General features: G+C 38.4%; 2 protein-coding genes across 5 annotated transcripts; one reads left to right on the top strand and one right to left on the bottom strand.

Moving 5' to 3' along the window:
* Window positions 1-565: 565 nt before the first annotated feature.
* On the top strand, window positions 566-48466 carry LOC125739356 (cilia- and flagella-associated protein 46). Of its 4 annotated transcripts, none has more exons than XM_049009386.1 (60): window positions 566-605; window positions 832-893; window positions 1015-1136; window positions 2356-2487; window positions 3593-3657; window positions 4479-4643; window positions 5061-5184; window positions 5503-5597; window positions 6679-6837; window positions 8322-8421; window positions 8614-8712; window positions 8948-9138; window positions 12139-12367; window positions 14055-14175; window positions 14865-14982; window positions 15593-15717; window positions 16212-16324; window positions 17595-17728; window positions 17950-18162; window positions 18840-19062; window positions 20336-20485; window positions 21002-21112; window positions 21334-21515; window positions 22615-22746; window positions 23090-23255; window positions 23369-23444; window positions 23601-23748; window positions 24123-24306; window positions 26983-27136; window positions 27582-27802; window positions 27979-28095; window positions 28412-28582; window positions 28690-28838; window positions 29114-29212; window positions 29537-29606; window positions 29930-30064; window positions 30276-30476; window positions 30584-30693; window positions 31970-32140; window positions 33926-34061; window positions 35036-35233; window positions 35447-35635; window positions 37385-37513; window positions 37731-37910; window positions 38348-38521; window positions 38607-38704; window positions 39148-39221; window positions 39753-39898; window positions 40454-40551; window positions 41064-41155; window positions 41567-41731; window positions 43916-43995; window positions 44261-44321; window positions 44789-44824; window positions 45199-45301; window positions 45519-45631; window positions 46446-46527; window positions 46809-46945; window positions 47282-47389; window positions 47680-48466. In XM_049009386.1, exons 2-60 carry the CDS (start codon window positions 845-847, stop codon window positions 47811-47813), a joined length of 7857 nt encoding a protein of 2618 aa, XP_048865343.1. In that variant the 5' UTR covers window positions 566-605; window positions 832-844; the 3' UTR covers window positions 47814-48466. The 4 variants fall into 4 exon arrangements, with proteins under 4 accessions (XP_048865343.1, XP_048865344.1, XP_048865342.1 ...); XM_049009387.1 differs by having other exon boundaries at window positions 593-625; XM_049009385.1 differs by lacking the exon at window positions 566-605 and having other exon boundaries at window positions 662-893.
* Window positions 48467-53282: 4816 nt separating this feature from the next.
* Window positions 53283-58997, bottom strand: valopa (vertebrate ancient long opsin a). The gene is made up of 5 exons (XM_049008245.1): window positions 58640-58997; window positions 57517-57727; window positions 56552-56669; window positions 55985-56224; window positions 53283-53634 (listed from the first exon to the last, which is right to left on the bottom strand). Exons 1-5 carry the CDS (start codon window positions 58995-58997, stop codon window positions 53401-53403), a joined length of 1161 nt encoding a protein of 386 aa, XP_048864202.1. The 3' UTR covers window positions 53283-53400.
* Between the last annotated feature and the right edge of the window lie 347 nt (window positions 58998-59344).

Genomic DNA, 59344 nt, shown 5'->3' with positions numbered 1-59344 from the left:
ATCATGCCACCTAGGCTTTTTTGCACAGTAGTTGGTAAATTAATGAAGATGAGAAACATTAAGGAAACCGATGTGGTCTAGTTTCAGTCATCAATGGCACCCTGTTATTTCGTCAGATTAAGGAAGTATGCTTCGTAAAAATCAAGACAGAATGCGATGGAGAGATGGAAAAAGTGCTGTGTGTGATGTAAGACAGTTACTGGACACAGTGTCCGACTGTGAGCGAGTACAGCCATGTTCAATAACTACAATAACTAAGGAAACAAGCAGAGCAGACTCACCTTTTTGTTTAGCAGCAGATGGGAAGGTATATAGCAGCCAGCTAGTCACCACGATGCAATATATTTTACTACAATAATTCATTGATAATTATATACTGGCCAGTACACTTTTGTTCAGCAATATCTAGTAAAACATATGGTGTAATTATCCTGTTAATATTATAGATGGTTGCACAAACAACAGCATTAACTTAACGGTTTATAGATAAAATGTATACTGTGGTTGTTATTTACTGGATTAGGTGTCAGTCTCGTGGCCCTTGCACTTCCGGTGGCGTTGCTAACGCGTTGCTAAGGCACAAACCCAGCCTCGGCGCGTAAAGTGTAAGTAAATGTACGGCACGGTAAGGCAGCCGTTTTAAAATTAAAGATAATTACATTTCTGGGTTTGCCAGAACCGAGGTCCCTTACACATTTTCGACTATCGATTAGCTGGCATGACACAGTTAACGCAGTTAATTCACCAATCGCCTTTTATAACTTTTCTTTACTTGAATTTTTTATACTTGCTTGCTTAGCTTAGTTTATAATATATATTGCCATTTTACAGGAAAGTAAACAGCATGGACATAGAAATTCGACAATATTTGACTAAGGCGGAGACACTTAAAGGTAAATCGTTTGCAACAATATGCGTTTTGTATGAGTTACCTACTTAAACGATATATATATACTAATTTTGCAGCTTAAATGGCTTTCTTTCCCGTTTTTTGTGGTGGCTGAATTCTCGCAGACACCGATTCTCTGAAGACAGCGTACACTTTAATCAAAGATGTCACTAAAGGGAAAAGTGCAGCCGATGGAAGGTGCCTTTGCCCCGGACTGTATGTTGTTTGCGCCGAACAAGCGCTGCAGGTGAGATGGGAGCACAGCGCTTGGTTCGCTGTTTGTGGTGATGCAGTGCTGCACTCAGCTGGCTCTTCACTTGAATATTTTCTGGATTTATTATTTTACCTTAAATAGAACGCCATATTCTGCGACAAAGCAGCGTACATTAAATATCATAGTACAATATTTCTCCGTAAAGACATCTACGATATAAACTTTTCTGCTGATAGGTCAAAGGCAGTCAATATTTCAGAGAATTACACCTGTTGTATCACTAATTCAGCCATTAGACAGAAAGAATGGGTAATGTAGCTTATAACTTGGGTAGGAATGGTGGTTTTCTCTGGTATTCCAGTTCAAGCCTAGTGCAAAAGATTTCTGTTCAGTGGGTGATGCTTATACCTTGAGAAAACATTATGCATGATAAAGGCTGTGGATTTAATGTGTCATTCCCACATTGGTGACATTGTCAGCTCTACTTCCTTCCGCCTACCTAAAGTATTGATCTCACTTTCACATAACCATCATAGACTACATATGCTTGCGTGTCCCAGAATTTGTTTGTGAAGTCTTGTGTGCTTTGTATGATTCTGAGTTACTGTTGGTGAGGTCTTGTTGTGTTGTTTTCTGACTATTGATCTGTTTTTGTGTTGTGTTTTTCTCCGTCGGGTTTCCCCAGTAGAAAATCCAGTAGACATCAAACCTTCATGTCCAATCTCTGTCTCTGCAAGTTTATCAGTTTTTATGAGAGGATGTGCTGTTGAATTATTTGGATATCTTGTTTTTAAATTATGAAAATTGGATATCTCAATGGTGTGTGTGTGTGTGTGTGTGTGTGCATGTGTGTGTGTGTGTGTGTGTGTGGATACTTGAGTGGTGCTTGACGTGTAAGTCCTACATTTCTCCCGAAATTACTGTACATTTTATTTCAAATATGGCACCTTTGTGATTTGGGCCATGCCTTCATTATTCTTATCTTTTTATTATTTTCTGAAGGGACAGTAACTTTATCTGCACACCTATATATGTTGTCACATACAAAAGTTTATTAATAATGGTGATTCAAGTGATTTACACACAAATGCTTTAGTTGTACAGTTGAACTGAAGTGTTAAACATACACTAAATGTAGTGCAGTCTTGGTCTATACATTCAGAATTTATATTTATATATATATATATATGTGTGCGTGTGTGTGTGTGTGTGTGTGTGTGTGTGTGTGTGTGCGTCCTTATTTGTGTTTCAGCTTGGATGCCCAGAGGTTGGAAAAGACTGCCTAATGATGTACTTCGAATCAGGTCCAGCTGCTAATCAGTTTCTGAGCAGGGCATACCTCTGCCAAGGTCAGCTGACCTCTCCACAGACTTTTGGAAGTGTGGTAAGCACACTGTACATTTTAAAACTTTGCAATGATGGTAAATGATGCTCAGTTTCTTTCATGCTTGTTTATATCCAGTATGACATAATGCCATAAGTTGCTTTAGCATTAGATGTGGCAAATTTTCAAATCCATAAACCACCCCCTGTGGAGTCTATGAAGAGAAACTTTTTTAAAACATTGTTTTTTCTCCAAAGCAAACATTTCAAAATTTCACATGCAAGTTTGAATCTCTAGGCAGATGTAACCGGGTAGCATCCTGGTACTTAAGGGAGATCATCATATCATTGATCTCTACAAAACAACAAAGCATCCATCATCCACAACCATATTGTATTAGACCCTTGAATAACAGAATGACCCCACACAGGACTGCTGCACAATCTCTTCAAACGCATGTATTGACCTTGTTATACTTCATGGATGTCACATGCTTTTCCTTGTAGTGTAGCAATTAACATTTATAACTGTAGAATTTGAAACTCGATTACACCAAGATTTTACTAAACTGTTCAGTTTTGAAATTATAACCTTCATGGACTATTTTGTTGTTCACCATTTTGTTCAGTGTACATTCTCCTCTCTTGAAACTGAATTTGAAACTTGCTCCAGAATTCTGAAAACGTATTACAGCCGAGTTCATGCCTAGTAGTATTTTCAACAGTTTACATACTGTAATTTTTTATACTTGGTCTGTGTGGATCAACAGCTGTCAGTCTCTTTTCTGTTGAGGTCTTTGGTTCCCCCAAATGGTGATGAATGACAAAGGAGTTTTACATACATGCAGCCTCTTATTTATACCCCAGGGACACAGAAACCGGGGAGAGGCAGCGATATGGTTCCTGTAGACTGAGAGGAGCTAAAAACTATAGATAATCACTGAGGCCACTTTGTTTGATGTTATTTCAAATCATTTTAGGAACTCTAATGATTTTGAATCCTATATTTTTTAACTATAAAAAGTTTTTTAGAGTTCATTATGTTTATGAAGATCTTTCCTTAAATATTGCTTTGCTGTATTTCGTTTTTTAAATACATAATATAATGATGGTAATGAAGGATAAGGTTTTTAATTTGTTCTTTTTTATTTTTCATTTCTTTTCAGGTAGATGTTGAAAAAGCCATGTTTTACTTTTTGAAGGCTATAGAGATTTCAAAGGCACAACCCAGGTATGTTATTTCATATATGAATATTTCTTTGCACTGCATTCATTGTTGCAAGAGAAAAGATGAATAATCTGGAAAAAAAATCACTTCTGCTGATTATTGTAACATGAAGCGAAAGCTTTGGGTGTTGTGAAATAAATTTTAGCTGAAAAGAGAATGCATTTATTTTCTGTTCAAGGGGGAAAAAAGGTGCACTTATGCATACATCAAAAATGTTTTGATAATAATGAGTTTTATGACACAGAGCATTGCATACATGCAGCATTGCCACTAAAATGAGATGAACCTTGTATGTGCTGCCTTGTTTTAAAATTCTCTTTATGCTTAGTTTAGTACAAGAAAGCCACCACGGGTATTTGCAAGCAAGCCATAAACCTGTCACAAAACGCGTTACGATCCTGTAGGTCGCATTACGATCAATAGGTGGAGTAGAATCTGTAAACAGTCTACTCTGAAACCATTAGATGTCAACACCATTTCAAGAATGTCATCAACGTATCAACAAATCTCAATTAATGCATATAATCTTAGCATTAAAAAAAATGTCAATTAACACCAAAGAGAACTTATATTCAGCGTTAATTGTGTTTGGTATTCCACCCTAGTATACTGTAGGTAGAACGTTTGTTATTTTTTTTCCTTTGGTTGTGCACTTAAAGACTAATAGTTGCTGTTTTTGACTGCAGAAGTAAAGTACTGGCCTGCTCTCTAATTGCGAGATGCATTATCTTTAATTTGAGATTTGCAAAACGAATTTCCAAGAAGTAACACTGCACACATAATAAATGTGACTCTGTGTTTTTCCGATCTCTTTCTTTGGGTAGATACCACTTTTTGGTATTCAATGCCTCCGTGCTCTACTTCCAAATGATCCAGCCGTTGCTGAGACCTGGCTTTCGCCAGCACCTTGTCTCAAGTCTGGCACAGGTTGTGAAGGCCCTGGAGGAGATTGGAGAGGCCGACCACAGATGGAGGGCCCAGCTCATGTTGTTAGTACCCCATAGCTGCAGCTAGCAGAGCTGTTTTGATCCTGTTATGTTTCTCCATGCATGCAATAAATAAAAGGCAGGGAGTGATGCAGAATGTTTTCCATAAGTCTGAATTATATTGTGCATTTGATCAAACTCAAAATGTACTTGCTCTTCTATATTCTATTTCACTGACCATTTTGCTACAATAGTTTTTTGTTCCTTGCTCAGAGAGAACTGTCCTTTAATAAGTGGATCTCGTGCTTATATCTTATTCCTTTACATATACTGTAAAAAGCATATTTTTAAGCAATTTTTTCCAATACACATTCTTGAAAATGAGTCGCGTATTGTCAGAATGGCCTGTGAGACATTCTGCAAGTATTGCATTTGAAGTATTTCACTGTAAATATTAATATATTTACCTGTTTTCTGCAGACACTTGGTAGAGTGCCTGGTGGAAGCTGGAAAATCAAAAGAAGCTGCCAACTTTGCTAAACATACTTCAGACTTTATTGAAACAAATGCACCTGATCTCTATCCAAAGATTTTCTCATTACAGGTGAAATGTCATTTGTTTGGTGAACAGTCCATTTTTCTTAATTTGGAATTTGAAATGATTACATGTTTAATCCAGTTTAAACATAGAAATGCGTACTCATTTACTTCCCACAAAAGTACAAGTTTATATCAACGGCTGTTAAACAGGCTTTCTGCTTATGCACAAACTTCACCCCACAAAAATAAACCTTTGTTCAGTAGTATGTAGGTCTGTGTATGCAGTAGGTCTGTGTACGGTGTAAAATATAAATAGATTTGAAGATTGATGGGTGGATACAATTTTCAAAGTATTCGATTCTCCATTTCGTACCCCTTATAGGTACGACACAAACTTTTAGAAATGTCCAAAGCCTTCAAGAAAACTGAGACAAGCTTGACATTAGCAATTATTTATAAAATTCAGAAACTCAAATGGTAAGTGATTTATTTTTACATATTACCCAGGATCCTGTGAAATCCCGTCTCTGTCTCTGAATAGTGAATTGAATTCTTGGGGTTCTCAACTTGAAAAAATGGACGATGGGTGCTTCTCGTATTTCATGATAAAAATGTATGCCGTTGCAGTGGTGGTGTGGTGACTTATATTTGTGGCCGTTTGGCATGTAAGAAAAAGCACATGGCTGACAGTCTTTGCTGCGTGCTGCAGATGTGTATTAGTTGCTGAATATTGTTTAAGTTTAAGACACTAAATTAGTGGCTAGATTATTAAATACGGATGCTTGTTTTTGCACGCAGATTTTTTTGTTCAAACAGTAGACCATGTGCCTGCACCAAATACATCAAACGCACAGGCATGGTATAGAGGTGGTAAAGAGGTTAATTTACTGTTCAACTACACATGATTATGTAAGATTGCTGATCTAAGTGATTTTGAACATGGTGTGATTGTTCTTGACATACAGTATATGCTGGTTCCAGCATCTCAGAAACTAATTTTCACGCATTACAGTAGCCATGGTTTACTGACAATGGTGTGATGAACAGAAACATAAAGCATCCAGTTCATGACATATCTGCAGTTTAAAACACTGTGCAAAACAGTGTTTTTTTTGTGGTTTTTCTCTGTCAATGACTTGTTTACATGACTTGAAGCATGCAGTTCTGCGTTCTACCCTATAACAACGCATTATGTAAGAATACCACAGTATGTAATAACTTGACAAGATGTAACAAGTATTCACTTCGTTATGTAATAGCACCCACATTTTGTATTAATCTGTTACATATTGTAATTGATAGCTTGAAAGCAATATGTAATAAATGTCCCTGCATTTTGTAATAAATTTGTACATAATGTGGTGTCTATTACATAATGTATACTCTGCATTTTGTAATAAGCAACCTAAGTAGATGTCTTCATTGATATTTTATCAAGTTATTACACAATGCGGTGTTATTAAACAATGTGTTGTTACATAACCGGTACAAGCTGTGCCCACCTGATAAAATGGCAATTTAGTGTATGTTTGTTAATGTTTTTTATGCGTAACTACAGTGAAGCAGATGGCACAGGAATCCGTAAAGATTATCCTGCAAAGCTGAAAGAAATCTTCTTGCTTCTAATGCCCTCAACAACGGTTCATTCAAAGGGAATGACCAAAGATTCAGATTTGAGCCTTACGGGGAGCATCTCAGCTATCACTCCAGAAGAGAGGTATGTATGAGGCTGAAAATCACAAAGATATGAGATACAATGGAAGGAAGGAACCATGTAAGGAACCGCCATATTTATGCTTGTTCCTTGGTGTTTCCCTACTGTGCTGATAATGCAAAGTATCAAGTAAGTAAAACATTCTTTTTAAAGTATTCTATTGGTTTTGATATTTCCTATAGTGATTGAGTGTGTGTGTTTTAATAAGTTGGCGGTAAGGGAAAGCTTTTTTGGAGATTTTACTATTATTATTTTGGTGGAAATCCGAAGATGTCATGATTGTACTTTCCATTAACCGTGTTTGCAAAATCAGCCTTTGATTCTTTTATTGCTCACACATTTCTTGTTTGTGAACATGAGATTATAAAAACGAGTTAATGTTCCTTTGGGTGGAAAATATTACAGCACCATTTCTCCACACTCTACCATCATCGGTCTCTGGTAGGTAGACAGTATACAAATGGAGCAAATTTAAACCATTTTTTCTTTTAGGATAAGAGCAAGATATATGCTTCTAAGGAGATAATAAAATAATGTGTACCAGTGTCAGTATTGATAATAATGCCGATAATATTGAATATTTAGAGTTTGCAGGTCTTTTCTGCATTGGCTAACAGTGGTCCAAAAACAACGATAGCAGGATGAGTAGTATGCGCTGGAGGATACTATGGAGTGAGCTGCCAAACTCAAAAAAGAACATCGCTGCCTCTCTCAAATTTACCAGTGACCATCTGGATGACTCTGATAGCTATTGCAGCATGAAGCATAGCTTCAGGGCTGCATGCAGTGATTTGGGAGCAATTAATATAAGATTTCTTGCAAATCCTTTAGGAGAATGTCAGAGTTTCTCTCGATGGCATTAAGCTCGTAGCGCAGCACTGATAAATAAATGAAAATAAACGAAATAGCTGAAAAGAAATTTCACAAGTGGGAACGGGCAATTCGAAGTCGACCATAACCGAGAGAAAATGTTGCTGCATTATGTGAACAAGACGATCCAGAACATGCCCATGTGTTGAAGCCAAAGAGGCCAAAATACCTCAAAGGTTAATAATGACAACAATATTAACAACAACTGCAACAATAATAATGAACTTTATTTATATGGCACTTGTAATTCATGAAATGCAGGTCAAAGTGCCAAAGTGTATAGGATAAAAATCAAGAAAGAAAGAAAAAACAAAGCAGCTATACAAAATAAGCAGTTAGCGGTACGGTAAAAAGATATTGCAAAAAAGTAATATAAAATGACAATATAATAATGGGCAAGACCGGTTAAAGCCTGAGGTTCCTTTTTTTAAATAAAGACTAAATGCTAGGTCAGTGTTTTCAATCTTTTTTGTCAAATTTTCTTCACAATCTGATAACCAGCATCATTTTTACGGTAATTGTAGGAATATAACGTAAATAATTTGGATTTGTTTTGTATTTCAGGTTAAAATAGACTAGTATTTTTGTATTTCAACTTGAAATTTCATTTGTTTCAGAAGTGTATTTTTACTGGAGTTGGCGTATCTGTCCCTGCAATTGAAATATCCTGATTTTGCTTCTGACTGTCTGAGACAGCTTGAAATGGGTGATGTTTCTGTAAGTACATGTATATGGACATGCTGTACTCTTCCAGGATCTGGTTTATCTGTCAGTTAGCAGGCAATTCTTATATTTAAATTAAAAAAAAATCTGACATAATTATTATGTGATCTGAAAGTAAAATGAATGGAAGTCATTATTTTCAACCAAAATAGTTAAACCCGTTATTTCTGTGTCTTTTGATGCAAGGACACTAAGTGGCTCATTAAGCTGGAATGCTTGAGAAGCGAACTGGATGTTCACAGAAGGAGAGCAAAAATAGAAGAGTACTCCAAAAATGATGTGGAGGTGAGCAGGACCATATTTCTGGAATTGATAGGCTTTAAATGGCAAATGGAAAAACACAAATTAATTGTAATGTTTGTAATAGAATTTTCATAATTATTGATGGTGATCAGAGTTTTGTGATGATGCAATGATATGTCTTATTCCACACTGTGCACATCATCCGGTTATGATGCTCAGGGGAAAGATGAGGGGAGGGAGAAGAGCACCTCTGATGATGCTAATATCCATACTTTAGGACCATTTGAGGATAATAAGGAGACTGGATCAGTGCCTGCAGAATGCGGTGGGAGAGGGTGACGGTCCTGTCATACAGGCAGTGTGTGTTACACTATGGAACGTTTGCCTGCCTCTCCTTCAGCCCAATCTCAGGAAGAGGATAAGAGGCCAACTCGCTCGATTGGCCCAAACGCTGGAGGACATCCACAGGTGATTAATATCCTTGGGAAAATGTTTTCATAATGTCAAATCATTTTTTAAATATGCGTGTTTAGCCTCTAATGCTTAAAAATCTTCAAGAAATTCTTTTACTAATCTAATAAATATGTATGCAGTTATATTTAAACTGAACGACTGACCTCATATGAGTAGTGCTTCAATATTTCAGGTTGATTTGAGCAGATTTAAGCACATGTGGCTATGGTCACACAGTGGAAAACTGGAAAAAAGACTCCTTAGTTAAGCTGAAAAATAACCACTATACACAACTTTTACAATACAGCGACAATAACTCAGCTGGCTTCTGGGTCAATATAAAATATACAATATGTATATGTATATGCTTTTTAATATACAATATAATAAAAACTGCAATGTACAGACACTTCTCTGCTTACGAACTTTCATCTTACGAACTTTCAGACATAAGAACGAATTGGACTGTAAGTTCAAATTGTGTTCATTGGGCTCCCGTTTCCTGTCCACAACATCACATTTTTTTTTCTGTGTGCCAATTCCGCCTAGCATGACTTCTGACCGCTACTCCCACCGTGCAGCAGCGTAGCGTGCATCCATACTCCCAGCATCCTAGTTCTTTGTAATTGCGTATACCCTTAAAATCATGTTGAATAACGACTTACGAACATTTCAAGTTACAAACGACCGTTCGGAATGTATCTTGTTCACAAGTAGAGGAGTGTCTGTCTCTAGATTTCTAGATTTCTAGAAATGTCTAGCTGCTAGAAATTTTAAAAGAAAATGTGATGGCAAAGCAACACCATCAATACTGTATATGAGCCCTAGGGAGGGGCTGTCAAAAAAGTTTTAGTACCATATAGACAGAGAGCAGGAGGGGCACAATGTAAATGTAACTCATTATTATTCAACTGGGGCTTTTATCCGAGCTCTTGGTTCCTCACACAATGCTGAAAAACTCTCGAAAAAGTACTAAATCATCCTTTAGCATGTACTTTTATATATTGGGTGATTGCACAATATAAAAATGTGAAAAACTGAACAAAAATATTAATGTTCTTATTTAAATATTAATGTTCTTATACAAGGGACTACAGCTGTAATCAACAAGGGCAGCAATTGCAATTCAAAGTATTTTTAACTGTTGGACTTCCACATAGAAAGAACTCACTTTTAGAATGGTTAAACATGTATCATAGCTCTTGTTTTTAACACCGGCTACTGCACTGCTACAGACAGAATAATAAGATTTGTAAGTAGAAATATTCATCAAATAATTTTTGATTTATCACGTCCACAAAGTCAAATGTCATCTGCTTAAAACCTTCCTTTTGCTACCACTAAGTAGTGTTGCTTCAGTTTTGGGGCAGTCTGTCTCAAAATATAATCAGTTCTACTTTGGCACCCATGCAATGCCTCTGCAAAATTGTGAACTTTTTTGAGTTATCATCTTAATGGGATCAAGTCTCAAAACTGCCATATTTTTTGCTATCTACTATGTGACACTGCTTCAATTTTGGGGCGATCTGTCTCAAAATGTAATCAGTTCCATTCTGCCCCCCCCCCCCCCAAACAATGCCTCTGCAAAGTTTGAAAAAAAATCCATCAAACAGTTATTGAGTTATTGTCTTAATGTGCTCAAGTGTCAAAACTGCCCTTTTGGCTATCACTATGGATCACTGCTTCGGTTTTGTTGCGATCTGTCTCAAAATAGTAATAATAATGATGATCATAATTGATACTTTATTGATCCCCATGGGGAAATTCTCTTTAGGTCTCCTCCAACTTGCTCTCTGTAGGTGAGACCAAGCTGGCTGCAAAAGGGCAGCCATCCATAGCAGCACCCAGGGAGCTGGCAGTTAAGGGCCTCGCTCAAGGACCCACAGATGTGCTGGGGCCGGGCTTGAACCAGCGACCTTCCAATCACATGCAAAATTTAATACAGTTTAGTAGCTTACAATTAAAATGCCTATGCATACTGTAGTTTGAAAAATATCTGCAAGTTATTGTCTTGCATAACAAAATGTCTTATGGATTCCCCATAGTCGGGGAATTCAATTATAATTATTTTGGGATAAAAGTCTGTAAACAGAGCATGGTTAGAACAAAGCAAAATCTTATATTATAACAAGAACTAGAAATTAATCTTTTAAATTATTTTTTTAAATGAAAATCAGCACAGAATGAAAAGTTGCAAAGTAAAATATCTTAAACAACCAAAGAAAATAATTCGGGAAATAGGAAAGCAGCAGGTAACACTGTTATGAAAGGTTGCCCCTGGCTTCCCTCAATTCATTTTTGTTCATTTTTGGTCCCAGCTGGTCCTGCTTGAAGAATGTGTTCCAGTGAGAACCAGCTGGACTTCATTACCTTGGAATGTCTTCTGGCATTAGTGCAGTGATCAATCACCAGGGCAAAGAAAAACCATTGAAACCGAGCCCAACACTGTAACTCTCCTGGTTTTGAATAACAATTGCTAGATTGCTCCCATATTCAGTAAAATGTATTGAATCACCAGGAAATATATATTTTTTTTATTTTATTGGAAAAGCACTGGTGTGTAGCCTGTGTGCTTTAACATGCCAAACACATACAAATTTAGGAACACCAATAATTCCTGTGAGAGGAAACCAGGGAACATGCAAACATGTTTAGGTGTGAGCCCACACTGCTTGCCGTTGGATCACTGTTCCCTGTTAGTGGGAGCTGAGCGGCATTTAATAATATAATGTTATTTTACTGACAATCATTGTTAGATTACATTATATTTCCTGACAGGAAAATCCCTATTTAAAATCAGTTTACTGAAGTTTAGAATTGTAATGGAGAGACTGCCTTCTGCCTTTTTTATTTTTAAATTGTGCAAGCAATATGAATTATTTGACTTGTTTTTGTGACCTATGCAATTTTGTTAACTAATTATTTATATACTGTAGCACGGTATATATAGATAATGTTGCAGCGCGACAGTAACATTTTACAGTATGTGTATTTGTCTTTGTGTGCATCCTACAGTCCACTGTTGGAGTTGCGCTGTCAGATTCACAGTGAAGTTGGTGAAGCAGAAGCAGAAGAAGATCGTTTGGAATCTGCGCTAGAACACCTGCAGAAGGCCTTGCATTTGGATGAGAGAGGCCTGTACCAAGAGCGCCTATCCACAGTCCTGCATCAGCTGCAGATACAAAGCATGATATACAAGACCCCGGAAAAGGAGGAAGATCAGGCCGCTTTGCTTATTGACCAGGTGTGTAGACATGTGCATTAATATAACCTTACTAGTGTGACTGATTAACATGAACTTTGTTTGATTTAAATGTAAAATGTCCATTGTTATTTTGTTCTCTGCGACACATTGAAGACCTCACAAAGTAGAAGCTATTTTTCGACTTTTTATTTTTTGGTATTATCTTTTCAACAGTTTTGTGCAAAATACAACTATATGAATTATTTTAAAGAGACATGCCATCTTCGAAAAATAACATTTGATAGATTGTCCATCTGCTGCAATCTTTACTTGAATGAATGGGATTTTCACAAAGATTTTCAGTGATGCCCCTCAGCTCTTAACAGGTAGTTCAAGTTGGCTGGAGGGCACTTGTGTACAATTTTCATATAGGGCCACAAATTTTCAGTGTGACTCAAATGACGATTTCAGCTGAGCCACTAGAGAATATATACAGCTGGAATGAGACTCAGTAGCTAGTAATGTTACTTCAGACCTTCAAAGTTGAGGGATCAAATCCCACCTCTGCCCACTGGTCTTAGTTTACATGTTCTCTCTGTATTTCCCCAAAATCGGTGAAGCTGAATTGTCTGTAGTGTATGAGTGTGCCCTGTAATGGGCCTGCATCTCATCCAGGATCTACCCCAGCCTTATGTCATTTTCCACTCAGGATAGACTGTAGGTAGGCCCAGATAGTGCCCCCTGCAGGACTAGATTGGGATTGAAATTAGGCCATGGACTTTGTGGTCCCCCACGGTAATTTTTGCACAATAAATTTTGCTGGTCCACATACCTATCATCCAATAACCGGTATGCCAGATGGTCAGTCTGACCCTGCCGCCCCCAGTGTCTCAGACCAAAATAAGCGGTTTGAAGATGGATGGATGAGTTCACTGGAGGATATTGACTTTTTTATTCTTGGGTTAGTCTTTTGTTTCTTTAAACACATGCTTGAGATCATTGACTAAATCTAAACTTATTTACAAGCTTGTTTTTCAGAAGACCTAAAAAAAAACAGCTGCATTTTTCTGTATTCCTAATACATATTTTTCAGGTCTCACAATATTTTCTTTCCTTGTTGACAAAACACATACTGACATTAACAAGGTTCTCATCACACATCCCCCTCTCACTCTCTCATAAAGGCCCATCTTATCCAGAGCTGTTGACATTGTTGACTGATGCACGTTATCCCTGCTCTCAGCCACTGAATTCTGTAGCTCTCCTAATATCACGGGCATCTCCTTGGCTTCCACCTTGTGATGTAACTTACACTATTGATCTAGTTGGAATGTACACAGAGTTTGTTGCCATTTTACTATCGTATGTCTTTGCGTTACATTACCTCTGAATTCCGTGAAATGCTCTTAATTCTTCTTTTAAAAACATTTTCTTACCAATTCAACGTGTGATCACTCTAATCCGGTCAACTCAAAAATTGTGTGAAAATTCACTTTCGAGCTTCCCTGACAGAGGTATTTAGACAAATAACATGACATCATTATTTTCAAACTTTAATAATCTATTTGCTTGTTCCCTCATACTTGTTTGGATATGAATAAGGTAGATAGATGCACAAACATTATAAAAAGTGTCATAGAAGTATCACAAAATAAAAAAGCGAAAGTAGTGCATGTCTGAATATTTTTGGCATGATCTAATTTAACATTTTTTACTTTTAAAAACACTGTGTGCTCCTTTATTAAAGGCAAAAGGAGCAGGGTCAAAGAATGCCATGAAAAAGAATCGGGCTTTGCTGGTGAAGGCTGCTATAACTTTGGCCCCCGGCACCTTTCCGGTGGTCCTTGATGCAGACACCGGAGTGGAAGGTAAACTCAGATTCTTCTGAAGTATCACCAGTGTCACTGCTAGATCAGAGCCACTTAACACAATAACTCATCTCCATACTGTTACCAGGGTAACAGATACACCCTGGCGGGGGCTGGGGGATGGGTGGGACCCTTTTGGGACTGCTGCAACATGCCTTGTGAAATCTCCATGACAACTCTGGTTGCAGGGATAACTAAGCAGAGAAATTCAGCTGACATATTGTGACTGTGTTGCTGTGAATCCTACAGAATGGGATAGTGGATGTTGGCTAACTCCCATTTTCTTTCAGCCGCAGGGTCATATATGTTCTATAGATGTAGTAGATTATAAATTCTATAGTATTATATGCCTAGAAAAACGGGCACATTTTGAATACTGCTACACACTGTGAAGTTGATTGCCTGCGTGGTAGATGTGTTATGGCAGCAGGTGCCTCCAAACTTTTCAGCAGGGTCAGAAAAGGTCAGCTGAGAAAGAATAGTGTGCATTTTTGTTTGATCTAATGATATTGTGGTGCTTTAGTGGGTGGTGTGACGGCCCCCGCGCTGTAGCCTCACGCCTTCAGGACTGCTGGTTTAAATCGTACCCTTTCCTCTGTATTTGTACAGTTTGCCTGTCTCTAAGTTGGCCATAATCCATCTATGTTTTATTAGTTTCATTGTTTTATTTACACATCCACTGTCTTCAGACAAAGAAGGACAAAACCAGACTGATCAGCTCTCTGCCAAAGCAAAACATCACACCGCATGTGTTCATGAGGCAAGTGGGCACCTAAAGAAGCAAGGAAACAAAAACGACAGACAGAGGTGTGTGTTTGTGTGCAGACATTCTTGCTAACTCTGTGTGCTTTCCCAGTCCTACAATACTGGCAGATAGTTTGTACAATACAAACCTGTTGTATTGTAAATTTGTGTCCAGTATTTTAGTATATTATATGCTTACCTGAATTATAGAAGACGGTTTTAGCAGGGGAAGAAACACTGGTAACACTTTACCTAAAGCTGTCGCGTATAATGCATCATAGATTCCTTTGTAATGCAGTATAGTGCATTCATAAAATATTATTCATAAGGCCAAAACTATTTATAAAAAGGCGTTAAACATTACAGCCATGTTTATTATGCATTATGAATGCTGTATGAAGCTCTCATCTATAATGCTCTATAAATACCTTCATAACACAGTACAAAGCATCCTTCATTCTTATACTGACCATTATAATGCATTATGATAAAGTGTTACTGAACCGTTTTACAGTACATATATCTGTTAGACCGTTTAATCGTCAATCACAGTAGCACAATTGTAATGCACTTATGAATTGTCGATCACAAAGGAATTCTTTTATTTTTGGGATATTGCTTGAGTGTGGGTATTGCACAAGGGAAAAGGATCATTGAGGGACTGTTTTCCCAGAGTGAGACTCTGGGCAGCACTGGCTAAAACGGCTAGGAAGCAGGAGGTCTGGGATGTTTGCCGGGCAGCCTGCAGGTTCTGTCTGCTCTACGATGATGGACGCTGGAAGTCGGCCCGATATGACAGTAAGTAAACTAAACCACAGGAGCTGTATGTTTACACAAAACATGACAGTTGTGGTACTTGGCTTGTGTTGTATGACATAAGTATTTAATGCAAGCATATTTGTATATATGCACATTGCTCATAGACAGTATATGGATTATTGGCTTGTTGACATTGCATAAATGATTATAAAATGGTTACTTTTCATCAGGTCTATGACAGTTTTGAATGAAATTTTTTAAGTATTTGATACAGATCATAAAGTATTTGGCTCCCTGGAAATGTAAAAATATCAGGAAGTCAGTATATTTCCAGTGCTTCTGTCTCCATAAATCTTCAGCTGTTATCAAACGCTTCCTCTGGGGGGAACAGGTTGTTCCACTAAATTAGCTGTGACAAACATATTTTTGAAGAAATCCAATTACTTGTCTCAGAGTTATTTGCTTGCATTTATGGCCGCTTTCTCCTACGATGTAGGCATTCTTTTACTGGTACGTGTGCCTCTGATTCTCAGGTGAATGTATAAAAGATGAAAGCCCAGGATTCCGTGAAGAAGGGCAATTTTCTCTCTCTGCAGAGAGAGACTTGCTTCGACTGCTTGCCGAGGTTCACTTCATTAATGGAGAGGTCAGTCTCTTCCATATTTTACCTTCTAATTTCCTGTAAATCACACGATTGGGCAGTTGGTGTCATAGAGGACATGGATCCAGGCTTCTGAGCCACACAGTTCCTTGAACTGGCCTTATTGATGCACTGTAAGAAGTGCAAGCTGTTCAGGTACAGTATCAGTAAAAGTAATTAATTAAATTTAAAATCTCTTTGCTGCTTTTAATTTGTAGCCTCATGCTGACCTGTCCATCCGCTGCGTGTTGACTGCACATCTTCCTTCCTTTTTCCTTCTTTTTAGGTCCCGTACAGATAATTCTTTGCTTTCAGTCGCCACCGCTGCCCTCTGTCAGTCTTTACCATTTACTTCCCTTTATTTCACTTGTTCTTTTATAGCTGCCCACTTTTTTTAGCCAGTCACATTTATTAAAGCTATCTCTGCTTGCCCTTTCTCATTCTTCTATCCCTTTTCTGATTCCAGTCGCGGACAATAGCTCTAAATTCTAGATCCTCCCACTAAATCCATCTCCTTTCAGCGCTCATTATGTAAGCCGCAGGCATAGGACTGCTGATTGCTGCTCTGCGGACACATGGCTGGCTGTGCTATGGTTGAGAAACTGGAAATTCATTCGAATCTCTTAAAGAAAGTACCGGAATCTCTTTTAAAATGGATTTTGGGAAAACAGTATTTGTGGCACGCAGTCTCATTCTATCCGAAATGGTCCTTTCACCTTTTTTGCAGAGAGAGTGGTTTTAGCTGGCAGTTTTGTGGCTAGAGTTACAGCCTCCTTTCATCTTCCCTGCCGCATATCCCCTTCTGCAGCATCAATGTTGCTCTAGCAGAATGTTTAAATTAATCAATATGGAAAGGCTCTACTGTTCCAGAACAGAGCCTTGCAGGGTTCAAGCTGTCATCAGCAAAACTCTGAAGCTGCATTTCAAATGAAACACACAACGGGATAGAGTTGTACAATTGTGACTATGTGATTCGTTGTGATTTTATTGTTACTGCTGTGTCAGGCATTTGCTTTTGCTGAAAGGAAAACCGCAAATTGCTAAAGCTCAGAAAAAAAGAAATATGATTGGTAGAAATAAATTTTACACATGCAAATGAAGAGGAAGTTTTTAAATACAAAATAAATTTATGCTCTGCAGTGGAACGGTGCTCCCCCACCTTTCAGGGATAAGTTCCAGACTAACACTGTAACTCTCTACTGGATAAGCAGTTTATTTTATTAAAGCGTTTATCCCATTCATTCATTCATATTCGTCTCTTTGGATTATTCATTAGGCCATTATACAAAAACTGCATTCAGAGGGTGTGGATTTCAACCAGGAGCCATTACCACGAAAGGGCACATGGAGAGAGTCAACAGGAGACATTTGTAAAGGATTAGAGGAAAATCCACAATGGACAGCATATTGGTAAAGAAACACACTCCAATTGTAGACATATACTTTTGCAGGTGGTGAGATATGAAGCAGCAATTTTAAACAGAATTGAGACAGCAGATATTTCTATTACTCATGATCTTACTTCCCTAACTTTCTATGTGCTGAGCATGTAATTCCAAAATCTCCCAATTGGTATTTACAAGTATGTGCATGGAGACTGGTGTTGACACGCGAAAACCCTGTGAACTTAGGGAATGGCTTGGCGAGCTGTCTGCATGTGCCACGGCCAGCTTCCTGCGGGCTGCAGAGCTGGGGGATGCCCTCGGGGAGGCGTGGATTGTCTCAAATGCAGCTGTTTATCTGTGGAACCACAATACCCATGTCCTGGCTTCAGGAGGCCACTGCCAGCTACAAGCCACTTTTCGCAAACTAATAAACGTGATGAAACTGATGGGAGAAACCAAGTAGGCCATAGTTTTTTCCTGTACTTCATACATTATACAGTATATTAGAATTAGAAGTATTAGAAATATACACTGCCCAGGAAAAAAAGTGTCGTTTGAATTTAAATCTTAAAAGCCAATGACTTGATTATTACGACAGCTCAGCTATGTTATGCAGCAGTACAGTGAGGTTAGCTGAGTATGTGAATCTACTGAATGGTGCGGTTGTCCCATCAATGGATTTTTCTTTGCTAAGGACATGGTGGTTCAGGAGCATGAGGTATCTTACTCACAGAAGATCTGGCCACCACAGAGTCTTGCCTTTCACCTCATTATGAGTCTTGGGGGTGTGCTGAAGAGGACATTACAGAGGGGTTCATCTCACTTGTCAATGCAACATTTCAGTGAGAATTGAAACGTGGATAAAAATAAATGTTGAGATGTTGCGTAAGTTTATGGAAACGATGCATTGACAAAGTGTGCTGTATACTCAATGCTAAGGGTGGTCCAATGAAATAATAAAATATTTTTTCTTTTGGCTGGGCAGTGTATATTGGCGTTAGAACCATGTTATTTTGGTTGTTCTGGAAAAAAATGAATACTTTGAATTTGTACTGTTAGCCATACAAATCTACATTAAATGTGAAAAGAACAAATATGCATTATGGCACTAACATAGAATGGTAAATGCTTTACAGGGAGACAGTGTTGCTGGTTTTGCTGTGCAGTGTGGCAGCCAAAGGCTTGATTGAGTCTCTGAGTCTGCATGTCAGTACAGCTCAGGAAAAGCGGGACGATGGAAAGGGCCAGGAAGCTAACAGGGCTAAAAAAGGGGCGGCGAAATCCACCGCAAAGTCTGGCAGCATTCACAGCACCCTCCTGGACCCCACTGCACTCCAGGACATGAAGATAGCTTTGGAGGTACAGTTCAACTGGCTGGACTGCTTGTTGCTCCGTCATTAATAAGTAATCAAAAGACATTCAACACCGCATCTTCTGAAAGACAGAAGAGAACTATGGAAGTTATAGAAGCTGCGTAATAACATTGGAAGCCATCTTATGGAAGCTGTTTGGTTGGGTGATTACTTGTTCATATATATGTGTAAATGGTGAGGAATTTGAAACCGTTTCACAGTACCAGGTGCGCACTATGGTGCAAACACTGTTTCTTCCTATGAGCTGTTTCACTTAATAACATGCCTGAGAATAAGATTTTAAATACAGATTCTTAAATGGATTACAACTTTAAATGAATTGCCCTTCACTGAAAATATGAGTTAGGCACGTTTAGAAATGTCATTTTAAAAAATGACTTAATACTGAATGATTGGAGATAATGTATTTGAATGGGAAGATCAAATAGTGTTGTGTGTTTCAGTCTGACGCTACTCTGACCCAAATTTGTTGTAGTTATAATCCATTTGCATAATTTTTACTTGGAGCACTAAAAAATATCCAACAGCAGCTTCTGCTTCTGGTAATAAGTGAGATAGTGCTGGACGATGCTGTTACAGTACATTGTGAACCGGTGATAAAAAGTGTGGCCCCTTGGATCTGCTCCCATTGTGAACATAACCCTGCTCTAGACCTCCGACTCTATAATAGCCCCTGTCCACTGGAAGCAGAGTAAATTTTAGCTAATGGGGATTTTTTGTCTCCAATTGCCAGCCTGATGTTTTAGAGTCGTCTTGAAGTCTGCAGAGTTTTTTTGGGGCTTGTCTCAAGAGTTTTACTTGTGTTGCTTTGGTGCACAGATGCACACATAAGCATATCTGCATATACAGGTTTTTTCAGATCTCTTTGAAGCCAAATTGCCGGTGGCAGACTACAGCATATTCCTAGAGGGCTTCAGCCATACAAGTCGGCCTATTTTTCAGTCAGTTCCTCTTGGTGACATTGTCTGTTTTACAATGTCGAAATAGTGGTATGAGGTGTGTTATATAATTAGCAATTTTTTTTGTGTGTGAATGCTTTAATATTAAGAATTTTATTAGTGATTTTACAATGTTAAATTATAGTATTATTTAACTGGTAGTTAATGTTATCACAATGTATCATAAAATATATAGGCTAATATTTTTGTCTTTTCAAGCTTGGAATTACAATTAATGTGCTATTACAGGGACGAGTACCACTGTTCTACATAAATGTCACTGCTCCTCAGTGTAAAGTGTGAAAAATTATCCCCATGCAGTTATGCGACTATGCCTTGCACCTGACCAATGGCAATGTCCCTGGAGAAACTCTACTTATTGCTGCAAGGAAAGAGGTTATTGCCACATGGGTGCGGATCAAGCAGATGCTCCAGCAACAGATTGAGCCAAAGCTGGACGTTGAAGATGAGGTGAACCCCTCTTACTGCTACATTTCTGATACTGGCACCTCCACCCCCCCGCACTGTAGAGCATTCTTCATTCATTGTTCAACTCTTATTTTGGTTAATTATTGCCGTTTCATTTATTCAGTGGTTCTATTAGCTTAATTATCCAGTTGACCTGTAGTCTATTTTTTTCCTACCAAATATTATGCAGCATATCCAATAATCAATTTGCCTATGCTAGACTTTAAAGTAGGGTGGCATGGTGGTGCAGTGGTTAGCACTGTTGCCTCACGCCTTTGGGACGCGGGTTCGAATCTCCACCTGGCTCACATGTGTGCGGAGTTTGCATGTTCTCCCCATGTCGTCGTGGGGTTTCCTCCGGGTACTCTGGTTTCCCCCTACCGTCCAAAAACATGCTGAGGCTATGCTGGTATTTGATTCTCTGTATCCTGTAAATATGTAGAGAATAAAGACATATTGTTTAAGTTGTCATGGCATTTGTGTGGTGACTCTTCAGAATTTATTTATTTATGTTTTCAGAGTAATAATGAAACCGTGATTAATATGACACGTGTGCTGGTTGGAATTGAAATGCTACTTTGTAATACTAACTCAACAATGATGGAATTTTCAGTTCCCAGTCTGTCTGTGGTAAGTTATAAATATGTGTTTTAAATGCTTAGCCCATTTCCTTTACTAAAATAATTTTTAAGAATTAATATTGTTTTATATTCATAGCAGTTTCTATCTTAATTACCTGTATTTCTTACTGGAATGGTTGAAAAATGTAGTGATTAAAATGTAATCTTGGTAAAAAATTATTATTTCTGATCTCAGGTGACCTTGGCTCAACTTTCCTCTTTGCCTTTCAGCTTGTAAAGATGGTATCAGACTGCAGGTGGACAGACCCTACGGTTGAGCTGCAGGTGTGGACCCACCTGTTGCATTTTTCTCACCTGGCCCAGGATCACGAGTTGATCATGAGCTGCTCTCACAATGCACTGCAGCTGGAAGCTGATGCTGTAAAGTGGGTGAAAACCTCAGCATGCGTCCTGTGAGTTTGTTTCCATGGAGACACATGCAGCATGGTTTCACTCAAATAGGAACTATATTAAATTGCTTATACCATACCACACCATACCATATCCTGCCATACCACACCATACCATACCCTGCCATACCATACCATATCCTGCCATACCATGCCATACCATACCATACCCTGCCATACCGTACCGTACCATACCATACCGTGCCATACAATACCGTACTGTATCGTACCGTACCATACTATATCATACCCTGCTATACCATACCGTACCGTACCATGCCATGCCATACCATACCATACCATACCCTGCTATATCATACCATACCATTCCACACCATACTCTGCCATACCATACCATACCATACTCTGCCATACCATACCATACCATACTGCTTTCTTGGAATTTAATCAATACATAACCCTGGAATCATAGGACAAATACCATTTATATAAATATTTTTCAAAATCCAACTGTTCATTTTACAAGACAGCACAAAATACCACAATAAAATCGAACAGCGACAGCCAAATAAATTGATTCTAGTTTCACTCAACTGTTCTGCTTCTTGACTTCATATTTACACTCTGCTTTAAATTACGTAAGTTCAGAAAATCCCTTGAAATTCCAAAGAAACACTGCACATTGAATCCTTTTTTTGGTGAATTATGCAATATACTGATCAATTATTTAAAAGCTTTCGAAAATATTGCACCACTTTTCTTACACTCTCCTGTGTGCATCGTTTTATTAATAAGAAATTGGGCTTACAGCTTTTGATGTTACATTTAGTACAGAGAGTACAAATGCCATCTAGTGTTGATACAAGGTAAATACATTGATTTAAAAAAATGTTAAAATGTATGCTGTTCAGTAGTCGTCCGAGCCGATGTGGCATCTTAGGCGAGCTTCACCGCCGGCGAGCTCCCTCATCCAAGGCAAAGTGAAATTCCCTGACGAGTCAGAAGTTGGCACTCTAGGTGGTCGCCTGTGCCGTCTATGGTTAACCAACACGGATGCTGTTGTTCTAGATGATGTAATGATCGTAGGGGGAAATCGCAACACATGGAGCTCTGATTTAATTGATATTTTATGTTTTTAAAGGTGTAGCAGTAGTGCAATCCAGGACATGCTAAGCAATGTGGCATGTATAAGGGGCCTGAGTGCTATACAGAAATCAAATGGAGATCCTCTCAAACACAGGGATGCCTTGAAGACTCTGCAGGTCGCTGTCAGGTGAGCCTTGTCAAACATTAGCGCCAAGCTCCAAATTTAATTAAATAAATAATGTGATATATATTTGCTTGGTTTGGATAAAAATTAGCGAATTATACCTGTATAATCAAATATATAAACTTTCAAAAATGTCACCTGTGCCCATGGTGAGACTCGGTGAATTGCACAATTCATTAATAGTCATGCCTTCATCATGGTAAAGGTGGGATTCAAACCCCCAGGACTAGAGGTGTAAGGAAATGGCACTAATCACTGAGGCACCTATTAATAATCACAAATCCCTCTATACAGATTGCTTGCTAATTTACTGTATTATACAATTGATTTTGGTTTGAAATCGAAGTTTTGCAGAACAAGCTGGAAACTACACCATGTGTGTGGTAGCTGCAAAGCACTACTGGAATGCATGTCTACGGTTGATGGACACACCTCTGCAGAGACAAGAGCTTAAAGCTCCTGTGGAAGAAATCCTCAGAGCCATGGCCAGCACCAGTACTGGGGGGAAAAAGGTTTGGCTACCACTATGGTTAATGCAGTTCAGCTCAGTCCAGCCCAGTCCAATTAAGCCTGGGTGATAACAGTATCATTTAAAAAGATGTGATTTCCCTCTTTTCTCCTTCAGGAAGAAAGAAAGATATTAGCCAGACAGACAAAATTATTCCATGAGCGGCCATCGGGATTCATAAGAAACTCGCAGAGTGAGTCTAGATGGATCACAGCACAAATAAGAACCTTCTACAGCTTGCTTGTAGTTTAACGTTGCTTCTTAATATTATGGAGTAATTGTGAAAGTGTCCTTGTCAAACTTGCTGTTCGTTTTCAGGCATCTGCTGTAACATTCTTGCATTTTGCAGCCCTTGAAATGGCAGATGATGACGTGGCCCTGAGAGTAGGCATGTACAGCCTCCTCTTCCGTATCCATGCCGACCGAGCCGAATGGAAGGCAGGGCTGCTGATCCTGGACCAGGCTGTACAGGAGCTGCCACACACACAGCACATGCGGTGGGATAATGGGCCACAGTCTGTCTATTTTAATGTCCGTTATTGAAGTTAAAGTAAAATTTCTGGATATTTTGTAGGAGATATTCAGATTGGATCATTTCTTCCAGGGACCATCTGGTTATAAATGTATATTAGAATACTTATTTTTTTACATATCCCACCCATCTTTCCCTCCTTCGGGTTTGGAGTCCGAGCAAAGGGTCAGCTGTTTACCAAGCATCCCTGGATCATTTCAGGGGGTTAAGGGCCTTTCTGGAGGGTCCAGTGGATAGGCGGCTGGGATTTGAATCAGCAAGCTTCCAATCGCAGGCATAGAGAGCTAACCCACTGAGTCACACGACACCTGCTAGGTATATTTTGTCCCTGACTGGCAGGATCATCTTTGAACACCGTGTTTTGGCGAAAGCGAAGCTGGGTCAGAGCGTAGCGATGGACATGCAGAGGTTCTGCGACGAGGGTGAGGAGCACATGTCCTGCATGTGGCACCGCATGGCCCGATGCTCTGGAGACGCCCCCCAGAAGCTGGTCTGCTATCAGAATGCCATTAAGTCCTTGCAGGTGGGTGTGTGTCCTAGAACTGTCACTAATGCATAATTGTTGCAAATGTCTTGGCAGAAGCATCCAAAATCATACAGAATCGTCATCCAGTGTCTCATTAAGTCATCAAGACCCCTTGATTAATGTTAAGTATGAGATGAGCACAGTTTTAGATTTAAGTTTGATAAGATGCCTTTTAATCTTACTTTATAAATAAAACATATGAAATCTGTACCACGGACCCTGAAAATGTTTCATTAATTTCACCATAAATTTCCTTGAAGAATTTGAGTCTACCAATGATAGAAAAGTTTAATTGTTATTTTTTTGCACACGGGATAGATCTGCTTCTTCCAATTTGGAACTACTTCCAACTTATCAAGTTGCCCTTGTACAGAACTTTTTGACATTTTAATTTCCCCTCAACCTGTCTTGAATGGAACAAAAAAGAAGAAAAGAAAATGTAGGAAACCAACTACAGCACATAAATGAATCAATTAATACTAAGAGACATTTTCACAGGCACATTCTCACAAATTTATAATTGTTACATTTTTGCTGCATAGAATAGAGGTCTTTTGTACGTCATCTCATGAACTTTATAGATACCTAACCCTATTTTTATTCCTTTGGGGTTCTCTTATTTAAGGAATGCTGCTGTTGTATGTGTATAAATTCTGACAGGGAGACAGGGAGGTACACCCTTGACAGGATGCCAGTCCAGTAGTTAAAGATCTGTGCTGGGTGACTCATCACGTAGCTGTTACCTCACACATCCAGGGTTGTGGGTTTGAATCCCACTCTGGGTATTCAGTTGGCCTATTTTCCATCTGTCATGTGCAGTGGCGGACTGGGACAATAATTCAGGCCGGGAATTTGACTCCACTCCCAGGCCACCTCTGCTGCTGCAGTCACATTTACCAATAACTTTCACTACATCAATCACTGCCTAAAGGTTTTGCAAATGCAAGACATACTGAGCAGAATAGGGAGTGATTACTTTCATTGTATGTCAGCCATTTTCTGTTTGTGCCATCTTTTGAATGTAATACATCAGGAATGGCTCTTTCAGATGTTTGAATTGGGTGATACTTAAAAAAAAATCTAAATCCTTAGACTGTGGACGGGCAAAATAATCAAAAGAGATATCAAGGCTTTCACTGTCTCCTTCACCTTTCCCTGAATCATTCTCTCTCTCACTCTGCACATCTAGTTGCTCTGCAATATGAAATAAGCGGGTTCAATAATCTGTATTTATAATTGTGCAGCCATCAGTTGTATGTCCCCAAAATCACAGTCCTACTACTGATCTTATAAATCATAAAAAGCACATGTTGTTTAAAAAGTATAGCCTGCTGCCTGCATGTTTAGTTTTGCTTATCTTAAACTTTACCTGAAGGTTCCTGCTCTGACTCAAACGCTGAACTGTCCACCACCTCTAGCTCAACAGCAGGAGCATTTGCAGCACTAGTGCTACTGACGCTTCCTTCGTCACCTTTTCAAAATAAATAAATAAACAAACAAACATTGTAGGCTATATATTGTAGACTAGAAATTAAAAATCAAAATAACTAATACTGTATTCTTTTCCATACCATCTACTTGATTTATTTATTATTTAAAACAATTTGACCCACTAACACTATTCTGTCTACTTTTTATTCATTTTTATTTATTATATAAAAAATATGCTACATGTAGACGAAACGAAACTTGACACAGCACAGCAGCACTTACATATTGTTGCTCGTTTGTTGGTTTAATTTTATCTATTGTGATTATCTAAGTGATTTGGATGAAAGTGTTCGTCTGCCAAATTATTATAAATATAATGTAAATGTAATCTTGACCAACTTGTTCCCTTACTGGCGAACATGGCTGGGATTTTGCAGCTTGCTGCGTCTGCGGCCAGGGCTTTTTTCCTTTTTATACGCTCCCTCTCTGCTCCTCCTCTGCGTTTACGCTCCATTTCTTGAACGATTTAGTCAGATTTACCCTGTCTCTGGATATAGCCAGATATTAGGCAGTGCGCTGACGTTGGGTCATGTGGGAGTGTAATTTTCCCTCCGCCATTGCCTGATTCGTAGATTGAGAGATCCGTCAATTAATTCGTAGTTGCCCACCAGCCTATCACATGCCAGGCTGATCGTCTGCACAGCGGCAGCCGGCAGGCCAGAACTACCGTCAGGCCACCGGGAAATGTCCCGGTGCTCCCGATGGCCAGTCCGCCCCTGGTCATGTGTAGCCGGGGCCCCAGACCACCATAGCATTAGCACATATCTTTGAGGAGGTGTTTTTCTTTATAAATAATTTAGAAATTGCTTCCTTTTGTATTACATATATGAACTATTTAAATGAAATTGTAACAAGTGGTGATGTATGTAATGATGTATGTGATGTGTGGAGATCAATGGCCCAAAAATTTGGGCATTTGTGAGTAAGTAAGTTTAAATTTTGTGCAGTATCTGTGTCCAATATATACAGTTTGTCCTGATATCAGCTTAGTATTGATTGAAGAATTTCTTCTCTGTTGCAACATGTTCCTTCTAAAAAGGTAACACCAGGTCAGTAAAGAATTTCAGTCTGCTTTGATTTTACATTATGGGGCAAAGACACTGAACATGGCACTTTGGGCACTTTAGTCACATGGTATTTTAAAGTTTAATGGAACCTGCGCTTTGCTCCACATGCTCACAGAGTGCTGACTCTCGCTGGCTGAAGACTGAGTACCTGTTGGAGTTCGGCGAATGGCTATACTGCAGTCATTTCCCCCTCAATGATGCCGTGAACCAGATACAACTGGCCATCGACCTCCTCTTAAATCTTAAAGCTGATAAAGAGACCAGTCATGGTAAAGGGGCCAAGCAGTAATGTGTGTTTTTCTTAGTTTTCTTAGCCGTATTTTGTAGTTTTTTTTTTTTTTTTTTGGAAATAGAAACATGGGGATCAAGTATCACTATGTTGTGAACAAATAAAAAAAAATAAAGATAAATTTTAATTTTCATAAGTTTTAAAAAAATCTGTAGCACAACCTTTTTTTACTGCCTGTGAGTTAAAATAACACTTGTATACAGTATATGCACAGTGATTTATCTGGTAGTATCATTGCTTTGAGTAACGTATGCTGAATGAAGGCCTTTGTGTGTAAAAATGTGTTTTATTCTCTTACAAATGATCAGTATTATAATATAAAACTCCTGCAGAATGTTTGTATCTGTGATGGTTGAACCACGTACATGCGTTTCCACGCTCCACACTGCTGCTGAGAGCTCTGAGAGTTCCATTCCCGTTGACAGATGTAAACGAAGGCGCAGGGCCAGATTCTGTGAGCCGTCAGTCTCAGATGGGAGCGGAGGGGCCATTTTCCAGTCCAGCGTTGTGTGACCTGAGGGATGTGAAGCAGTTGGCTGGGCTGGTCAGAGCACACACGCTGCTGTCCGCCATGCTGGGCAGAGCTTCTCACCAGCATCTGCAGCATTGTCTCCTGGCCTGTTCCTATGTTCTGCGTATCTGGCAGGTACACACCTGGGCACATCCGAATCCATGAGCGAGCACAGCCTAGCTTTATAACTAATTATTCCACAGTCATTTTGATGGGTGCATGTTCTACGTAATTTTAAGTCACCAAAGTATTTGATAGACATTTTTGGGATCTTCATTGTAATTTATTTTTTTACATTCCTCTGATGACAGTTATCTTTGGCAACTGCTAGCGAAGTTACTGGAGAAACGGCCAAGAATCCCATTCTTCCCTCAAAGTCATCACCATCACCCACAGTGAAGAAAGACAAGGGAAAAAAGTCCAAAGAGGTCTTTAGTGCTTAACTTTATACATCAGTAATCCCAGCCAGGGTGCAGTCATCTAGTGCTCACTCAAAGAAATGTAGGCTGTTACAAATAATAAACAGGCCACTAGTTCATTGTGGGGTGGTTATACACCTAAGCATGCAGTTACTCACTGCAACAAGTATTCATGTAAACCACAAGACAGACAAAACTATTTGTAATGGTACGCCTCTGTAATACAGTATGAGCTGTTTTGATCCTTTTTTATTTCTGGAATTATTACTTATTCTTCAGTCTTATTTCTTTAAATCATTCAATATTTTCATTCGATCCACCACAGCCCCCACTGCTGCTTGCTGCTGAGGATAAGCCCAAACAGAATGTAGCTTTGGTGTTTGTGCCTTCTACCTCAGAGGAGTGGGCTCAGTACGATTGTCCTAAGGAAGTAAGACTGGCCATTAGCATTGACACAAGCATGCATTCTGTCAACCGGGAGAGCATCAGCAAGCAGGTGAGTCAACTTGATGCAGTATTCCTGTTAACTTGTGTATTTCGGGCACTGAAGACCCTGAAATGTGATCAGATTCTATCTGTGTTGTTGCTTTGTCTGGTCATTAGACCCAAACCCTGTACTTTCTGGATCTGCTGGCAAAGGAATTGCATTCTGCAGCTTTGACACACCTTACTCTGCCAGCTCTTCACCTTGCGGAGCTCATTGCACATAACCTAATGGACAACAAAAGTCTCTCTGATCTGTACCGCCTCAGGTGACTGGCTGTGTTTCGTGTACTGTCAGTTCATTAAGCATTACTTAATAACGTTAAATACACAGGTTCAGATACCTTTCCACTAATGACCTTGATTATTTATACCATTTGTTTAATAAAGATATAGCAATGTAAAATGTGTGTAATGTTTAACATAACAGTATTATTATTATTATTATTTAAATGAAGATAATATGACATTTTTGGAGCTATTCATAGAGAAATTCAAACAATTACTACTTCATCTCCTTCACTTCACATTCATGTTTCTTCAGAATCGCAAAGATCTGCTCAGCTTTAGGTCTAACCGCTTCAGCAGCATACCAGGAAAAGTGTGTTGGCTCAAAGTTCATATATGAAGAGGAACAAATCGCGTATGTGTATCCATCTGTAGTCTTTTATGAGGTGTTCATTGGTATTTTTACGCGAGATGGAATCTTACTCATGGAAAGAAAGAATTATTTTGAACTTCCATAAAGTGTTATAAAATGTAATCCTAAAATATCAAAATTGCAAGATTAAGTCTGTTGATATTTTATAACCATAAAGACATGACAGTATAATAACAGATGATTTGTATCACCTTATGATGTCTCATTTGTTAGTCTTTTAATTCATCCTGTGTGTTGCCCAGCAGTTCAGATTTACCTTGTCTCTTTTGTGATATTTTATGCCCATATGGTGCAACAAAATTCAAGTTGCCGGAAAGCTGTTTATCAGTGGAAGAATTATGGGCTTCAGACACTTTCTGACACTGACGTCAGTAAGGTTAGATGTTTATTTTCTGCAACAACTTCAGGCTTATTGGGTATTATTTGATATTTGCTTACTTTCATTCAATGGAAACCATACAAACAGATTTTCACTGATTCATTTATGGTATTTATTTTTATTAATTTTAAATTCAATTGTAATTATTTTTTAATAATTAATTTATTGCTAATAAATTAGACCATGGGGAGTCTCCAAAAACATTCACCGGAAATCAACCCCTGACATGTGATTGGTGTGTTTCAAGCATTATATTTACTTATATTGAACGCTGTGCTTCTCTGTAAGTAAAATGATGCTGATAAGCTTTATCTGAACAGGTCACCTTCAGTTGGGGAAGATCAAGTGGACCTTCTGCTCACCATATTTGGATTGACAAAGCTGAATTATGTCTCGGTGTGGGTTTATATCAGCCAGCCAGACTTCTTCTAGGAGAGGCTAACATTGTTGCAAAGGTTAGTAAAACAGGAGACACCTCTTATATACATTTGTCTATATAGTTATTATCTGTTGACAAGCATTTATCAGTAACTGTTCAGACATTTCGAAAGTACCGGTACCACTTTTGCTTTTTTGCCTGTTGCTTTGATGAAATGCACGAGTGGAGTGAAGGACATGCTTTGTTTCTGTGATGTGAATTGATGGGTTTTCCTTTTCATGAGCCAGCAACTCAATGATAGGGCTGCGGAAGCAAAGAGCTTACTCTCCCTCGCTAACCTGGCCCGACTTGAGCAAAACTACAGTCAGGCTCTGGCCCTGTTGCAAGCAGCCCAAACAATTGGTGGCGATGAGGACTTCTGGTACAGTCTGACCATGAGCCTTGCAGAAACTCTGGCAGAGGGGGAAGGTCATGAGAGAAAATTACAGGTGAACCCCAAAAGTACTGTTTAATATGAATAGGAAATGTCGACCTTGTATAATTACAAATTAATAACATTCACTTTAAATTATATTTTATTACTGTTAATCTCAAGCAGGCATGTTTGATACTAGAGCGTGCTATCAGTGTCCTCAAATCTGTTTTGGACAAGAGGCCCAACAGAAATCCTGTTTTAAAGTTCCAGATTGCATCGATGGAAGCTAGGTGAGTTTATTGTGTATTTAGTGATCAGAATCTCGCCTCCTGTTAAATCAGACTTCGATGCATCACTCTTGTACTTTACAGTAGGTTCTGCAATTCAGATTCCTTACTGCGAATAGTTATCATCATCTTTGGAGGTCATCATCTCCGGGATGAAAAGTGAAGGTTAGGTACAGTGCCACTGGGGAGGCAGGCATGGTCGGGAAGGACTCAGGTGGATTAGGTGTTGGCAGTGGACACTGGCTTGAGGTGCCTGAGCTTGTGCTGAAGGTTAGATGTTATCAGCTAGATATAGGCAACTTTACCTCCAGGCAAGGTATGGGCTGTGGAAGCAGACCTGTCATTCAAGAGTGGAGACGCTCCTACTCTGAGATTCCCCTTGATGAACAATGTTGGGTGGGTGCAGGGATACTGAGTTCCAGGCAGAGCACTGTACATCTGACCTTTTTCCGCATGGAAAAGAGAGTTGTCCCTATGTGGCTGTGAGCCACAGAGAAGAAGATCCCAACCGTTGCCTCTGCACCTTCTAAGTGAAAGCAGGTGTACAGTGAAGTACTGACCCACTGGGAAGCATCAGTGCTCACATGGAGATACCTTAATGGGTGTTATTGAGATGAAAAGCCTCACAGATCTAAACTGAAAGAAGAATTGTTATTCTATGCAAGCCATGGATTGTTCATAAGAAAGATTTGTGCTTGAAAACAAGGATCTTTGCAAGTGCAACATATCAAGGCACCCTAGGCCAAAAGTTCAGTGACCAACTTTGTGGTTATATCGTCTGACTAGAGTCCACATGTATTGAATACTGAGGTGAAGAGAGGAGCATAGCTATCAAATAATCGATGCTTGGTGGTGAGTTGGATTGGGTACATAGAGCGGAGGCCCAGTGGACCAGGACAACACAGATGTGCACTCAGCATTTACTGGGGATGTCTAGCTAAAGCTTCTGTGTGAGATGAATTCAACTCACACCTCCATAAAACCTGTGAGGTTGGGGATATTATGTCTGATTGTTCCCGACCTCAGTTACTACAGTGGCTGCAAAAAAAACTGCAGGTTGAAGAGAGAGATGAATGCGCTGGATGGATTATATCACCCAGCTGGCTTGAAAACATCTAGGAGTCCCCTAGAATGTCCAAGAATCTGCTGCCAAGGGAAAAGATGTCTGGTCTGACCTGCTGCCACTACAACCCTCACCAGGAAAAGTGATGGGAAAATGCTGACGATGATGATGAGGATGACAATGATGATGATATAAAAATCATTACTTTTCTTGTAGGAAAGCACTTTTTCAAATTCAGTCTCACCCTGAGGTCGGTTTCCATCCCGACTCTGTGAAGACATTAATGACAAGCTGTGATGCACTGAGAGACACCACTAATGAATTTCTTATGCTGGGACACCGAGAACAAGGGGCAGAGACTGCTTTGCAGCATGCAGAAACCCTGAGGTAAGCATTTTTTTTTACATTCTGGGATCCAGGTCATTTTTATATCCAGGGATTTCTGGTCATGTACTTCAGAACCCACTGTCTATGCTCGCTTTTGTTCCTGATAACATCTGAAGGCTGCATTATGCAAATGTTATGTTGCTTGTGGCAGCAAAGTAAATTACAACAGCAGTTTGCCTAAATAAGCATTCTTCATTAATTCACCATTTTCAGCCATTGTTTCTACATAAAATGGGTTAAAATGCCCATCCTGTTCTTTTTGTAATTTTGACGGCATATTGTTCTGAAAATGAGTGGAAGTGATAGGTTTGTTTGGTACTGTAGCAGCTTCACACCTCCAGGAAAGTGTTTGATCCCTGCTCTGTATCTTTGCATGGGGTTTGCATTTTCTTTGCATAGCTATGCAGGATTCCTCTGGGTTTTCTCCTGAAGTCATGCACTTATTTGAATTGCTATCACTATATTACCCACAGTGTATGATTGTATGTGTTTGACTATATGTCCTGCAGTGGATCTAAGGTATTCTCTGCCTTGTCCCCTGTACCGGAGTATAAGCTCCAACCCCCCCCCCCCATGGTATTATAAGATGGATTGATTAACTATATCGTTCACTGCACTATGACCAAGATTTTGTGATGAAAAAAAGTTCTTAATGACAAATATGTTTCTGTTAAACACCAAACTATCAGATATTTTGCTATTTCATTTTCTTTGAATTTTTCTTTTACTATATTCTGAGGTCATTGTAAAAATAGTTCAATGCCATGCTTTACTCAATGTTTAATGAAAGGTTCTTGTTTAAAATAACTCTTGCCAATTTTTATTTTTGAATGAAGTAACCTATTTGAACTCACCATTTCTGTTAACATTTCAAATACTCTTTCATGCACGTTGTGAATTTGTGAAAATTAACTTCTGCATAATTCAAACTGCACATGACCGTTACTCACTTGTGTGAAAAATGCCAGGGCTGTTTAGACCATCGACGGCTGGCTTGATATTCTTGCCTTCTCTCTGCCATTTTTTCTCTCTGTTTTAATCGAAATGCTGCTAAATGTCGTGTGTGTTAAGAATACAAACTGAAAATGCAAAGTTCTGTAATTCACTCCATTTGCAGAAGTATCCTTAGTCAACCATTATAGATTATTTGATTGCATGTTTTTTCAAACATTTATTTAGTGGACACGTTTGTCCTGAGGAGTGTACCAGTGAGGAGGGACAGAGAGTGTCCCTAGAGCCAATGTTGTTAAGGGTCTTGTTTAAGGGTTCAATGATGGCTCTGCCAGTCATGGGCCTTAAGCCAACAACCATCTGGTAATTGAAATATTTCTTGCAGCCCTACAGTACTTTCATTTATTCATTTAAATGTGGCAGGTTTAATTTTTTCATTAAATACTAACAAAAGCTAAAATATTTTGTCAAGGCCTAATCAAAATTCAGTAAAAAAGTAGATTTTTGGTACAACCATCTGGTATAACCATCTGATAATTGAAATATTTCTTGCAGCCCTACAGTACTTTAATTTATTCATTTAAATGTGGCAGGTTTAATTTTTTCATTAAATACTAACAAAAGCTAAAATATTTTTTCAAGGCATAATCAACTTCAGTAAAAAGTAGATTTTTGGTTAAAAACCAGCATATGCAGTAGATACCGAGAATGATGATGAAGGAAATCTTATTTGTCTTATCCGTCTAAATGTTTCTGGTTAAGCATTATTTATACATTCCCACGTACTCTGTATGTTCTTGATTGTGTGTGTTTATGTTTTAAATGTTTCTAAAGAATCCTTGCCAAAGACACTGAGGACATGGAGCTGAAACAGGGACGGCTATTGGACTCCTACTTTTCGATGCAAAAAGCCATTAGAGTTCAGCTCGATGTGCTCTTGGATGTTCAGCATATTCTTGTACCTGAAGAGGTGTAGTGCATTCTTTTATTAAGATTGATACACAGATACACCCTAAACGGTCACCATGGAGCACATGAATTGCATTTTCTATGTTTACAATTGTTCATATTAGTTTTAAACTAAATGTATTGTTTGTGTGTAGGAAAATAATTTTAGGAACCTTTAACCTTACAGATTTTATTGTGTATCGTGTCAATGACCGTTGTTAATCTAAGTAGGCATAAATCTGTATAAAATGAGAGAACATAAATGGAACCTTTACGTAACTGAGAAACATATTACCTGAAGCACTGAGTCTTGAACCCGCAAATAACCATATTAATGTTTAAATTTTGTTATGAACAACTAGTTTTATATGCAAGATATTAACAAATATTTTTACAAATAATATAATTTCACAATTCATTATTAAGCATTGATACTAGCAGAGTTTTTCTGATTCAGAATTCTTTCTTTGTCCATGTATTACGGAAACTTATTTTTTCTCAGAATAAAAAATATACCTGCTTCAAATGTAATAGCCTAGATGTGCCAACAGGTGGCACTCATGTCACATTATATTGCTTTTAATCTGAACAGTTAAACATGGTTTGAGAAATAAGTGTAATACTGAGAATGGACTTTACAGTTCAAATTAAGAGTCTCCATTGTATTATATTATATTGAGGTTATATTAAGGCTTTAATTTATGAAACGATTGTGTATTTTTTTTCTCTGTTATTCTCAAAGACAGCAAGTCTACACCATTTAAACAAAAACAGCATTATCACTAATACAGGCCTTGTATAAATACCATATATTCCTGGTTAATTTCATTGACTCTTCATTAAACAAAAATAATTAATAGATAATTATAGAATGAAATTATGGCAATTGGGTTTAAAAATCCATTAAAATATCAGTTTAGCTTAAGAAGGACTCATTAATGTACTGTAAGTAGATATAGGAAGAAGCAATGCTTTCTGTTCTGTATTTCTTGTCAGACTCAAGCCGTCAGCCTACCTGTCACGAGAAGACTGACACGCTACAGACTGGCGCTGGCAGACTTGGCTCTGGAAATGCTGGAACTGGTCTGCACAGAAGAGATGAAACAAGCCCATTTTTGGGAAAGGAAAGGCTCCATTGAGAGGACAGTTGAGGAATTTGTACGGATGACGCCAGACTTAACAGCTGTGCAACAGGTGAACTTTTATGCAGGGTTTAAAGCACAACATGTGGTGGTGTTGGTGCATAAACAGAACCTTTTTACCAAATGGAAAAAACCTAAAATGGTTTGTTTTATTTGTTAATTAAGCATATTAATTTTACAATAAATAAAGTAAGCTCTGCTATATGTGACAATTGCAATATCTGTGACATTTGCAAGTGATTGATCTGTATTCTCCTTCCTGTAGGAATGGCTCAACACAAGCAAGAGTCTAGGACAGGTGGCCCTGATGCAGCTAGAAGCTGTAACAAGCAGTTGTACAGAGAGTGTGGAATCCAGAGCCAGGGCCCTGTGCATGCTGGGAAGGTGTCTGAGGTTGCTGGCTGTCCAGAGGGACCCCCTGTACCTTGCTACCCAGTGGAACATCGAATTGGTGGTAAAAAACCATTGGCTAATTTAAATGGAAGCATAATGATAAGGATTTGTAGCTTCTTAAATTGAGAGGAGCCAATACTTCAAGTAATATTGAATATGTTAAGTTTATTGATTATCTTTTGTCATAAATAGTTAATTCGGTATGTGTCAAGTTGGATACAGGCAGTCCCTAGAGTTCAAACAACATCTGTTCCCTGAGTCTGTCTTTAAGTTGAATTTGTGGGTGAGTCAGCAACAATAAAAGTAACATATATATGGCACTATTGTACCTTTAGCTGATGAATCGCTGGAGCCATGCAATGTTTTCATGAGCATCACAAAATGTGTGAGTTCATTATTACAAATCAATGTACTTGCCCTGAATCTTATATATAAGAGGCTTTATGGTATTCATTCGTAAGTACAATGTGTTGTACGTATGTTGGAATTTCTTAAGCCACAGACTGCCTGTAGTATATATGAGAATTATATGAAAATTATGTATGTGACTACAGAGTACTTCCTTTTTTGTTATTGAAGGAAATATTACCTGCCAAAGTTTGAGACAGTACTAAAGACATTGCAACTTTAAATCTAATCAGGTCTCAGTCAGTCCGATATTCTAGTTAACCTACAAACATTTGAAATTAGCCTCCTGCATTTCATTTGATGTTTCGTGACTATAATTACATTTGAAACAGGCCAACCTTTAAGACTTTGATGTAACGAACTGGAAGAGCAGAAATTGAATTTCCTTTTCATAACGCTTTGAAATATCACCTATCGAAACACTTCTTACAAATGTCTATCTTCTGATTTATTGGGCTTATCTTCAGAACATGCCATTAAGTTTCTAAAAGTCATTATGCAGTATTAGCTAAATATTTTTGCAAGAATTTTTGAAAATCAATAGAAACTGCTACTGTAAAAAGGAAGGGAAAGCCAGTGCAGTAAATGAAAGGGTAAATTAAATGAAAAGCTAGCTATATGGTTATATGGTTAGAGTTATATGGCTATATACAAAACATATATAGGGAATGGACAAATAACATGAGATATGAAAACATGAAAAGGGACTTTGAAATAAATCCGAATTACAAACACTACTGCAAAGGTGAGTCATATCTGGTTTAATACCAGTTAGCAGTATGTGACAGCTATGAAAGAGGTCTGACAGTCAGCACTTTGATATGTGAGTTTTCAAAGCAGTATGAGGCAACGAACAATTTCAAAGAGGCCAAAGAGTCAACGCTCAAATTGCAGGTGCATCAGTCACAAAAGATGCAACATTACTTAGTATGTATATGGAATCTCAAAAATGATGCCAACTTACGCCAAAAAACAAATTGCATTGCCAAAGAGCAGCAGTGGCACAAATTGGTTCACAAATTGAACCTCATTGACACAGATGACCACTTAACTGGATAATTGCTGAACACCACAAAACTTCGGCCTCAACATTTACCATTGGCATGGCCTACACACACGCACGGAGCCCCTGAAGGGACCTTGGTAAAAAATGTAAATGATCTTGCTTTCAAATGATGGTAAATGATGGTAAGTCTTGCGCACGAGATACTTTCACGTACGCTCGCAGAAGTATTTAATTTTTTTGCACAGGTCCCTTCGCTGCTCCGTACATATATGTATGCTTATGCCTTATATTTTATGTTTTATTTTTAATGTGGACTTTTGCATTAAACAATATGTCCATTATATACAACTGAATACCGAAATTCTCCACGGCCATCCAATGTTCAATTGTGAGTAGGAGAAAAACAGAATGGAGATGAAACAAGAAGATGGTGAAGAAGAAGAAATGGAAGATCTGCAAGGAAGTGCCGTGAGGCCAGTTAATATGAAGCGGAGACAGTACTCATCCAAGACTGCAAAGCTGCAGGTTTTTAATACCACATATTTATAATGCCTTTCTCCTATTTAATGTTATTTAATGTCTTTCTCAATATTGCGTATGTAAACAAAATACTTGAAATTTTTATTTGAAAAAAAGAGAATAGTAAATATATGGAATTTGTTGTGAAGTGTGAAACAGTTATCAGTGAGTTCCTCTATGCCCAAGTGAGATGATCACTGTAAGGATTTATTGTGTCTTTCAGCAAAGGCACAATGCGGCCCAGAAACTGTTGGCCCAAGCGAATGAAACTCTTGCCCAGGCCATCGGTTTGTCACTCCAGCATAAGTTTACCCACATCCTGACAGATGCCAGCCTTAATATGCTCGAATGTTATGGACAGTTCGACTCAAACTTAGCTGGTCAATACCTGGCTCTATATCAGGTAAGGTGATATGTATACTAGTCATGGGTGAGTGTGGATGTGTTTTCCAAGTGGATGTATGTCTGTTCTTCTAGATCTATGTCTTGAATGAGTATGGATGTGTTTCTTATGAATGTGTGTTCTTCTAGATCCATGTCTTGAATGAGTATGGATGTGTTTCCTATGAATGTGTGTTCTTCTAGATCCATGTCTTGAATGAGTATGGATGTGTTTCCTATGTATGTCTGTTCTTCTAGATCAGAGTTTCTCAAACGAGTGCTCGCAGATCCAAAGATGGTCCACGTTTTTGCTGCCTCCCAGTTCCCTGCAAGACAGACCACATTTTTGCTTCTGCTAGGTCCAAAGCCATTTGGGAGTCACGGAGGAATGGGTTGAGAAATACGGTTATAGATTCATGTATTTGTATCTTCAGCAGCTCTTTACCTACTTTTCCTCAGAGTTGCCGCTCTTCATCTATGATGAATGATGCGCTGAGAGCAGCCTGTGCCGATGTAGACGCCTCCCAGCTTGCTGCCTTGCTTAACGTGCAGCGTAACCTGCTAGCAACAAAGGAAGAAGGGCCGAGTACCTTGCTGAGAAGTACTGAAGAGATCTTACAAGAACTGTCAAAGGTAGCGCATTGGGACCTCATCCGAAGTTCCAGATTTTAAACATCAACTCATTAACCAGCATTAAACAAACACGTTTGTTGTACAGGTTTACAGAGACCTGAGTATCAGCCCTGAATTTTTTTCTATCTTGAAAGAGCTGCCATCTAATTGTAAGATCCTGCTGCTCCAGCACACAGATGATAGGTGGGCCTAAGCTGTTTTTATTTATAATTATTGTAAGCAAGCCAGTTAGTTCTAAATAAAATGCAGGAATTATATGCATTTGGTGCTTAAAGTAATGTTACTGTAGTATAATCAGTTTTCATACATTATCAGCATTTCTTTCAGTTTCATAGGGTAGATTAATGTATCAAGATATAGGTGGATGCTTTGTGGTATTGTGTATAGCATTGTACCCAAAATGTTAACATTTATCTGTTTGAAATGGAATATAATTCAAGTATTTTATAGAAAAGTATTATTGTTTTTGATGTATTCACCAGTTCTGCCGTACTAATCTGATTTCATAACTATTTGCAACCTGCCATCCTTCAATGATTTTGCTTTTCTTAGATTTGTTTGCTAGTGTGGTGTTGACCTAATGGTGTACAGTGATAAATCTGAAATGATGTTAACTGTCACCACAGATCAGTGCTTTATGGAGCTTTTTTTGATAAAGCAATGGCAACAAGCCAGAGACAAAAGGGGGCTCATCTCTCCGGTAAGTAATTGGTAGGATTTTTATTCATTGTAAACAGAATGAGTGTTGTAATACATATAAACATTAGTATGAGTTGTGTTAGTTTTAATTCTCATTTACATTGACATTTTTATTTGACCAGATTTTCAAATTAGCGCGTTGCTGTCTATCGACAAAAAGGCGTCAATAAGTAATATTGGATTAAATGATAAACTAAAGACATCCTAACTGCACAGCGAAATCCCTTAAGGAATTCTTAAAATACATAACTAAAATAGCTATTAAAGGAAATGTAGTCAAACTGTCGCAAGGAAGAAGAATAAAAGTTTAACGCATAGAGTGTTTTTGATGACTCAGAAAGTTTTCAGGACTTGTATTTGTCCTTTAAAGAGTTTTCCCTGGGACTCACAAATTCACTCATCATTTTGGCTCAACAGATCAGGCCAAATGAAGTGAGCTTTTTTATGAGAATGAATGATGAAATGGACAAAGAGAATATGCAGTGGGAGAAGGGGCTTTAGGGTCTCTCACAGCTGTTTACACTCATTACAGGTACACTGGTATGCACAAAGGTGGCAAAGGCCAACGTTGCTCCAGAGGACTTCTCCAGGATCTTGGAAAATGCCAGCTCCTTCAAACAGGAGAATATGAAGAATCTGCTGAAGGACAAAAATCTGCACACGGTGCCCAAAAACTCTGTAGTTATCCTTAATGTTTTATTTATCTATTTGCCTTGGCTTAGCGAATGATTAATCGTGTTTCGAACTCAAGATGTACTAATTGCTCAGATTTTTACACAGCCGTTAAATGTCTTGAATTGAGTTCTCTTTATTCTTATCAATATTTTGTACTGGAAAAATCAATGGGAGTTACTAACTAGAGGTCTAAGGTATCCAAAGCAGTAATGAAAATGAAACACAAATGGAATAACCATTGATTGGAGCAAAAGTACATAATTAGAATGGCTGAAATTGTGAAAAGAAGCTTTTCAATGGGCCTCATTTTTCTCCATGCTGCTTTTCGCATATGGTGTATATACAATTAAGTAAATATTGAAGGTGAAGAAAGAGAAATAGAGATGGAAAAGTCATATTGCAAGTTAGGAAGCCAGTGTTATGTTTGCTCCACGAAAAAGTTCATTCCAAACCAATTATAGGTTTTCAGATTAAGTCCATCTAAAAGGCTTATGTGTTATTAAATGCTATGTCAATACTTCTAATGTTTTCTTTTTCGTTCTTTTTGTCTGTGCAAAGATCAATATGGAAAAAAATGCTTTTAATTTCAATTCTATTGTGCAAGCGATGGAGAATTACTTGCATCCCATTGTCTCTCAGTTTGATTCATGTTTTGGGTAAGTCAATGACAAATGATTTACGACTTGCTATTAATTACATTTTTGAGGTGATGTCTTTCAGTGTTAGTAAACATACCTTACGTTTTTTCCATCACAGTTTGTAAGTTTCATTTCATTGTCAATTAATGGATTAGAAACATTACGTATAAGACTATAGTGACAATTCGCGAGTCACTGGACTTTGTCCTGGTGTGTAGTTAATAATGCTGACTGAATAGTGTTTTGAGGGGAGAAACTCTTCCATACTTTAACTGGTGCGACTTTTCATGCGTTGTCAATGTGAGGACATGGTCTGTTTTTGGGTATATTTGTGAGGAATCTTAAACCAAGACTGTCACTTTCATGACATTAATCATACAGTAGACAAAGCTAAGGTGCCACTAAGACTTGTGCATCCATTTTGTTCTCTCATTGTTTTTTAATTTTCTGCAATTGACACATTCACAATTTCCAATAATTTACTTTAGAAAGCTGACAGATGTCTGCTGATTCTATTCTTTCTCTCTTAGAACAAGGCATGGCACTGTTCATACTTCCATTGTGGATTCTGCCAAGACCAAAGCCAAGGAGGAGAAATCACTATCAAATAAAGACCCTCCTGGTTTGTACCATTCAGGTCATCCTGTGTTTTCTGGTTTTATTGGGCAAGAAGTGATCAATGTGCTGATCAGAAAGGATTGATATTTTTATAAATGTTTCTTTCATACTCTTTACGTTCTATTTTCATTTTTTGGGTTATGCATGGGTTAGGCTTTAAGGGTCGAAAGTTGCATTTTTCAGAATTTGCTAGTGGAATGAAACAATTTTCAGAATTTCCTAGTGAGATTGAACTATTTTAAAACGTCTTGCCTAGTGCTTCTGGGAATAGTATTCAATGGGCAACTGTATTAGAACCCATGCGTTTATGGTGGGGACTGTGTGTATGTAAGGTACCTGTGTAAATGGATAAAGCATCAATTAAGCAACTGAATGTAAATGTCTAGTGTTATCGCTGAGTGTTTCTATGCATCAGGCTCTCCAGCAGAATGTGGGGAGTGTGTGATTCTGCTGGCAGACAGGAACCTGATGGAGCTTCCCTTAGAGGCGCTCAGTGTCCTGCAGAGGCGTGGGATCCGCTCCGTTAGCCGGGATTTCTCCCTGCAGCTGTTCCATAGCCGTCTGCAGAATCATCAGACTGGTAAATAGGAGTCAGTTTATAAAATAAGGCTGTATCTTATATACATATATACACCGTGCTCACAGAAAGTCTTGGGATGATTGCTTGGTTCAGTAAAAATATTGCAAATTGATTGGGTTTATAAATGTGTTCACATTAAAAACAAACTGTACTTTTAAGTAAAACATTAATTTCAAGTAGTAATAAACTGAAAGCCAAATTATAGCTCTAAAAGTGTTGTTCAGCAATCTCTCTGGGTGCTTTTTAATTCGTATCACCTTTGCAATACTAGTAAAGACCAGACATTTGTGTTTAGTATCCCTTTGGGAGCCAAAGACTACAATTGCAATTAATAGCACAATGGCAAGAACAGACCTGAATGAGTCGGCCAAAACAAATATGACAATAAAAAGAAAATGTCTGGTTGGAAGATATGTGCAGATATGTTTAACATTTTTTGTCAATGGACTTTTGTTATGAAATCAATATATTTGCAACATTTTTACAGACAAGCGTCCCAACATTTTGTGCACTCAGTGGGATGAATACTTTTTATAGGCACTGCACGTTCGCCCTTTCTTTGGTTTTAAGCCCTCATGTGGAAAATTAGATGGGCACATTCAGCCAAGCTTCAGACACAGGTGAGACCAAGTATTTAGGAGGTTAAGGGGCCTTTTTAAGCAAAATGTATGGCAGAGCCTTGAAGTCCCAGCAATGAGATGATTCACTACCCACCATGCAAGTTGACAGCATACTGCGGCTACCCTTAAGGGCATATAGTTGCTAACATTGTCATAATACCTGACAGCCTCAGGCCTGTAGCTGGAATCACCTAAAGGAGGGAAATAAGCTTTTGGCTGGACACAAAGCAGCTGGTATATGGAGCTCAGGGTTGTATGAGTGTGAGTCATGAACTGCTATCTGGTGTTTCTCACCCTTCTGACAAGGTGATCACTGTAATTGAAATTAATTCTTTCCTTTTGTTCTTGCTGTCCTTGTGCCTTGTGGATTGATTGCACTGGCCTGGTTTTCTATCAATGCTGTGATGGACTGCCTCATAGCCACATTTAATACACATTTTGTAAAATGTTGCACTTATATGATAGTTTTGTTAATTATTTTAAGATATTTTGACTGAATAGTATTGTCAATGTTTCTGCCAACTAGACTAAGACCCTTTATTAGATAAAATATTGCCCAGAGCATAAGAATTTCAACTTTAGAACCTATATTTTAACTTGTGCCTGGTTGCCTCGGTCATCATGTCACATTTTAATAGAGATTAAAAGCTGGTAAGAAGGATTTTGTTCTGTGGTTGTCGATACATGTTTCCCTCTAGTAAAATTACAGTTACACTTGTTTAAAGTTGAATATTTGTGGTTTTATATTTACGCCATGAAATTAAGAGGCTTTATTTATTTATTTTGGTTAAACCTCCTCTTTAAAATTCAAACAGCCAGACTACCTTTTTATAAAACGAATGCCTCTTAAATAAATTTAATTTATTGTAATTTGCTTCTTTCTGGAAATAATATCCAGGTCTAATTCTGTTCATAATTTGCTTAAATCTAGTTTGCGCCCCCGTTGTAACCACTGACAGCATTAATTTAAATGAAATATAAGTATTAAGAATAAAAATATAACATCACATATTTTTCCTTTTTTGTTCCATATTTAACTATTTTAAAAAAATCATAAACTGCAGAGAAAAGTAAAAATATTCTTATGCTTATCCTGGTCAGAACAGTGCGAGTGACCTTGGGGTACAAAGTTGGTAAACCCCAGACAGGAGCACACAGACACATTAGCATGCACAGTAATATTCAATGGGCAATTTAGAGACACCAGTTAGCCTACAGTAACTGCATGTCTTTGGACTGCAGGTGGAAACTGAATTACCTGGAGAAAAACCATACAGAACAAGGAGAATATGCAGACTCCACACACTGAGAACAGAGATTCCAACCCCTAATGTTAAACGTATAAGGTTACCGTGCTGCCCCTTTAAATATCGTATAGTTGTTTTTAGCAGTATGGTACTGGTCATTAATGCATTCATTTTATTTTGTCTTTATGGGGGAGATTTCTCCATTACTATTGGCTGAGGTGGCTACATTCTATATTCATTCTGTTCAACATTCTATATTTGACTGTCATTGAAATGCCTAACCTTCAGTTACGCTAATAATTCTGCATCTGTTACAGTTGAAAGTGCTGGCAAAAAGGAAGTCAAAGGTGGGAAGGCAGTGAAAGGGACAGGGGAACAAGGCAAACCCATCAAAGCGGTGAGCAGAATAAAGGACCCTGGCAGTAATAGATAGTTGATGTATATTGATGTTTATGCCTTTTAAACTGAGTTTGTAATTTACCTCCTATTCTCATTGTTTCAAAGTTCTACTGACGAATATGTTATTTATAATAATAGGGACCCTTTGTATTTCAAGTTATATTCCTTTTGTCTGTCACTATCACTTTTTTTGTAGTTAAATGTCTGTATTTTATTATGTAATGCATTATTTATCAACTATTTTCCTTTATTATATTACAAAGGTGCCTGTAAATCGCGTTTTACCACCAGACGCCATTCCTGTAGACACTCACAACATTAAATGTATCCTTTTGTCTCAAATTAATTAAAAAATATATTTTGAAGCTTCAAAACAGAAGGAAAAGTGTTTAATTTAGGTACTTTATTATAATATAAAAATTCTTAAACCTCTGACCATGCTTAGAAAATTGAAGTAATTTATTAAACAAACGGTCTGTGTTTGACGTTACCAACATGTGTGTGGTAATATTCAGCTGTGGGTCATTCATTATGTTTTGTTTCATTCCAAATAAAGAATGTTTAAGTTGAACTGGATTCAGAAGAAAAGGTTACATTTGCAGGATGTTAAACCTGTGCTGCTTTATTGCAGAGATTGTGGGCAGTTCCTGTTGCCACCTCCTGCATAGCTATAATAAGACATAATCCCTTGTGTTGCATGTCATGTTTTCTGACGGTCTCCTTTTTGACCATGGAAACCAATGGTATTACAATCCTGCAATGATGACATTTCCCTTGACACCCTTGTGTAGATGTTGTGGATCCATACAATGAAGCTGGATATTTGGGTGAACTTTTATTTTGTATTTATGTTTTTTTTTATCCCAGTGAGGCTTTAGGAGCCAAATTATCTGTAAATTATATAAGTCTGGGAGAGCCTAACCAAACTGTGCTGTTACCTGACTCAGACAAACAGTACAACAGAAATGAAAAGTGATATGACAGTAAGATATTTTAGAATTTATTGATTCTCCTCTGTTGGTGTTGGTATATCTGTCAGTTAGTGGCAGATCTAACTGGTCGCTTTTGTTTGATTTCAGATTTCAGTTTCCTGCGGATATGTTTCAGAGTGAATTTCTCTGGTAAAGTTTCTGCGTGTCCTTGTCCTCATTTTGCCTCCTCAGACTCTAACATTGTTAGTGCTTCTTTGTTTTCTTCTTAGGGTGTAGTAGCCCAGTGGAAAGAATGAGGCAGATACTGGAGAAGCACAACCACCAGTATACCTCCCTCTGGCAGGGGTTCACTGGTTTACATCACACACCAAGGTCAGAGTGATGCAAACTGCGGGAAGACTTTTTTTTTTTTACAGAATACTAGTCACAGTTTGTAGATGTGCAGTACTTCAGAAGAAAATGTACAGCAGAAGGGATTTGATTGTTTGCCTGCACTGCATCCGTTGTTGGACTGGTCATGTGGGTATTCACAGATTTGCTGAGCTACACTGCAATGTAACAAATGTGTCACATTTCATTGTTTTGGCAGTCTTGCTGAATTTGAGCAGTGTCTGATTAACTGCAGTGCTTTCATCTTCAATGGAACGGAGAATTTTCTATCCTATATTCCACCTTCCAAGCTTGTTGCCCTCAATATTTCAGGTATGTTAAAACATAATTTTATGGCTCTTTTTGATGTGATATGGCTGAACTTATTCGTGTAATACTGTATATTCATGTATTCCGTGTTACTAATACTGTATATACATTTTATAAGCATAAAAATCCGTCCATCCTCCAGCCATCTATTCCGGTCAGTATAGTTTGGGGGCCTGGATCGTATCCCAGACTGCACAGGGCCTAAGGTCCATTGTGGGGTACATCTGCAGGAGGGAATGCATGCAACACTGCATAAACAGGAATCTGTCTGTCCTTGATATGATAATTCTCCAGTTGCTGCCTGAATTGACAAGGTCAAAAATATTCATCATAATTCATAATTCAAAAGCAGACAACAACTCAAAGTGTCAGTGTCTTTTGCATTATTGAAGGAAGCCATATAACCATGCATTTCTGTGTTAGGGACACAAGAAGAATCTCATACTTTTGAAAGTTGAAGTACATACAAAAAAACCTTTATATCACCAGATCAAAATGTGTGTGGTTAGAGCACTGTAGGAGGGCAAAGCTTAAAAAGTACATACATAAAAGCTGTAAATGTGAACTAACAACAATTTTCAGCTGTGTAATGTTATTTCATATTGTCCTATTGAATTGCATAAAGTCACTGACAGAATGGATATTGCTTAATTGAATGAAGATGAAACACAATCCGAAATGGATGATATTGTGTATAATAACTATTTTGGCACATTGTAGTGTGAAGATCTGCTACATTGGTAGGAAAAGCAGTATTTGTAATGAGAAAATGAGGGCTTGTGTATGCTGTTACACACAAGTACCATATTTCTTCCAGAGTGCAAGATGGCCGTCCTCCTTGATCTAGCGCACAGCTCAGTGAGTAAACTCAGACAGTCCAAGATAGATTCTCAAAAGAGGTAAATGCACTTTTTAATGTACTACATTTGTTTGTAAATCCAGAAATCTATCAGAAATCTATGCAAAAGAAGCTAATCAAATTTATATGTATGAGTATAATGTGTATGCATTACTATGCACCTTATGGCAGTGTGTATAGTGCTTGGTGTTTTGGACAAAATTATCCATGATGTATTTGTTTTTAGTTTTTGTGGCAGATAAATTGTTGTCCATTATGAAATTTGACGTCATACTGTTTTCTGCACATAATACCGCTTGTGATTTTTTTTTTTTTTTACAGTGCGAGGCAGCTGACACTGGAAAGCCCCGTAGAGACAGCAGTACTCCTCAGTCTCAGTGGGGTTCACTGCATTATGCTCAATCAGTGGCACACCACCATTCAGAGGAATGTGCACAACATGGATATTATTCTGGAGAGTAAGTATTCAAAACATTCATTGACTGTGTAGTCTTCGTGTAAAACTGTCTAATAAAACTGATGAATACCACACAACAGTACCAAGCAAAGATTGTGTAATGGACCCCACAAAGATGCAATCATAAAAGTAAAAATGCCAAAAGTCTTGTAGTTTGGTTCCTTATGGTTAAGGTTGCGGCTGGATAGGGGTCAAGGTCTCCATGTTGCGATTTTAATTTTCCCATACAAATGAATGGAGAATCCCCACAAAGATATAATTACAAACCTGTGTGTGTGTGTGTGTGTGTGTGTGTGTGTGTGTGTGTGTGTGTATGCATGTTCTACTTTTGCTGTAGACCTTTTGAAGACTGGAATGACTTCAGGCCAGACAGTCCATGATCTTAGAAGACCTGAAGCCCAAAATTTTTCCACTGATGGAAGTACGGTACCTACAGATCACAGAGGTAGAGAACATGAACAGAATGTTCTTTTGTTCAAACTGAATCTCTCGATTCCGCATGGACACATTCCTTGAGAGACACAGGTTAAAATAATTCCCAGGTTTCTTATACCTTCCTGAACTTTCTGTTTCTTTCAGTATATTAGCTCTGATGATTTTTTGATTTATTTTTTTTTGCTTACATTGCGCGAATGGACATAAAAAATGTTTCCATGTTGCCCAAAGTTCGGGTTCTGTTATGAAATCTGATTGATTTGAATGAAAATAATTCTTGATTGTTTGCTTGTCTTGCAGCTGCCATGTCGTCAGAGCTTCCTGAAATGTGTAAGGAGGGTAGTGGCACCTCCAAAGTTCAGAATAATGTCTCTGTTTCTCCCTGGGCTTTCAACTATGTCGTCTACGGGCTACCAAATTTAGTGGTAACATGACACACTTTTTATCTATATCATACATTTATTACATTTACACACATAAATTGTAACTTTTTCCAATTCACTTTCTAATTACTTATTTATCATATTGAAAAATATTGTGCTTTTATGTTATTTTACAATTTCCATATCCATCTCAATGAGGTAACCTACGTTTAATTTCGATGTTTCATCATTGACCAGTTATCTGTGTTATTTAAACAAAAAATGACTAATGCTTACAGATGTCAACAGGCTGTTAGAAAGCTAAAGTCACACTCGATCCAATATCTGTTTGAAGCAGACCATTTTACAGCTCTTCTGTGAAACACCTTAATGCCACTGACTAAGCAAACTAATCCAATGGCTGTGAACATGTTTGGCAATTGAAATATAAATGTTTTGTGATTTTGTTTTGTGACTACATGTGATTTCAACATCCATCCATCCATACATGCATGCATTTTTTATACCTGCCTTGTCAGTTCATACTAGCTCCTTATACAAATGTTCTCTGATTCAGCAAGTGTAATGTAAGATTCCAAAATTATGCTAAAATTTCATAATATGACCTCCTGTGAGAATGTTTCAGATAAAAGCATAAAAAGGTGCACTTATATATATATATATAATATTATATATATGTCTCCAAGCATTTTTGGTGTGAAACTTATATGAAGGTTACGGCTCTTGTAGCATGGAAATAAACTGCAAAAAATAATCATGTGCTGTATTAATTACACATATATTATGGGCCCAATTTATTTTTTATATCTGCATGTTAACACATGCCAACTGCTGCAAGCAATGAATCATGCTTCAACTGCATAAACATTGTATTACACTAAATGTGCAGGATCAAAGAGGTAACCGGCTTTGTGCCTCATCCGTAGCTAACAAATTTAGGGAGGTTCAAACTTGTTGTTGTATGTGGCTAGGCTAATATACAGCTTGTGCAGTACACAAAAATACAATGCAGATTTATTACTCATCACTGAGATCAGAGGAGAATTGCTAAACTAATTGAAGCTTGTAAAAATATAAAGAAGTGCACAGAATGAAGTGGCTCTGGAGGCAAAACTGGGTCCTACCTGTACTACCTAGGTGTACCTAACACAGTGGGTCCTACCTGTACCATCTAGGTGTACTTAATACGGTGGGTCCTACCTGTATTACCTAGGTATACCTAATACAATGGGTCCTACCTGTACTACCTAGGTGTACCTAACACAGTGGGTCCTACCTGTACCATTTAGGTATACCTAATACAGTGGGTCCTACCTGTGGCATCTAGGTGTACTTAATATGGTCGGTCCTACCTGTATTACCTAGGTATACCTAATACAGTGGGTTCTACCTGTACTACCTAGATCTACCTAAAACAGTCAGTCCTACCTGTATTAGCTAGGTGTACCAAATACAGTGGCTATTGAATATATACACACATAAGAAACTTCTGTGCAACAATACGTTTATGTCACCTGAATATCTATGCTTGTATTTACACTGAGGTAGTAGTTCAAGTGATAATGGATTATCATTTACAATTATAACATGTCGTTTCACTTGGTATTGACAAAAACTAACTGATTTGCGTATTTAAAAATAGTGAATGACTTGCTCTAATTTTGAAATTTGAGAACATGCATAAAAATGTAATTATGCATAAGCTGTTAATCCCCCATGCTCAAATGTTTGCTGTTATATTTGCCCGACTTTTAATCAAAGGATTCCAAATTGGTAGACGATTTCCTCTTCAGAAACTTGGCTTCTGGTGATGGAATAATATGCCCACTTGCCAAGGGCTGGCTCAAACTGATTAATTTATTAATATTTGATGAAAAGTACTTACTAAAGTGTCCCAATTTGACATTTTTTTATTGAAGGCTGCAATAAGAAGCATAACCAGCTTGGGCTTGGCCCGTGTGATGATGAAGCTGACCGCGGTAATGAAGGTAAAGCCCTAAACATGATGAAGTGATGAATTCTGTGCCTGACCATGTGCAATAAATTATGATTCATAAGATATTTAAGAATTCATTACATGTGCCAGAGGCATAAAGAGTAATTCCCTGGCCAAACTTCAATTTAATAAGTGGACCTGTTGGAGAAGACAGTAGCACGATTTCACGTGCCCCATCTTGCTCTCCATTCAAGATACAGACATGTACAGTAAGTGAAATGGTCCATTATTTGCTATTTGCATAAGCACATGTTCATCGGCATGCTTCTTTTCCCACGTTACACATTGTACTCCCTTAAAGGCATATGCACGAATATATACCACGAAGAGCCAAACAATTATGATCACCCACAGATGACGCGAACGACGGTTTTCTGAACAACTGTGCTAGTCAATATCAGGGATATATTAGGCAATGAGATGGATGCAGGACAAATGGGCAAGCATACAGATCTGAGTGATGTGGACAGGCGACAAATCGTCATCGACATGGTTTGCGTGGTGCTCCTGGTTAGTGGTGGTGAGTACCTACTGAAAGTGGTCAGAGGAAGGAAAAACCACAAACTGGCAACAGACTGTAGGGCGGACTGTTACATTAATGCATGGGGGCAACAGAGGGTGTCCCATCTGGTACAGAGTGACAGAAAGGCTACTGTGACACAACGGACACAAAGATAGGGATGGTGCAGTGGTTAGCACTGCTGCCTCACACCTCTGGGACCAGGGTTTGAGCCTCTACCAAACACTCAATTTTTGCCTCTGTGTGTGCCCTGTCTCGGGCTGTTCCCTGCACCTGTAACCTCTGGGATAGGGTGTGGACCCTCCGCAACCCTGAATAGTTTCGGAAAATGTATGGACAAAATAACTGTCGCAGCACACAGTATGTCACACGCTGGTGAGGACAGGTATCAGAATCAGTCACTGTTCTCACACTGCCTAGGCTGGGGGGTTCGATTCCTCGTTCTGCCTGGGTGGAGTTTGTATGTTCTCATGGCTTTCCTTCAGGTACTCTGGTTCCTGTGGTAGAAAAACTATACCAATTGCATTTAAGTGAATTGCAGTCTTTAAATTATACAAGTGTGTGCCCTGCAATGAACTGGCATCCACAGACCCAATCCCAAGAAGCCACATACTAGACACATACTACAGGCAATTTTTTGTGACACTATTCAGCCTAACTGCATGTATTTCAACTGTTGGAGGCAGTCTGCACAACACAGGGAGAAACTCCAGACAGATGAAGCAGAGGTGGGATTCAAACCCCCAGCTGACTGGCAGAGGCATCACTAGGCTGAAGTACTCAGGCCTGAAGCACTCAGGTGTTTTAACAGCCATGCTGAGAATCGGTGCTCAGTCCCAGACGTCTTAAGATCCCTAGAAAGGGTGGGCTGAACCGCCCTAGTGAAGCTGTCAGGTAGTCTAAGTTCTCAGGAACTTTGCGGAACTGCTCAGTAGAGCCAACCTGTTATACTTATTGTTATACCTGTTATACTTAGACCCAACCTGTTATACAGGAAGCCCTATTGGAAACTTCTGGTGAATCAGACTTTCATACATCCATCCATTTTCCAAACCGCTTATCCTACTGGGTCGCGGGGGGTCCGGAGCCTATCCCGGAAGCAATGGGCACGAGGCAGGGAACAACCCAGGATGGGGGGCCAGCCCATCGCAGGGCACATTCACACACCATTCACTCACACATGCACACCTATGGGCAATTTAGCAACTCCAATTAGCCTCAGCATGTTTTTGGACTGTGGGGGGAAACTGGAGTACCCAGAGGAAACCCCACGACGACATGGGGAGAACATGCAAACTCCACACACATGTGACCCAGGCGGAGACTCGAACCCGGGTCCCAGAGGTGTGAGGCAACAGTGCTAACCACTGCACCACCATGCCGCCCCCAGACTTTCATACATCATGAGTTAATTATTTATTATTGCATTATTAATTAATGCCATTTTCTCACAAACATTTCAGAAAATGAATTCAAGATATTTTGTTATGGGTTTGTTATGTTTTGTGTTTTTCTTATTTGTCCAGTAGGTGACAGAAAGGTACTTTTGCTTTAAAAAATTAACTAAATGAATCTAATATGCTTAAATATATGTCAGGAACCTCTTCTTTTTAGAGCAGTGCTTCCCAACACAATCCTCTGGGACCCCCAGACAGTCCATGTTTTTGCTCCCTCCCAGCTCCCTGCCAGATAGTCCATGTTTTTGCTCCCTCACAGCTCTCTGCCCGACAGTCCACGTTTTTGCTCCCTCCCAGCTCTCTGCCAGACAGTCCATGTTTTTTTTCCCTCCCAGCTCCCTGCCAGACAGTCCACGTTTTTGCTCCCTCCCAGCTCTCTGCCAGACAGTCCATGTTTTTTTTCCCTCCCAGCTCCCTGCCAGACAGTCCATGTTTTTGCTCCCTCACAGCTCTCTGCCTGACAGTCCACGTTTTTGCTCCCTCCCAGCTCCCTGCCAGACAGTCCACATTTTGTCTGGTGATTCCTGACAGCTGGGTTGAGAAACACTGATTTAGAGTACTTCAATTGTGACTTTCCTTTTAATTATCCTTCATGGAACACCTAAATTGCTGTTAGACCCAACCTGTTATACATATTACCCATTATTATAGAATGCATGTTTCTGAACTATTTTAAAGCCTAATCAGTGTTCATGTCTAAATGCTCACACTTTTTTGTTGCACATTTTTTATAAAATTATCTCTTTATTGTTCATTCAGCGCAATTTTCCCAGAAGCCTCAGTCATTAAAATTCAGTTCAGCAAGCTTTACTTCTACTTATGAAACCTGAGTAAAACAAAAAACATAAATCTGTAAGCTTCCTTGCAATGTTTTATTTGTGTGGGTTTGTGCACATGTGCATGGCGATGGTCACAAAGTTACCCTCAATATACAATGCGTATGTTACTTACCGCGTGTTTTTCCTAAATGTTGAGTTATTTATTTGAATATTACAAACCAAGATGTGTAGGTTTAATTTTCTCCACATATTTAATTCATCCTACAAAGCTTACTAGGGAGAGAATTACTATTCATACTGGTATGCTAATGTTGCACGCTGCACACAGTTTACTCATGTAAAATGTCCAGGATTTAACTCCTCCATTCAGTTTGGACTAGGAACCAAAAACATTCCAATGCTGTGAAAATTAATGGTTTCTTCAAAAGGAAAAGGAGCGAGACGGAAAAAAAAAAACTTTATGCCATTTCCTATTGCTGCAGTTAAACCTCAAAGTCTTCTATCTCTCATTATTGTCCAAGATGACCATCATTGGGGCAGAGTTATATTTGGGGATTAAGCAAGAACTCCCTGTGCATTTTTTTTTCTTAAGGTAAAATAGTCATTTAATTACAGCTGCGGTTTCAGAATTAGTCATTTTAATATGCTACACAAGAAGTTTCTGGATGTTTGATGCCCCATCCTGAGCACTGCCTTTTGCTCCCTTTAGTCTGACCAGCAATTAAAGGTACTAACTTTATTTTGCCCACTTACTTCTCCTCTTTTGTAGCTGGAATGTTCAGAAATTCTGAAACTTTTAATTGGATACCCTTTGACTGGGAGAAGACATGGTGCTGTCCACACAGATGAGAGAGCTGGTTGGTGAACATGGTGGCCTGTATGGTTACTACATTGGGCAGACTTTGTTCTCAGGTACGGGAAGTTGAACAAAAGAGCCACAGTCGCTGGACTTGCTGCCCATCTGCGTGGCATCCTCTGCCGTGGGGATCCGGGCTGCGATGGCGGATATCTCTCCTGTATTGTTTTCACCAGTCCCGCCCCCTCTGTCCATGGTTTGGTTAGGGTTCGGCTCCAAGGTGTTTCCATTGCATTTAAACAGCTGAATAAGACACGTCCGGAACTGTGGAGGATACGGACCAGTGCAGGTTAGTCAACAACAATAACTGTATTGAAAGCACCAAACATTGAGAACCATAAATCATAGAGTAACATTGTAGTGCAGTATTGATAAAAGATACTGTTAGCATTGATTATGGTGTTTCCTGCAAACAGTAAATACAAATCTTCAACAAAAATATTTCACTTAAGAATTTCTACTCGTTACCAGCATACTGAATCTACAACTGAATGCAGTTAAAATAAAAAATTTAGCTCATCTGAAGTGGTCATTTTATTTAGCATGCCTCTTCGCTAATACGGTCAGTCTGCTTCTACAAACAGTGATTTGTGTAGCCGCAAATGAATGCATACAGCAGTAAACACAGGGTCAATAGGACTGGCTAAATATTTTAACAACAACCCTCCTGGGAATTAAAAGAAAGAAAAATATCCAGTCAAGGATATTCTACAGCTAAAAACACAAAAACTGGGTTGTGCCTAATAAAGTGGCCACCGAGTACAGTAATTTCAGATCTTGTATGGTTTTTGCACCAACATAATTTACACACAATTTTCTTTGGGAGCCTATGACTTTTACAGAGTAATGTACTGTATAAACAGCTACACCCCTTCTTCTGGTACGTGAACAGCATAAGATTGCAATTTTTTTAAGACTCTTGCTTTGCTCATTAGTCAGGAAAAATGACTTGGAATTGTTGAAGTCCATTTCTCTAAATGCAGTTGAATCCTGCTTGCACTCAAACGTCATTTACAGCTGAAGATAGACTACTTGCAGTATGAGCAATAATCATTGATTTTTATCATTTCCACTGAAAACTGAACCTAAAAGTTCATACTATAGCAGATAGAAGTTTTGAAAGCCTGGAAGTTCAAAGACAAGGTAATAGTTGTTGTCTTGCTAGCAGAATATTAGAGAATATTGAGAGACAATTTATAACCAGAAGAGGGAGAAAAATGAGCATTGCTTTCATGTTTCTTACTCCTCTCACTGCAAGTGTTAGAAGATTGTCCAGTTTGTGCATCAACCATTTAAGATGCGTATTCAAATTAAATGTCCACACTTTGATAATTTACCATATTACCTTCCTCTGTCATTAAAATTTGGTCTATCATGAACAGAAGATGGAAACAATGTTGATCTTTAAAACATGAATGAAACAAAACACATTTTCTCAAGTATAAAATTATTAATGAAATTATGTTCACCTGCTTTCCTTATTCTCAAATACAGATACATTAAGCCATTGTTTCTCTGCACTGGGATATAAATGTTCAGCATTGTGCACCTGGTTATGACTTTCAAGGAATGACAAGTTCCAAAATGTCATACTATTGCCCCTTGTCCTGTCATTCTGTAGTCAGAACCATCCTTCCAGAAATCGTACCTTTCATGCCATGATACAAAATTAAAAAGTGTTCCATGTACTTAACTTGCATTAATAAATAGATCAAATAGATAATTCAATGTGTACAATGTGAATTAACTCTATTTAAAATATTATTTTATTGTTCACTTATATTAATCTAATTTTTATTCATACAATAACTAGTATGTGTATTAAGAGAAATATTGATGTAGTTTAATAGCTTGTTCTTACACTACAGTTGCAAAAGTCAGTGATCATTAAATCTTTAATCCAGAAGATTAATTTTCATTCAGCAATTTAAAATCATTATAATTTTAAGTTCTTAGGAGCTGTATTTTCATCAGTCAGTGTAACTCAGCAGACCTCTGTTTCACGTGGTGGTTTAATATTGATGGATTTTACTACAACCTTGGAGAATAAATTTGTGTTCCATTATGGGCTCTGGGTAATTGCAAAGCATGTAAGACATTTACTTCTGAAATAAAGACAAATGTATAGAAAGGGGCTGGATGTCCAGAAAGACACTGTTTGGATGTCAGAGTAAAAGTACTATTTTTTTCAGAAAAAAAAACAATGCTGGCTCAGAGCAGGCAGATTTTGAAACATTAATTCTTAGAGAATTTAATTATATAAAAATACACATATATACCACACATCCTACCAAGGTCATGTACCTTTCATCAGTTACATTCTGTAAAGGATTCTTATTATTTTTAAAACTAACTTTATCAATGTTGTCCTAAGAGTATTTAAGGTGTTCATGTCCTGACGGGATAATGTATTTGTAGCCTACGCATTTAGCAAGACATACATTTTCCAGTGAAACACAGCTGTATAAATGGCTGACTCTAATTCGATGAACACTCACTAAAAAGTGTGTCCTTGTATAAAAACTGGGTGACGATGCTGGGGTATGTAAGCACCCAATGTTCACGAAGCAGGATAAAACCCTGAGGAATGACATGACAAAGGAAAGGAGGTCACCTGTTTGTTCATGAAGATGTAGATGACTGGGTTGTAGACGGCGGCTGTTTTGGCAAAGAATGCAGGGACTGCAGCAAGACGGGGGTCGAGATGGAGGGTGGGACAGGCCGTAACCACGATCGAGAAGGCGGCATAAGGTGTCCAGCCAACCATGAAGGCTACGATCATCACCACGACCATGCGTGTCACTTGTCGATCTGGCTTCCTTGCATTCCCCAGTCTGCCGTGAGCATTAGACACCTTTAAAATGAGACATGAGTTATCTGCAGAAATGGTGCCAATCAGACCTGACAGGTTATGCCATGTGGATGTCAAATGAGGCTTCTAACATCACAATTTAATCCACAACTTATCATAGACTAGGTGAGCCTGCTTTCTTTGCCACCTTAACATACACTGCCAATCTTATGGTTTACTGCTCCAATACTACATGTAAATCATTGTTGAGATTTTGCATGACCATTTTATACAACGTCTTGTTTTTTGATTTTAATTTACTGTTCTAGTTTTCATTGTATGTGTGACAACGAAGCTCGAGAACTTAACATGTCTTTATTTAGAACTTACCTTCCTCAGTTTTCTCATTAGCTTCCCGTAGGAGACAAAGATCACGCCAAGAGGCATGATGAAGCATGTTGTGAAGAAAGCGATAATGTAGGTGTGATCTGAATAATCTCCAGAATACCTAGAAGAATAAAGCAATGAGAGGAACGAAATATTTCTTACAGCATCTGACTTTTCATCTTTTTCAGTTTTTCATCTTTAAACAAAGCACCTGCCTACCAAAATGTAACTAAGGCAGACATACATTAAAATGTGAAAGAGTTCATTTTTTTCCTAAAAGTATATTGATGAATGCAGGAATGAGTCTGTGTCTTTATGGACCTAAAGTGTATCTTTATATTAAATGAATCTTCTCCCTCCCAGTTCAGCATATGTAATCAAGGTGATGGCTCCGTCAGACTGATATAATAATGAATCATGGGGAAAATCTCCTTAGAACATAAATTTGAATGGAAAGTGTTCATTTATCCATCCATCTTCCAAGCACTTATCCTGGTCAGGGCCAAGGGGACGTGTGGCTCCTATACCAGGGAACACCGGCGACCAGGCAATGCAAACACTGGATGACATGCCAGTCTGTCACAGGGCACATACATGCAATCACATTGGATGGGCACGTTCTTCCTGTGCTACAGGAGAGTGCATTTCAGCCTCTGATGTATCATTAGTATGTCTAACAGAATATTGCTCTTTAAAAAGTGAAGACACACCAATAGCCAATAATAGTGGTAATGGTGCTACACATATCTTTGAAATGAACATATTATTTAGTCAATGTATGTATAGAATAGGAATTTGCTAAAATTGACATTAGAAGGCTAGATATATCGTAGCTGTGTATATCACTGCTTATCATATCGTTTCATTCGAGTAAATTGAGGTAGCGGCGGCAGGGAAAGCTTGGAATAATTAACATAAGACTAACAGGTTCACCATTAATAGGGTCTGTAAGATGTTCTAAGTCTCACCAGTTGGGTTCACAGGTGGTACCAATTTTGCTAACAGTGTAGCTGCTCCAGCCAAGTACAGGGGGAATGGTCCAGATGAAGGAGAACATCCAGACAAATAAGAGACCCAGTGCAGCGTGTCTCCGTCTCAGGCGAACATTCCCCAGTGGACGGCAGATTACAAAGAACCGTTCAAAGGCCAGTACAGCCAGGGACCACAAAGCCACTATTCCTATTGAGGGAGAGAATGTATCAGACAGCATAGAGAGAAGACATCATTACATAGGATTGTGCCGCTGTCTTACTTTATTACCTTTACTTACCGTTACTAGATAAGATCATAATCATTCTTGCTGACTTGTGCAACATACAAAATTTAACAATGGGATAGTCACCATAATGGTATTTTGTGCACAAACCAGAGCATCCATCCTACATTGAAAATCTAATTATGTTATTTCCCCGCATATTTAATGTGGCAAATACACAGAAATAACTGTATTGTTCTCTCCCAATACGGTTTAGTTTCTACTCAAGTTGGGTCAACGGAGCTTTAGTTATAAATTATATAAGCTATACACTTCAATATTCAATAAATAAGTTGCCATTAATTTTTTTTTGCCATAAAGTCATTATAATGGGCAAAGATATTTTCTGACATTTGACATGATAAACAATTACCAATTAGCACAAGGGCTTTGCAAAAGTTGAGCAAAAGTTGAGTTAATAAATAAATACTTTAAATACGTTTTTAATTAATTAATTCAGTTAACAATTGCCATAACTGCATAGCCGATAACTTCACAGCGTAATACATTTTATACAAATAGGCGACGTGTTTTGAGTTATGTTGATCTAGAACTTCATGGTGTCCCACTAGTTTTTATTTCAGCTTGTATTCTTATTGTCCTGTATACTTTGTCAACTATATTAATGTAATAATTACCTCTTAATTGTATAAAGCACATTTTCGCCTGAAAATTTTTATTTATGGAGATGACACTTATGTTCCACAAAAGTTCACCAGAGAGGTATAAAAGCACGTAATGCTCATATTACACCAAGCAAAATCGCGTAAATCTGCAAACTAAAAGCCGACCTAGTCCAACTGATATCAAATGCAAAACAATTAAACGTTTCTTACCGAAAAACGTGACCGCGAATCCTTCGACAACGCAAGCAGACTTTCCCAAGAAGAAATAGCCATTCGCGTTGGTAAGAAAACTTAAGGTCCCACCGATAAGTGATACGAGAAAATCCGCGACAGAGAGATTAACAATGATGTAATTCAGAGGCTGCCTTAATTGTTTGAACTTAAAGGTAACCAGTATTACAGTGAAATTTTCAGACAAAGATAACGAGGTGACAATAAACATCAGCGCTGCCAATAATTTGAAGTTCCAAGGAGCGACGGATGTAAGCGGACCAGCAAAGGGATCATGCGGCGTTACTCTCTCCTCCGTGTGCGAAACACCGTTCACCGCAATGCCAAACGTATCCATTGTTAGAGAAGTGCTGGGATTTCGACAAAAAAGTAAAAAATTCCCTTATACTTAATAGCCGAAGTTATTACTAGTAATTGCTGTATCGAATCAATAGTAAAATTACTCTTCAGCAAATGTTATTGCTCAGATACACTTTCCGATTTTCAGATCGCGCAGGAAATTCATTTACTTGGAATATTTAATAATAATTAATTGGCGTGGTAACTTAGAAAAAAGTTAAATTAAGCATATCCATTGAATTGTGCATAAACCAATGAGGATATACACTAAAGCTGTATTTTTTCCTGTTAGGGTTAAAGCGTTTAAGAATTATCTCATGGGTGACGGAGAAACCGTGAACAAAT

This window comes from Brienomyrus brachyistius, chromosome 3 (assembly GCF_023856365.1).
Source record: "Brienomyrus brachyistius isolate T26 chromosome 3, BBRACH_0.4, whole genome shotgun sequence".
NCBI lineage: Eukaryota > Metazoa > Chordata > Actinopteri > Osteoglossiformes > Mormyridae > Brienomyrus > Brienomyrus brachyistius.
The sequence above is the reverse complement of the archived record's forward strand: the minus strand, read 5'-3'. Positions and strand labels throughout refer to the sequence as shown.

Coding starts and splice junctions, on each gene's coding strand:
- valopa (XM_049008245.1), bottom strand. CDS start 58,997: ATGGATACGTTTGGCATTGCGGTGAACGGTGTTTCGCACACGGAGGAG. Junction 56,670..57,516: donor ACCACCTGTGAACCCAACTG/GTGAGACTTAGA, acceptor TTATTCTTCTAG/GTATTCTGGAGATTATTCAG. Junction 56,225..56,551: donor TAATGAGAAAACTGAGGAAG/GTAAGTTCTAAA, acceptor CTCATTTTAAAG/GTGTCTAATGCTCACGGCAG.
- LOC125739356 (XM_049009386.1), top strand. CDS start 845: ATGGACATAGAAATTCGACAATATTTGACTAAGGCGGAGACACTTAAA. Junction 34,062..35,035: donor ATATTCTTGTACCTGAAGAG/GTGTAGTGCATT, acceptor ATTTCTTGTCAG/ACTCAAGCCGTCAGCCTACC. Junction 39,222..39,752: donor AAAGGGGGCTCATCTCTCCG/GTAAGTAATTGG, acceptor CACTCATTACAG/GTACACTGGTATGCACAAAG.